General features: G+C 43.1%; 1 protein-coding gene across 2 annotated transcripts; it reads right to left on the reverse strand.

Annotated features, from left to right (window-relative positions):
• Window positions 1–4147: 4147 nt before the first annotated feature.
• On the reverse strand, window positions 4148–56075 carry Pdcd6ip (programmed cell death 6 interacting protein). 2 transcript variants are annotated; one of them, XM_027415270.2, is made up of 18 exons: window positions 55729–56075; window positions 42903–42957; window positions 39852–39921; window positions 32609–32736; window positions 30810–30963; window positions 28719–28819; window positions 26056–26187; window positions 25260–25482; window positions 23790–23913; window positions 21610–21787; window positions 20819–20930; window positions 19891–20060; window positions 12850–13098; window positions 11460–11594; window positions 10111–10205; window positions 6905–7028; window positions 5873–6057; window positions 4148–5059 (listed from the first exon to the last, which is right to left on the reverse strand). In XM_027415270.2, exons 1-18 carry the CDS (start codon window positions 55935–55937, stop codon window positions 4885–4887), a joined length of 2619 nt encoding a protein of 872 aa, XP_027271071.1. In that variant the 5' UTR covers window positions 55938–56075; the 3' UTR covers window positions 4148–4884. The 2 variants fall into 2 exon arrangements, with proteins under 2 accessions (XP_027271071.1, XP_027271072.1); XM_027415271.2 differs by having other exon boundaries at window positions 26056–26172; window positions 55729–56074.
• Window positions 56076–72089: the final 16014 nt, after the last annotated feature.

Genomic DNA, 72089 nt, shown 5'->3' on the forward strand with positions numbered 1-72089 from the left:
GCATATACATGCAGACAGGCAAAACACACACACACACACATAAAATAATCCTTTTAAAAATGAATTAAAATCCCCCCCAAAAAAACAAAAAACTCACCAGCATATTAGCTAACGAGAGGACAACCAGCATCTTCAGTGAGTTATGAAGACAAAGCAGTGACACCACACACACATTCTAATGACTGACACCCAGAAGACAGAAGAGACTAAACGCTCACTGTGACGGGAGAAACAGGACCTATTACATATTGCTGGTGGGATACAAAATGGTAACGAGACGTTGGGAAAAAGTTTCTTTAAAGCAATCTAGGGTCTTTCTGTAAGTTGCACCAAGACTTTTCACCCAGATAACACTGAAACTGTATGGTCACAAACACACATGTAACAAGAATGTTTTCTTCTAACGCTTCAAGAACTGAAAGCACCCAAGGTCGCTCCATCAAGAGAAGAGTGGGTAGCTGGACTGTGGTCTGCCCAGGTAAATGTGCTACTGAGCATGAAAAGGCATGAGAGACAGTCACAAAGCACTCAGCCTTGAAAGGTTGTCACGTACTGTATAATTCCAACTCCAACGTTCAGAGAAGGGCAGCACCAGAAAGACAGTGCAGAAGCCAACGGCCAGCAGGAGTTGAAGAGGGAGTGGGGAGCAGTTGACGTACAGGGACTTGGGGGACTGCAAATCTTTTCTGCATGAAGCTGTAATGAAGGAGACATAATGATGGCAAAACTATCTTTTAGGACAAAAGTGGACCCTAGTGTGAACTATGAATTTTAGTTACTGTGTGAAATTATTGGTTAATTCATATGGTCGGTGAACAACACTAGTGCAAACTGTTAACAGAAGCTGGGTGGAGGTTCATGGAGACTCCCTGTGCTTTCTGCTCCATTTTCTATAAATGTCCAATTGCTGTGAAATGAAATTCCTCAAGAAACTGAAAACGGGACGACCATATGACCCTCCCGTACCATTTCTGGGTATATGCTCAAGAAATCCAAGCACATATCAGGAGATGCTGGAACACATCCTTGAGACAATATTCATGATAGCCAAATGGAGTGAGTCAGCATTGGTGGTCACCAACAGATCAACAGCTTTATTCTGCCATAAAGAACAACACTGTGTCATTTACAGGAAAATAAGCCTGGAGACCATTATGTTGAGCAAAATAAGAGAAATATTCACATGTTTTCTCTCATATGCAAAATATAATTTCAAAAAAAAAAAAAAGACACAAAAGTAGAACTGAGAAAGAAGGGGAACTATTTGACTCCTGAGCCTCGTTCCTGTAAGGGGGACAAAAGGAGGTAAGGGGGGAAGGGGGGAGTATGATCAAAGCCCATGACATACATGTATGAAATGCTATAATTAAATGCATTATTTTATATAATTAACATGCATTAATGAAAAGAGGGAAGGGAAGTTGAACACACTTCACCACCCCTTCTCCAATTAAATGACTATTGTAATAACCTTGGTGACTTGTTCCAAAAATTAGACCAAAAAATATTTCTAGAAGAAAACCCATGTCTGGAAGAGCTGTGGCCAAATTGCTAATTAATGAAAACCACTGACCACCCATAACAAACATGAGATGGAGAGCTATTAAAAACTCACAGGCTTCCTTTTGCAGTCTCATCCCTTAGTCAGAGGGTGTATTATTTCCCAACCCCTGCTTGTCAAGGCAAACTGCAGGAACTATGAAGCTGAATGAGAAACCCTTATTTAAATAAGAATTCATACTCCACAGAAGTAAGAATCTTTCAACTTTTATTTCTAGGATACATTCATCCGGAATCTTTTTGTTTCTTTACAATTTTCCCCCTAAGAGAAATGAATACAATAAAAATATAATCCAGCTACCAGCAATGTTTATAACCAGAAAGGAATCTAAAATCTCTGGTGTGATAATATAGGATATTATTTTTTTTAAAAAATATAAACTTCATACCAGAAATAAAGCCTGAATATTCTCTTTTGTTAAAAATATAATTTTCCATCTTTGCTCTTCCACTTAATTCTAAATCTGTATTTAAACCAGCAATTTTAACTCTTCTTGCAAAGGTTTGGTCTAGCTTGTGCCCTGTTCTACAGTGTGAGTCAACTAACAACTACACCATGGGGCTGTAGTCAGGTTGCAAGATACCCTAGTCACTGATTAAAAACTCCCATTAGCAAACCGAGGCCTGCTTACTATTTTATCCTGGTCATGAAATTGGGAAATGTATACAAAGGAACGTTTGCAAACTGTAAAGCTCAATGGAAAAACAAAAATCTGTTTTGACTAAAAGGGTAGCTGGCTGGGACAGAGGTTAGGCTACAACTGTGACACCCACATGATTGCAAGCGTGCCAGTGTGTCTCAGAGAGACTGGTTGCTGTGTATTGAGTGACATGTGACTGCTTTTCTCAACTAAGAAGACGACCACGGAGCAGAGCGATGGCTCTCTAGCTCCGAGACTGACACCACACCCAGTGGTCAAGCCATCCATCTGAGGATGGGAAATCCCAGTTGGATGGCTTTTCCCTGCTTCTCACTGGTTTCTCGGCAAAGTCTCAGAAGCTGGCAGGTAACCCATTTCATAACAGACTTAGGAAGCCAACACAAACGCCCCGAGAGTGGGTACCTTAATGTAGGAAGTAACAGAAAGTCTAATTGTAAACATGGGATAACATACTCGAGCCAGAATGGACCCCTCTACCTCCAAGTAAACGGCATCATGCATAGTAACTTCTATAGCACACTCGGAAGAGCCCTGAGGGCCGCCACCTCATTTTCTAAGGGCAGTAGGCACAGAAAGAGGCTTTCTATAGGCCCCTGTCCAACTAGACAGGCTTAGGAAGGCAAACCTAGCACTGCATATCAGTGGAACATCCTCAGCAACTTAGAGGATGAGACCTGGCAAGAGGGGGGTTGCCATACAAGAGGCCTCCCTAAGGCGCTGAGCTAGGAGGCCACCGAGAGGGGCTGCCCCAGAGCCTGGGGTCTCCCCTCCCACACTGCTCTTCCTTCCTCTGTGACCCTGCAGGAATAGCCGGTGCAGTGAGGGAATGGCGGCTGACCTGACCTTTGGCTCTCTGATATGCTCACCCTTTCCTTTAGACTTCCACCCCCATTCCCCAAGAGAATATTCAGGCCTTTTTTTTCTTTTCTTTTCTTTTCTTTTTTCTTTTTTGTGGCTATTTTGCATTGGTAAGGAGTATAGACTAGCAATCTGGGAACTCCCTAACTCAGGAAATGTCTTTGTCAGTATAAGATACTCAAGTGGGGGAGAATAGAGAAATTAAATGCATTTACAGAGAACTCACATAAAACACCTCAGACACTGAGTAATCCAGAGCATTGAAGCTGAGCAAGGGTATGTTTCACCGGGAGTTTTGCCAAGGCTTAGCTATGGGACTTTAAGCCAATGTTGATATTCCAGGTAATAGTCATCTGTGGTGAAGCAGCACATCTTTGTGTTTTCTGCATACAACAAAGTAAGGTGATTTAAAACACACATTCCTTTAAACCAATTTACTCCCATTTACAATTGTAGCTTCAGTCTTACATTTAAATATCAGCCTAAATTGTCAATGAACCCAACAGTGAACTAAGTGACAGTATCATTTAAATGAGATGATAATGCAAGAAAAGATCAGCATTAAACTCAGAACACAAATACAGATTAGAGTTTGCTCACACACATAATGTGTTGGAAAGCCTCACACGGACAGAGCCCACCGAGACCCTGAGATCCTGCCTGCACGGCTTCCGGTCCGGGATGCATCTCCTCATTGTCATTGAGGCCTGCACAGCAGCTAAGCATTGTCAGAGCACTCATGAGGCTGCAGCCCACTCCAGACTTAGCGCATGTCCCCAGCAACCGACCTGTTGAGTTGCTCCCTCAATTACAAAACAACCTCAGCTTTCAGGAGGCACAAAAAAAAAATTTTTTTTAATAAGAAGAAATTTTAAAAGGAAGGGTTGAGATCCGTTCAAAGACACTCAGCATTAAACATCACAGGATAAGAACAGGTGGAACCAGGGACGAGAAAGAAAGGCACAGAGAGCTCTCTACCACATCAGGCCATACTGTCAATGGCAGCTACCTATTTAACCAGAATCTGCACCACTTTCTTGGAAAATCTAACAATGAAACATTAAATGTACACTTTTAAAATTTTATATTTATTTGAAGAATCTTTGGTAACAGTTGTGTGTCTCCCACATTAAAGGGCTTTTGAAACTTAGCTGACTATTCAGCATAAGACAGATGAACTGCAGAGCTGAGCTCCACATTTTCATACTGCAACCTTGGCCCTGACTGCTGACTGGCCCTGCTCATGCATTTCAACACAGCACATTTAACCTGTGGGCATACAAAACCAGAGGCTAATACCAGAAAGGACTTAAGACAGCAATGAGAATCAATGACAAAACATAACAATGACAACTGTTCTTAAGTAATTTATTTTTAAATTATAAGATTTACAATGCCTTGATTATGCAAAATATCATAATAGAAATTAAACTAAATCAATAAACCAAAAGAGAAAGAAAACTTTTTCTTGAATATCAGTACTTAAACCATCTTTGTTCCAACTGCATCTTATAAAGTATGCTAATTTCACTTGCAGGTTTAATTTCTCATTTGCAACGTTTTATGAACTGTAATTTTTTTTCAAGTGCTATTATACCTAATGTTTATACTGCGACAGCAGCGAAATCTCCCGAGTGCGATCAAATGTGGGGGTGGGACCCAGCTTCGGCTGTTAGCCACAGACAGACATTACCCACGGCAATTGGTGGAGCAAAGTCCGCTTGAGTGACCGGAACATGGCTTAGAACACTGAGGCGGCTGCTGTCCTGTCCCTCTGGTCGGAACCTGCCAGCTTGTGGCAGCATTACTGCTGTGGATAGTAAGACTGCTGTGGGGGCTGAGGGAAGGGGTAGGCAGGCTGCTGGGGTCCCGGGTACGGAGCCTGTCCTGGGCTCTGGTGGTACACTGGCGTGTACGGCATGTTGTACTGGCCATATGCGTAGGGGTTGTAGCCCATGGGCATGGGCATCTGACAATACCTGATGGTGAGAAGGAAACAGAACACTGGGTCAGTGAATGAAGTCCGACAGAGTGAATGCCACTACTCTACAATGGTCAGTTTTCAACAAGAGCTTTTCATTCTTCTAGAGGAAGAGAGAAGAGTGAAACAGTAGACCTGTTTCCAGAGAAAAGCATCCCTGTCATTAATTAAATCAAAGATGATCAGACTTTTACTACTGCCCAGAAAATAACAATGTTGAATCCAACTACTAAAGGAAGAATAAAAACAGACTGCTCATTTAATGAAGTTCTCTGAACATGCTCCTGTTCAGGGCTGGAGAGAGGGCTCACTGGTTACCAGCACTGGCTGCTCTTCAGAGGACCTGCATTCAGCCCCCACCACAGAAAAAAATAAGTAAATAGACAAACAAATAAGTAAATGGACACCTCCATGAAGAAGGCTAGTCTTCAAACACATCACATAACGGTCTAAGTTTCCATTTGTCAGTTTACCAGACTGTGATTCCTGAGTACAGACACAAAGACAAGGCCTTGTGATCCTGGCTTCATTTAAGAAAGTCAGCCTGGGGCCATGCACTGTATTTCACACAGAAGATGTGTTTATATAAATGAAAGATGCAAAAACATAAAAATATATACCCTAGACACCTAGGAAACAGCTGTTAGGCCACTCAAATAAGCAATTATAACAATTTTAATTTCTGGGTAAGTTGACAACATGGCTAATTTATGAGACCTGTATTCAGAGAAGAGATGAGCCTCTGTCTTTAAAGGTTAGTCATAGCCAGAAATGTGTCGATTCTTGGTGACACAGGGTGTCACTGCCTTACCCAGGATATCCTGGATAGGTAGGATACGGTGGTCCCTGAGCCTGTGGAGGGGGAGCAGAGCCAGGGGTCTGTGTTGGTGCTGGTGAAGCAACCCCTGCCCCTGTGGGAGCAGCAGCAGCAGGGGTGACTCGGTTTGCAGGAAGCACAGGAGGTGGAGGCCGGGCTGGAGGCTGGGGCTTCGCAGGCTGCAAGAGAGAAGAAGCAATGATACGGGATGTGCGGTGTGACTCTCAGATGCTGCTGCCTAAAAGAAAGGAGAGCACGGTGTCCTGGCCATTCAACCACACACCCCTCAACTCTCGCTCTTAAACATTAGCTTACTAGTCTAGAACGTGGCCAGGAGCTGCTCTCCCACCTCTGAAGAGCCCCTGCTCCTCCTGATGCTAACGCGGTCTCCACCAACACTCAGACTCACTACTGGACCTACTGACAGGCCCCAAATTCTTTTTACAAAAGCTTTAAGCTTGTGAAAATTTTTGAAACACGAAATTGCACACATCGTGACAAAACTCAGCAATTGTTAACACTACCCTGTCTTCTTTGTCTGTAGAACCATCTGAAGCTGCCAGTGTCACAGCACCAGCCCTGCAGACATCCACCCTCAGCATGTCACCAAAACAATCACGCTGCTCCCTAAGACTGGCAATCATCTACTCCAGATCCAAGTTCCCTACTCACCTGGAAGAAAGGTCTCCTGTGGCTGCTTTTGTGAACCAAATTCAAACCAAAGTTCCTATGCCAGAGAGTCTGTAATGAACTGTTTACTCTCACCTACAACTCCCTCCCATCTTCCCACGTATTTTAGAAAACAGGAGTCTCAAAATCTGCATCTCATGCACTGACTTCACTGGGGGAGTCCATGCTAAAGATGTTGTTTCACTCAGGCTGAATGCTTCTGGGGGTGAAAATTCATGAGTGCTGCTGTGTCACGCCCTGGATGCTATCAGAAGGTTGGGTCCCTAACCACAGGTGGGGACCACCAGTTCCTCCACTGAAGGAATGCAGCAGGCGCCTGGCCTGCTCACCACTCACCGGCATGGTTCTTGGAGCTGGAGTTGGAGGAGCTGTGGCATGCCCCCCTGCTGGTGAGGCCTGATATGCTGGAGGAGGGATGGAAGGAGCGCTGGGTTCTCTGGCAATGCTCTGCTGCAGATCCCTTGTGAAAGACAGAGTGTTAAGGTTGGCACCATGAAAAACACCTCTAAGATATTATTCCTTTTGTTTTTCTTCACATACTAAGCAAAACTGCCTCCAAATGATGACAGTATTCTAAAACATGTTCCTATTCCTACATAGAAAGTACATGTTTAATCCTGCAACTAAACAAAGTTGTAGTGTGACTCTACTTCTAAAAACCAGCAAAGAATAGGGTTTTTTTTTTCATTATCTTAGTTACAATTCTGATGGTGATGTCCTTCTGTATGTTGTTAATATATGTTTCTCTTATTGGTTCATGAATAAAAACACTGATTGGCCAGTAGCCAGGCAGACAGTATAGGCAGGACTACCAGATGAGGAGAATTCTAGGGAGAGAATACAGGGAGAAGTCAACAGAGAGACACCATGTAAAGACAGGATGCCAGGCATTCTCCAGTAAGCCAAGACTACATGGACATACATAGACTTATAGAACTGGGTTAATAATTAAGAAAGAGTTAGCCATTAAGAAGCTTTAGGAGCCATTGGCCAAACAGTTTATAATTAAAATAAGCCTCTGAGTTTATTTGGGACTGAAGGGCAGCAGAACAGGGTGGAACAGAAACTCCATCTACACAACTCAAATAAGGATGTTTTAACTAGGAAAGCAGCCTTAGAAGATTGCTTCTTATCTAATAGGAGTTAACTACAAATCAAAAAACTAGTCGTGATGGGAAGTACTTCTGTATATGTTTATCTTATTGATTGTTGAATAAAGTTCTGTTTGGCCAATGAAACAGCAAGTTAGACAGGACTAGGAGTCAAACAGGATTCTGGGAAATGTAGTAGAGAAGTGGTGATCCAGGCAGGAAGTGACACAGCAACGAGACTCATATTTTAGCAAGGAGAAACAGGAAGTGTCCCCTTTTCCCCTCCGCTCTTCCTCCAGCGGCGCGATGTGATCCACCAGCAAGGAGGGACGCCAATAAGGCGTCCGATAAGTCTTATAAAATATATAGATTTATGATAATTGAGACTGAGCTAACAGATGACAATCCTAGTCACTGGCCAAGCAGCATTGTACCTAATGCAAGTCTCTCTGTGCATTAATTGAGGCCCTGACTCAGGTGGGAGGCTGGCATAGAGCGCTTGCTTGGAGGCTTATGGCAGAAAGATTTATTGTAACATAGTAGCACAGTTGTCAAAGAATTACAACCCACTCAGATGCTGGGCTAATGTTTCATTCCAAGTATGACATCAGTATCACACAAAATAAATCCCAGCACCAGGAAGGTAGAGGCAGAAGATCACAAGTTTGGGGCCAGCCCTAGCTGTGTAGCAAAAGCCTCTCTCAAACAAACAAACAAGAGGACAAAATAAAGATAAGCTAAGTATGCAAATAATTAAGTAAATTTCTGGAACAATTTTTAACCTGTAAAAGACACGTGGCACTGGTCTATTTTATGTTAAAAGCTAATGTAATAATGTATCATTAAAGTAATCTGTCACTAGCATAAACTGACAAAAAATACATTATTGAAAAGACATCAAAACATAGACATGTTAAGAGACAGACATAAAGTCTCTTCAAATAGTAAATTAAAATTAACTTCAAAAATCTCATTAAACCTTAAGGTCCACACACTCCAGTGACACATGATGGCCATCAGTCACTCAGGGCTCGGTCATATCTACACCAGGACCAATGGTCACAAAGTCACCATCACCCTTATCACACAGCCACCCCTCATATGCCACAAAGGCCCCAGACAGAAGACAGACATACTATCTTCATTAAAACAAAAAGATGTTAAGTACTTAATGTAAGTAAATACTGCTTACAAATGGGGACATTCTAGTCGCTATTAATACTCTAAGTGTCAGACTTTGGAAGATCTAAAATATATACATATACTATAAAGCCTTAATGTAAGACTTTTCCTTTAATAAACTCTAATAATTAACATATTCATGGGCAACTGAGAATTTCCTACACAGTTAATGATATAAATCAAAGCTATTAAGTCACAGCTCAATAATGTAAAACAGCAAAGGTAAAATGCCACAATTGCTGTGCCCACCAACCACTACCACTGACACCAGTGTTTTAAATCACTTGTGAAAAGAAAATGAAGTACAGGTGAAAGCATTCAATTATTTCAAATGCTCTGCCTTTGATTAAAAGATTTCAATTAACTGTGAAATTATGAAATTTGCAGGCAATTGGACGTAACTGAATAAAATTACACTAATTGAAGTCAACCCAGATCCAGAAAGACCAATATGCAATGTTCTCACTCACTTTAGACTTGTGTGTTTACCTGGAGTACCTGTACAAGCTGGGAGACTAGAAAGGGGCCACTGGGGGGAGAGAGAGAAAGATCTTAAGGGAGGTAGGGTTAATAGAGCACAGGTGACATGAAAGAGGAGGGAATATGCAGGGAAGTGTAAGTGGGGAGGACAAGGAATGGGGGGGGTAGCTAAACACTAGGGGTATTCAAAAGAGCCATTCAGAACATACAAGTTTATAAGCTTCCTAAATATATGTAGACATATGTACATGTATATTCACACATGGGTGCATATATGTGTGTTTCTGTATGTGTGAGGGGTTGATTGGGGTTACCCTACATAGGGGATAGTGTTCTCACAGAAGTCACAGGTTACCAAATAAAAGTCTGGTGCCAGGGGAAGGCTATCTCCCCTTCCTTAAGGTGTTAGTCAAAGGCTGCTACATTCTGTTCCCTTGCTCACAACCTAGACACAGCACCTTTGTGTGAACATGGGTCAACTTCCTCCAAATGACCCACTGGGTGGGTCCTCTATTACAGGCCCAGCTTTCTCAGTGGCTCGTGCAGAAGGGACAGTGCTATTTCTCAAGTGTCTACCCATCTGCCCAGGTTACTACTCCTGAGCTATTTCACCTCTGTGCTTCCACACCTTGGGTTTCTGCTCCTTCACTCTTTCATCCCGGATCAAGATGCCTATGACTCTGTGAAATATTCAAAAGAGGGAAGGGGAATCCTGCAAAAGCACCACCCAATTCATCCCACACACAAGAAAGAAGCTTTACGTACAATCCCACACACAAACAAACTCACTTCAAGAGCTCATCTCTCTCTGTCTTCCGTGCAAACACTATGTCACTGCATTTGTTCTGGAACCTGACCAAGATTTCAGTCAGCTCGTTGTAAAACTATAAGCAAAGAGCAAATACAAATAATAATTAAAAAGCAATTTTAATCTAGGGAAAAATACATTCTAACAATAATAACTTAGCAGTGTTGCTGAGACTAAAGCTGAAAGCATTTACATGAGATACATTCATACTACCAACTGAGTAACTTAGGACTAAATATGACCTAGGGGTGGTAAGGAAAATAAAACTAATGAGATCATGTTCACAGAATACTGGCACTAAATATTAAATGACTGTAAGTTACAAGTATCATAACTGTGCACATGTTCCCAATCCCTATACAAAAACCAACTATTAAGTATAACTAAATCTGCTGTCATGCTGAGTTAAACCTGTACACTAACCCTGAAAATGAGACGTCACTGAAGATAATACCCAAGGCTCTCTGGAGAATCCTCCACTCATCTACTTGAACAAAGCACTGAGTCCTAAGGAATGGCCTCAACCTTCCCCTCACACCAAGGCTTTACAGTGCTGTCTATTCAAAGGGCCACTGGGAATAAACACTGCATCCCATCAAAGTGACCTTATTCAGTAATCATCATGGAGTTAAGAACCAGAAGGAAACTTGTATCTGAAAACTTAAAAATCACTTCTCTCAGCCAGGTGTTGGTGGCACACGCCTTTAATCAATCCCAGCACTCGGGAGGCAGAGGCAGGTGGATCTCTGTGAGTTTGAGACCAGCCTGGTCTACAGAGTAAGTTCCAGGACAACCTCCAAAGCCACAGAGAAACCCTGTCTAAAAAAAAAAAAAAAAAAGTCACTTCTCTCAAAAGCAAAACAGAACAGTCAGGGGGTAAATTATATTTATAAAATACATATTACAATAAAAGCATTTCTCTAGACCCTTTAACGAACAAAGCAAGGAATGTACTTAGAACATATCTGAAAACTACTTTTGACACTCGGGCAGGTCACATGTCTGTCCCCATCACACCACCAGCACAAGAGATCAAAGCCATGTGTCCCCTTCCACCAAAAATCAGCCACAAGCAGCTGTGTAATGAAGACGTCGCTGGCTTCTGATAGCTCTAATTCCTGCTCCCTGCAGCACTTAAGTCCTTCTCTACAGTTTATTCCTCAAAGTTCCACCAAAATGCTGCTGCCTCTGCTGAGCATCCTCGCTCTGAAGCCCGACAGAAGCAAAAGACATCAGTACAACAGCAAATCAAATGCACAGTCACTAGCATCCCAGCTGGCCTGTTGGGTCTGGGCTAGTTAGCTCCAGCCTGTCTTGTGTGCATGCATACCTTTGTGCCCTCCTTCAAGTTAGCTACAAGTTCAACAAAGTTGTCATATGCAGTTGCCAAGTTCTTCAGAACTTCTTCTCTTAGGTTAGCTTCATTGTTAGACTGCTTCATTTTAGAAAATTCTTGGTGTGAGACCTTGGTAAAAGACACAAAGTGTATATTTACTTATAAATTCAATTCAGCTTAAAATGATTTTAAATTTTCTTGTTTATTCTGTATTGCATACATGTGTACGTGTGTGGGTGTGCATGTGGGTCAGTACATATCAGAAGGTCAGAAGACAACTTTCTCTTCTTCCACCACATAGGCCCCAGGGATTGAACTCAGGTCATCAATTCTGTTATCCCCTAAGTCATTTGATAGCCAATCAAAATATTTGTGCCGTGGTCAGATGTAGTGGTACACACCTTTAATCCCAAGATTGGGGAGGCAGAAACAATTGTATGTCTAAAAACATTAAGCCTGCCAGGGCTACATAGTAAGAACACCTCAAAGAACAAAAATAAAACAACAAAAAATGTATTGATATCTTTTCCAATTAGGAAGTCATGATTGCTGACATGCAAAATTACAAAAAATACCTGGAATTTGTTCCTGTCAGTATACTGTTTTGACTTTTTTCCTTAAGTGAAAATATCACAAATTCAATGATAGCAACATATAATCAATAATGGTTACCAATCTCTATCATTCTATAACATAAAAAGTACCTGGATAGGAACTGATGATTTTGAATACCTTTACCACTACAGAATTCTGCACATTCACTGATAAAGTCTTAGACATAACTAAAGTCTATTATATATTAGCCAGACTATTCTACAGGCATTAGTGGTTCCCACTAATTTTGATTCTTCCCTACATGTGGCAAGAAAAATAAAAAGGAAACACTAGAGCCAGGCGTTGGTGGCGCACACCTTTAATCCCAGCACTCGGGAGGCAGAGGCAGGCGGATCTCTGTGAGTTCAAGGCCAGCCTGGTCTCCAGAGCGAGTGCCAGGACAGGCTCCAAAGCTACACAAGGAAACCCTGTCTCGAAAAACAAACAAAAAAAAGAAACACTAAAAATGGTTTGGAAAAAAAATGTGTCTGAAGGCTTTCTAAGCAGCGTGTAGCACCCTATCCAGAGAGGTAACTTTGCTCCTGTTACTGGAACTGAACCTAGAACCTCACACATACCAGTTGAATACAACTGTGCTGCTCTTAATCTTAACCCCAGCACTCTCAAAGGTGACCCACAAGGATGGCAGGCAAGCTTTGAGATCCACCTATGTCACACGCCAACCTGGCTGTAAAGATCCTTTATTTCTCCAAACTATGAAGATATACCATACTCTCTGTGAATTCTTCATAGGTCTGGAACACACCTCCTATTAAACACATAAATTTACCTGTATATTTTTTAGAAGTTCCTCCTGTTTCTTCAGAGACTCTTGAACTTTAGCTGTTAGACCACCATAAATCCGATCCAGCTCAGTGACAGAAAGGGCCTCCTCATTTATCACGCCATCCTGGGCCAGAGCTGTCAAAAACTTGCTTGTCATGTCAAAATTCACTGACTTCAGGTCATTCTCAAGACCCTCTCTTTCCTTCTTTAGTTCATCAAGACTTGATAATAAGGATTTTAAGACATTTACAACCTAAACAACAAACACAGGCATGGTCAGTGGTAGCGCATCCCTGGTAACAAAACTCAAGCTGAGGATCGCACTCCCTCCATCCGCACTGCCTCTTGGGAACTGAACATTTTTTCAATATTCAAAACTTGAAACTTTTGGAAACAGATGGACCTATCAAAGTGAAACAGCTACAGCGAAGAAAATACTTCAAACTAGGTTTGGTGTTGCATGCCTTAGTTCCAGCACTGGGAGGCTTGGGCAGGAGGAGAACTGAATTTAAGGCCAGCCTGAACTACAAAGTTCCAGGCCAGCCAAGTCTACATAGAGAGCGCCTGTCTCAAAAGGGTGGGGGGGAGGGGGGAGGAAAGGAAGATTTAGATTTCAGGGCTGGGAATACAGTTCATGGTTTTGGGCTTGCCTAACATGCACGAGGCCCTGGATTCAATCCCTAGAATCACTGTTTCAAAAGAAGGAAAGAAAACAGTACTTTAACACTGGGATACTAGTAATCTGCATGATGGACTTAGTGACTGTATAACCAGGGAAAGTGAATTCCTGGAAAGCTAAATCGACTCATTCGCAGAATGAAAAAAGTACCTATTTCAAGACATCTGTAAAGATCAAGGTGTCCATATGAAATTCAACATAATTTCAACATAATTTCCTGCACAGGCAGAGCCCAACACACAGCCATTGCTACCTGGCACCTGAGCTTTGTGGTACAACTGTAAACCTTGGGTACATTTTGAAGTACATAGAGGCTTAGAAATCTAAGCATTCAGACAGATTTTAAAAAAGAAGAAGATCTACCATGTGAAATAGATCAGGGATTACATTCTCATTTATTTAGTGAATTTAAGGTACCTCTTTAATTGTCATATCTTTTACTGGGCCAGGTGCAGTAGGGCATGTAAGCTTTAAATGTTGGAAAAACACTGTATTTTGGGAAGGCTGGGAAGATGGCTCATGGGTAAACATTAGGGCCTGAGTTTGGATCCCCACAACACACCTCTGGTATACAGTGATGAGCCTTCTTGGTACTTGTTAATAAACATCCGCTAACTGAAAAACCTAGAGAGACAGCTAGAGAGGTGACTTAAAAATTAAGAGCACTTGTTACTCTTCCATAGGACTTGAGTTCAATTCACAGCATCCACATGGGGCAGCTTACAACTGTCTGTGGCTCCAACTCTAGGGGATTCAACATCTTATGTGCGGATACCCGCTGTACTGGCTGGTTTTGTGTGTCAACTTGACACAAGCTACAGTCAACAGAGAGGAAGGAGCCTCAGTTGAGGAAATGCCTCCAGGAGATCCAGCTGTAAGGCATTTTCTAAATTAGTAATCAATGGGGAAGGACCCAGTCCATTGTGGGCCATCCCTGGGCTACTGGTCCTGGGTTCTAGAAGAAAGCAGGCTGAGCAAGCCAGTAAGCAGCACCCCTCCATGGCTTCTATATCAGCTTCTGCTTCCAGGATTCTGCCCTGTTTGAGTTCCCATCCTGACTTCCTTCAGTGGTGAAGAGCAATGTGGAAGTGTAAGCCAAAGAAAAAAAACCCTTTCCTCAGGGCTGGAGAGATGGCTCAGGGGTTAAGAGCACTGCCTACTCTTCCAGAGGTCCTGAGTTCAATTCCCAACCACCACATGGTGGCTCACAACCATCTGTAATGAGATCTGGTGTTCTCTTCTGTCCCATGAATACTGTATACATAATAAGTAAATAAATCTTTTAAAAACAAAAAGAAAAGTTAACTAAAACACCCACACGCAAACAGATACACCTAATATAAATAAAATATAATAAAAATAATTCTTAAAAACAAAAAACAAGAGGAAAGGGTATGCCTACAATGTTTAAAGTGCCTGAGTGTGGTTTAGATCCCCGTGTTGGAGAAGTAGCTCAGTACCATGGACAAGGCCCTGAGACTCCATTGACCCAATTGTGGTCAGCAAGCCAGTAATCCACTAAGAGGTGGAGGCAGGAGGTTATCCTTAGCTACACAGCAAATCCAAAGGCAGCCTGAGCTAATGAGACATTGTCTTAGAAGAGGACAGAGAGCAGGAGAGAAGAACACACAGCTTCAGACAACAACATCCAGCAGAAGGACCTGCAAACACATATTCCCAGCAGTCTGAGCACCTTTCAGACTGTCAACACATGACACTAGATGCCCAAAGAGATTGATGGGAAATAGGTAATAGCCTTCTTTACAATAACAGAAAAACATCTCCATCAACTTTATCAATTCAATAATCATTTCAAATGGCTACATGTTTGGTTTGGCTTTTTTCCTCTCTTTTATTGAAAACATATTTTTAATCAATAAAATGATTCCTAATGATATTCTGCTATACTCATAGATCAATGTCTTATCCAGTCACCATCAGAGAGGCTTCCTCAGGCAGTAGATGGTAACAGAGCAGAGACCCACAGCCAGACATTATGTGGACAGAGTCTAAACTGGAGAGCTCCAGGGAATCCCTCCAAAGAGGTGAAAAGATTGTTAAGAGCCAGAGGGGAGCCAGGCATTGGTGGTGCACGCCTTTAATCCCAGCACTCGGGAGGCAGAGGCAGGTGGGTCTCTGTGAGTTCAAGGCCAGCCTGGTCTACAAGAGAGAGTTCCAGGACAGCATCCAAAGCCACAGAGAAACCCTGTCTCAAAAAAACAAAAAGAGAGCCAGAGGGGATGGAGAACACCAGGAGAACAAGGCCCTCTGGATCAACTGAGCAAGGTGCGTCCGAGCACAGAGAGATGGGACTGCAGCAGCGAGCACAGGGCCTGCACTGACCTTCAACAGGTCCTCTGTGTGTATATTAGAGCCGGCAGCTCAGGGTCTCTATGGGACTCCTGACTGTGAGAATGAGGGGGTCTGTGACTCCTGTGTCTGCGCTTGAGACTCTTCCTCCTGTTGGGCTCTATGGCCAACTTCAATAGGACAGCTTTTGCTTCATCTTATCATACTTTATTTCATCATGCTTGTTATCTCTTAGAAAACTGTTCCCTTCTGATGAGAGACAGAAGGGGAGGGGAGGGGAGGGGAGGGGAAGGGGAGGGAGAGAGGGGGAGAAGGGAGGGGAGGGGAGGGGAGGGAGGGAGAAGGGAGGGAAGAAGGAGGGGAGGGAAGGGAAGGGAGGAGGGAGGGGAGGGGAGGGAAGGGAGGGAAGGGAGGGGAGGGAGGGGGGAGGGAAGGGAGGGGAAGGGAAGGGAGGGAGGGAGAAGGAGAAGGAGGGGGGGAAAGGGGAGGGGAAAGGAGGGGAAGGGAGGGGAAGGGAGCGGGAGGAAAGGGGAGGGAAGGAGAAGGGGAGGGGAGGGGGAGGGAGGGAAGGAGAAGGGGAGGGGAGGGAAGGGAGGGAGGGAGGAGAAGGGAGGGGAAGGGAAAGGAGAAGGGAGGGAGGGGAGGGGAAGGGAGGGGAGGAGGAGGGAGGGAGGGGAAGGGAGGGGAGGGGAAGGAGAGGGGAAGGGAAGGAGAAGGAGGAGGAGAGGGAGGGAGAGGGAGGGAGGAGAAGGGGAGGGAGAGGGGAGAAGGGAAGGGAGAGAGGAGAAGGGAGGGGAGGGAAGGAGAGGGAGAGGAGAGGGAAGGGGGAGAAGGGAGAAAGGAGAAGGGAGGGGAGGGGGAGGGGAGGGGAGGAGGGGAGGGGAGGGGGGGGAGGGGAGGGGAGGGGAAACTCGGAGGAATAGAGAGAAGGGAAACTATAATCAAGATATATTGTATGAGAAAAGAATATTTTCAGTAATAGGAAAAAATAATTCTATTGTGTATCTGTTCCACATTTTCAGTCTTACATGTAGTACATAGAAAACATTAATTAGATCATATATGTTCACATATATTCAGTGATAGTAATTATAGAAGAGAACATTAATTTAAGAGGAAGATTTGAGGAGTGGACACTCGAAGGACTGGAGTGTAGACAGTTGTGGATATGATCAAAAAGCATTGTACTCATGTCTGAAATTCTCAAAACCAAAAAAGAAGTGTCCAATAAATATTTCTAAGACTTAAAAAAATCAATTTTTTTCATATATGCATACATTCTGATCACACCTCCCCCAGCTATCCCGGTTCCTCACACCTCCCCATCCATCCAGATTCACCCCCTTTCTGTCTCTCCTTAGAACACAGGCATCTAAGAATCAATAATAAGATAAAACAGAAACAAATTGGAATAGGACAAAACAAACAAATGAGAACGAGTCAAAGAAAAAAAAACAAGAAACACATATTTAAGACACAGTCTCATCAAACAGCCTGGCTGGGCTAGACCTCACTATATAGACCAGGTTGGCCTGGAACTCACAGATACACACCTGCCTCTGCCTAGGCAAGCACCACCATGCCTGGCTTTCAAATGGCTGTTTTATCAAACGCCCTGGGTAAAACTATCATCAACTTTTATGACAACAATTTGAAACAGCTTTATAACATGTCACACTTGTCACAGAGGCTCATGATACATAAATACAGTGCCGAACATTTTCTGGCCACCTCTATCAGGAAATCCAACTTCAAAACAGTAACTTAGTGTTGATTATAAAAGACTTTATCCCCATGTGTGATGGTATTAAAAATTAATAAAAAGTTTGAATATATTTTTATTAATATAAATTAATAAAATGGCAACAAGTAAAGGCTTACTAATTCTGATATTTGCTTAACACAAACCATTTCTGCTTTTCCATTGAAAGAGAAATCAAAAGACAACAGCTGTATAATTTTATCAACACAGCACCAATGGGGCTGGGGTTATGGAACATAAAAGCTTTGGTTTCAATCCCCAGCATGGGAAGAAAAAAAAAAAAGACACCAGAAAGAATAAGTCACATAATATCTTTCTCTGAAATCAGAAAGAGAAAAAGGAAAAGAAAACCAATGCAAAGGCTGGGGATGAAGCCCTGCAATGGCACGCTTACCCAGCATGCTCCCCCAGCACACTTGCCCAGCATGCACAAGCCCAGAGTCAACCCCGTGCTTTGCCAGGACACTGACACAGGCTGGCTACAAGTTAAATAGGCAATGCAGCAAGACCTTGCCTCAAAAAAGGGGGACTGGGGGTAATCTGGGGACACAACTCAATTGCAGAATGCCTGTATAATGTGCAGCAGGCCCTAGGTTTAACTCAGCACCACAGGGTAGGCCTATGGGATTTTGTTGCTATTCCCTGGAGCTATGCTCTTGTTGAGATCCCTTGGTCTTCAAACAGTTAGTGGAAATTCCTGGTCAGTCAGTCCTGTAGACCTGAGCCCCTCAGACATTCGGCTCTGCAGCCCTTCCCTGCTCTGGAGCATGGTCTGCTCTTCTACCGCGTTTAAGACACTTAGCTAACTTGGTCCACTTTCTCTGCCTCTGTTTTCACAGATATGCTGACTTCCCAAGAAGAGTGCCCAAACCAGGCACCCCACACTACTAAAATGTAAGAATCCACCCGTCTACAGCCCAAAAACTCCTTATGCTTTTCCTACTGAGTTTATAAACTTCTACCCTATCATTGTCATCTTTGTACGTGACTAGTGTCCACCCTGGACCACAAATTAAGACAAATGAGGGCCGGCCATTTACTTATCTCAATTATCTCTATGATTCATTTGCTAATTTTTCAAAGTACTCAATATAATATCTCATACTGTAAGTCTTGCTAGAATATGTAAACTTCTTCTATATAAAGAGAAGAACAGTATCAACTACTTTAGAAATTTACCACCCCAGGAAACGCATCCTTTTCAATAGTGTTTGTTTCCTGGCCAGGCTTATTTCCTGCACACCAAAGAACATCTATCTTATCCTGCTACATCACTCTACCTTACAGTGGCCACCACTAGATTACACCTGCACTTTCTCTCCTCTTTAGGACTTCCCTAATCAGAGGCTCTGTGGGTTTCTCTTTACTGCCGTCATTAGAAATAGCATCATGGGGGCTGCAGAGACGGCTCTGCGGTTAAGAGCCCTGGCTAATCTTTCAGAGGACCTGATTTAATTCCCAGCACCCACATGGCAGTTCCAATTCCAGGGAATCTGGCACCTTCATAGATATACATACAGGCAAAACACCATTGCACATCAATGAAAATAATTAAAAAAAAAAAAAACATACTGCCGGGTGTTGGTGGCGCACGCCTTTAGTCCCAGCACTCGGGAGGCAGAGGCAGGCGGATCTCTGTGAGTTTGAGGCCAGCCTGGTCTATAGAGTGACTTCCAGGACAGGCTCCAAAACAAAACAGAGAAACCCTGTCTCTGAAAACAAACAAACAAAAAAACCCACAAATAAAATAAATATCATCATGATGTTGCCCATTTACTAATTTGCATACCTTGGCCAATTTTCCCTTCAAACCAGACCCAACTGGAATATGACAGAAAATCATAAGAAAAAAAGAAACTGTAGTTATAAGGCTTACCCATATTTTGTACTTCAAGGGAAGTTTCTATTCTTTCCAAGATTCCCTCTTTTATAAAAACTGAACACTGATACCATATGAAATACCTAGAACTTTAGCACCCAACTCACAAAAGGAATAACAAATGAAAATAGCAGGATGTTAATAATTCTGCATCACACAATGTATATAATACTAGTTTAGACATAACAACCCTAATTCACTTCTGCAAGTGTTTATTTGTCTCTGTGTGTGTATGCATGATTGTGTGGTACTTGGAATCAAACCCAAAGTCTGCTGCAGGCTAAGCAAGTGCTCCAAGATGAGGCTACACCTCAAGCCCCATTCTTCATTGTTTAGAAGGTAACAGGAAGACCCTGCAGCTTGAACCAGTTCCATAAACACAGGCCCACCCAGAGCAAGTCCTCCTTCTCCTCACCTCGCTGCCCTGCATGGTCTTTGCTGGGTTTGCAGAGGGGATGGCCGCATTCAGCTCAGGTTCCGGCTTACACAGAAGTGCGATGGTGTCTCGATGGGACTGGTAGCGCTCTTTCACATTTCCGTCTGCTTGCACAGCTTTATCTAAAACTGCTCTGAATTTGGATCCCTCTGAGGAAAGAGTTTCCAGAACTCAGGCTGATGGGGTTGACTGTATTTTAAAGCCCTGGCCCCCAGCTTGATCCCCCTTCCCCCTCTGTGGGCCCTAGTTCACTAGACAATAAACCTCATCTTCTACAAAATTACTTATGGAGCTGGGGCACAGTAATTGTTGTCACTTGGCTAACATTTACCAAGTGAAAGAAGACTGACATTTGTCTAGCTTCTTTCTACAACTCATGAATACAGACAGGAGTCACTCACATCAGACATTAAAAGCCATGAAAAAGTACTACTCTCTCAGGGTAACCTCACTGCAAAGAAAAGAAGATCCATCTGAAAACTGACAAAGACAACATTTCCAGCTACAATGAAGATACTATTTACTGTAAACACAACTCTTAATAATTGACTTCTTATAAAGCATAATCTATTTCAAAGTAGCTGTTAAGGTTCATTTGTTACCCACCTAGGACTCTCTACTAAGTCAAAAAAGGAATGACCAGACCATACATATCACTTCATGTGTGTTTTTGTAACACTGGAAAAGCTTGAGACTCACAAAACCAGCTTAACTCCCACTTGTCACAGTGAACCTAGATGAGTTTCATTACCGTTTTGTCTTTGTCTTTGTTAACCAAGGGAAATACCTGTGTTTTCATTAGTCATACAAAGTTCACTAAAAATTAGTTTACAACTGAGTCTAATTTAAAAACAAATCCGGATAAAGTGGGAATTTACTTGCATTCAGTCATCTGTGCCATGGTTACCTGCTCGTAAAGGCTTGTAGAGGTCATTGGATGCAGTCCTTTGCCATCGTTCCTTGAATTTTGATCTTAAGTCATTGTCAGTTGCTTCTTCTTCATCCAGAAGTCTCAAAGACTTAAAAAAAAGGAAGCAAAAATCCTTGAAATATCATTCTAGTATAAAAAAAAAACCTCAAACATTTTTATTGTTGCTTATGGGGTCTGAGAAGCTTTACTGTTTGTTTTTTTGAGACAGTGTCAGAAGTTCAAGGTCATCCTTGGCTACATAGGGAGTTCAAGGCCAACCTGGAATATATAAGACTGAAGTCTCAAAAACAGCAACAACAAAAACAAAAATATGGTATCTAATTTTTAGATATAGACAACAGAACCTGATGTCTATACACTAAAGAAATTACTAATTATGAAGTGTTATAAGTGAACAGTTTGATTCCCATAGTTTATTAATATGCAACAGTCAATGATCGTATCAATTCAGCTAACATGCATTTGCTTTCGTCCAAGAATGACTCATTCTTTATGGGGCACCTTTAATCCCAGCACTAAGGAGGCAGAGGCAGGCAGTTCTCTGAGTTTGAGGCCAGTCTGGTCTCCAGAGCAAGTTCCAGGATAGCTAGCCCTACAAAACCAAAAAAGAAAACAAGACTCATTCTCACTCAATGGAATTCTTCCTGAGGCTAAAGGCAAGTAAAGCACAGTGACCTCACCCAGACCAGACACTGAGTGCTACCCCTTGAAGCCCACGACACCAAGATGGCAGTTTCAACTTGAAAGGCCAATCTTTTCAAACACACCTCTTCTAAGATTTCTCTATTTCTTTGTAGTAACTCGGGTAGCTCCTTTATCAGCTGGTCAACAGTCTGGATGCCACCCTGTTCAACTACAGAAGTGGACTTGGTTAGGATAGACTGAGGCACAGTGTCTCCAGACACATCTTCAATGGCTGCTGGAAGGTTGAGGGAAGCCAATACCCTGCAAAACAGGAGACACTGTGTCATATGTACGTCTACACCACCTTCTTTAAATAGCAGTCACTTTTACCCACCCAAATCAACAATGGAGTTAGCACTCCACAAGGATGATCCCTATTAAAAACAAGAGGGAGGGAAAAATCAATGATTAACACCATTAAAATAATTAAGAAACAGATGTTGGGAGGGAAAGAGGAGATATGCAGGCTGAGTTAGGGGAGCTGAAGAAAGGGAATGGGGGATGGGTACTACAAAGATTCATTATATACCAGTATAAAATTTTGAAAAAATTGTAAAATTTAAAAAGAACTGAGATACTTAAGTTCAGAGTTCAGAATTAAAAGACAAAAAGCAAGAAAATTGCTGGGCATAGTAGTGCATGCCCTATTGTAATTTTGTATCTATACAAAAGATCAAATAACACAGAAGATCAAAGTATCAATTACAGACTCTCCCAAACTTGGGGTTTTATGGTACAATAACAGCTCTTCGGTCACTTTTCATTTACATGATAAGGCAGAGGAATTTACACCTATTTACTATTCACAATGCCAAAAGGGGGGGGCAAATAAATAAAAGAACATAAGAAACAGAGGCAAGAGGATCAGGACTTCAAGATTATCCTCAGCTACAGATGAAGTCTGAGGCTAGACCGGGATACACGAGGTCATGTATGTATGTGTGTGTGTGCGCGCGCTCAGGGAGGAGGGGGGTGTAGAGAGGGAGAAGAAAGAAGGGAGGAAGGGAGAAAAAAAAGGAGGGAGGGAGAGAGGTAACTAATATAAATGTTTCAACAACAAAAGTAGGCAAAATTCATGTAATCACTTAAATTAACACATGAAAAGACAAAATTGGAAAAAAAAAAAAAACTATCACAAATATCTGACAAAGGACTTGCAGCCAAAATACATGAAGAATTCGTTAAAGACAAGGATGGTTAGGAGATGGCTCAGCTGTCAAGAACACTGTTGGACTCGTGGAGGACCCAGCTGCCATTACATTCACATAGAAGCTCATAGTATCCATAAAGTCAGTTCCAGGGCACCCGATACCCTCTTCTGTCCTCCACCAGCACTGCACACACACAGGACACAGTCACATGCACGCACAATCCTCAGACACATAAAATATATTAGTTATAATATATTTGTATTAAAATAACATCTTTTTAAAAAGATGATTAAGAATAAAGACTTGCTGGGTGGTGGCGTACATCTTTAATCCCAGCACTCAGGAGACAGAGGCAGGTGGCTCTGTGAGTTTGATATCAGCCTGGTCTACAAAAACTGAGTTCCAGAATATCTAGAACTACAGAGAAACCTTGTCTTGAAAAACCAAAAAAAAAAAAAAAAGAAAAGAAAAGAAAAACTTGATGTGAATGTTCTTATTGAATTTACATGGGTATATGCATTTACCAAACTGAATGAACTACAATTTAAATGAGTTTATCGATAATTTTCATTATGTGTAAATTATACCTAATTTTTTAACCCATGCAGTATTTCTTAATCTAATATGAAAACTAGTTTACAGTACTAGTGGTTTAAGGAGTCTTTTTACTATATGTATTTATTTTGGGGCAGGTGTGTAAGGTCCGAGGACAACTTGCAGGAGTTTCCTCCCACCATGTGGGTCCCAGGAACAGAGCCTGGGTCACAGGCCTTGGCAGCAAGCACTTTTACCTGCTGAGCCATCTCATCAGCCTGGAACCATGCATCTTAAAGGGCTCATCTCCACTCATTTTACCTCAAATCAATCTCTTGACATACAAAATAGTACTCAAATAGTCTTACCTTTTTTCTGTAATCCCATTCCTTCCAACTCAAGTTTACCTAAAGCTTCTTAAGAAAGTAACCAAAAGAACAAGTGTTGGAGTATCTATGTCTGCTTGATATTCATTTCCAAGCTCAGAAGCCTGAAAGTGTTCATAAATTATTAAAGCACAAGTCAACGGCAAACTTAAGGACCTGTAAGTCAGCTTCTGAAGGCCAGGTTCCACCTACCCATTTGCCAAAGTAGTGGCTTCTCTCATTTGAGCGATTGATCTGTTAACCAAGTCAGCTTTCCTCTGACCAAACACAGCCAGGGACTGCTGCACAGACACAGGGACCATCTTCTCAAACAAATCTAAAACAGAAGAGAAGGTCCAAGTAAGATATATGGACAGACTCAAACCTCAGACATGACTGCTTGTTTTCTCTATAATGTTACAAGATCAGAAACTACAGCATACTGAAAGCCAGTGGTGTACAGAACTCTAGATCACTACACTGACAGACAAGATCTTCAATTCCCCTAAGTCTCTAAGTCATCATGTATGAGGGACCTTAGTGACACTGCTCACTTGCTGATTAGACACAATGTGTGATCACAATCCATCACTTCCTCGTTATGGAACCTGTGGGAACAGACTCAGCATCGTCATCAGTAGCAAAGACATCAATAGTTCCTGTGCCCTGAGCTGCTGTGAGAGACAAACTGAGTGCCATTTGTCAATGCTTAACAGTCACTGGCACATAGTTAACACTTTCTGTTTATTAAATAAAAGCAAGCTAAATAATCACTCTTTCCCAGGAGCTTAAATATTTTGCAGGAGATCTGCTGGAAGCCATCAAATGCTGCACATATAACATAGAGCCACAATATCAAAGGAAGGCTATAACATTGACCTAATGCAAATACCACATTAGAAATAAACTGGTTTAAAAATTATTTATCCAAGTATGGTGGCTCATGCCTATAATTTATGGCCTTAGGAGGCTAAAACAGGAGAATTAGGAGTTCAAAGCCAACCTAGGTTACACAGTGATTTAATGGCCAGCCTGGCTAAATGAGACCTCTCTCTCTCAAATAAGTAAGTAAATAAATAACCATATATTTATATTCAGTGGTAGCATCTTAAATATAACACATGTTCCATCAGCAAATTGGCAAGGCTTGCCCAAAGTCCTAATCTTATCAAAACCTTGCTTCAGATACCCCATGGTTTATGCTTCGCAGATGCTTCGTTGCTTACTTTCCCTGTGAAAATTCCACAGAAGACACATCACTTAACTTTCTTGCACTTTCTTGTCCTTAGCTGTCTCTTGTTTGCTTGTCTCACTCATTCTATAGCCAAGCTAGGCCTAGAACTCACTATGTAGACCAAGCTGACCTCAAACTCAGATTCCTCCTGTCTCAGCCTCATGTGTGCTGGGACTTCAGGTGTGGCCATGTCTATCCCCACGTTTCTTTTAAACAACATAAATGCAGGTTATAGTCAAAGTATTAGAGAAAATATGTGAGATTTTACATATAACACAGATCAGCCTGGAGGAAAGAGAAGGCTTCGCCGAAGCACCATTTTCTTTATGGAAAATGGAAAATGAAGTTTCCAGGGTCGGTGAGGGAGGAAAAACAAGAAAGGGGGCAGGGAGGAGGGGAACCTGGAGGAAACACAAATTGACTGAAGCACCTCCAGAGACCAGACCTACCTGAGAACTTCTGGCTGATGGGTACATTGACTGGGGTGGGTTTCACAAGGGTGGCTTTGCCGATAGGATCCAGATCTTTAAGGTCTGGGACGCGGTCGTGATAAATGAAATCGTTATCCTTCTTTGCTGCAGTAAGGGCACGGCTGATCTTGTCAGAAAAATCCTTCACATTGACATACTCATCATAGCGAGAGGCCACATTCTTAATCAGTTCTGCTGCGTGCTAAAAATAAGCATTTATATTAACAGTGTTTGTTTGTTTGGAGATGAATGCTTTCTCTACCAAGCATTTTTAAACCTCAGGATCTGCAGCGCTGTGCTTGGCAGGATAACCTGGAAATTCCATGATTAAACATCTAATAATAAAAGGGAAGGGCAGACATCCCAGTAAACACATGAGTGAGCTGCCAAGGCAGTGAAAGATAGCTGGGGTCAATCAGCATAGCCTGCCTGACATTAGTGAGGGTCCGGTGTGGTTTCCACAAGCTACACAACTATTAACAGTAACTAAGAAGCATTGAATGCCTTTATGGGGCCCTACAACGAGGGTCTTGAACCCACAAACATCAGCCACCAGAGATACACACACCCTCCATTGTCATTCACATGAGCAGAAACCTGAACAAGGCAATGTACATAATTTAATATGCTTATAGGTAAAGTTTACAGATGAAAACCATCACTTGCCTCTGCTGATAAAGGCAACAAACAGGGAAGTGGTTATGAGCACACTGGGTTTCACTAGGCAGGAACAGGAGAAGGATGTCACCTAAGCACTTATCAGCAAGAGACTCACCTGCAACCTTGCGATCTCTTCCCCAAACTTCTTCTGCTGCTTGGCCAGGATAGACTGGTGGTACTCAGCATTGGCTTGCATGATACACTGCTTTGCAGCCAGGGTGGGAAATACCTCCTGGAAATAAAAATACTGACCAGGGGAGAGTCCAACCACACAAACCATCACAGACAACAAGGATGCAGGAAGAGAAAGGAGAGGAGACAGAGATTACAATCACCCAGTAATGGTTTAGATAGGTTAGTCATTAGGTGTGAGCAGAGAAGACCTTGTGGTTTTGCAGGAATTGCTATGAAATCGATTTTCTTTCCGTTAAAATTAGGATGTGTTTGTTTGTCTGTTCTTTTAAACTGTTAAGTGAAGCCAGTTCAGGTTTTTTTAAAGCTCATTCTATGGAGTCAAGAAATAAGCATTTTGTTTACAAGGAAGACAGGAAGACATGCATTAGAGAGAGCTGCAAGTTCATGGAGGAATACCAAGCCCAGTTTTAGAAGCTTTCTTAGCCCCTTACCCAGCCTTCAGATACCTACACCACCGTTACTCACATATACTAATGAAACTGCTCTAGAGCTGACTGTTTCATCATGTTTAAAAGACAAAAGACAGTAAGGTAAGTCCTCACTTAAATTCATATGCTGACAGACTGTAAAAAAGATTATGGTAGCCAATAAAAAATAATTTAGTATCATATAAATATTAATATTTCAGTATTATATAATCAAAAATACATCCCAGACATACAAATGCACTAATGACTAACTGTGATGGTAAAGTGCAACTTTGCACTTATCTATTTTTAAAGTAACTTTAGTCAATACACTTAAATCCAAACACATGAATCATGAAAGCCACTATATCGGTAGGGATTCTTCCAAAATGTCAAGTCCCATCCTGAAATCTCACTGCTGTTCTGAAGTATATAGCATTTTTAAAAACCCAATAAATACACTAGATAACTTATATCAAGAACCGAATTACTACCATGTGTGTTTTCTGTCTGCTAGGGAAAAAACCCCAGCACTGAGCCACTACTTACAGACATCCAGTTAGACCTAGAACTGCATTGCTGCTTATGGGCATCCAGTTGGAACTGGGTGTGAAAATAACTCAGCAGATTTAGTGAAAGGAGAAATTCAAAGATACTGTAGTCTGAAACTTCGGTACTCAAGGAAGACTGGAGCATCTCAGTAAAAATATTCCAAGAAGACCCAGGAACACTGCAGAGGTGGCTTTCAAGCCTTTGAGATGACAGGACTGTGACAGGACTCAATTATTGGTGTGACAGAATATGACAATACACTGTGCAGCAGGGAGAAACACTGACCACGCCCGCTTGGGGCTGGCACAGATGCCGCTGACCACGCCTGCTTGGGCGTGGTCAGAGTGCCGTGGCAAGGGTTTAAATATCAGAGAGGCATGCAGCGGCCCTCTTTTTCCCTCTCCCACCTAGCTGAGCGGACAAGCAGGCATCCTGTGTAAACCTGGTCACTGGTTCCGCTGCATGAGTACTTTCTTAATAAACTATCTATTATCAATCTAGTTCTGACTCCACATTGCATTCAGCATTAGCTAAATATGGAGAGAATCTGAATACTACAAGGGTCCTGGGCAAACCTCTGAACTGGGAGGAGGAGCAGTGCTATGGATGGGACCCTGAGTCTTAGGTGCTAGCTAGGCAGGTGCCCAAGAATGACCTCAAGCCCAATGTGCCTTAAATCCATAGCTCTTGACATTAGCTCTCCACTGCTCATGTACTGTTGGGCACCTTTTTTTTAACTATACCCTATGTTTCCATGGTTTCATAATTTACAAAGATCCCTGAATAACATAGAACTCATAGATCCTCCTACAAACATCATCTACTACCATAGATAACCAATTCCTTGACTAACTGTAAGGGAAAGCAGATAAAACGTCCTTCATGCCGGGTGGTGGTGGTGCACACCTTTGATCCCAGCACTCAGGAGGCAGAGGCAGGCATCTCTCTGTGAGTTCCAAGCCAGCCTGCTCTACAGAGAGAGTTTCAGGCCAGCCAGGGCCACACAGTGAAACCCTGTCTCGAAAAATCAAGAAAAGAAAAAGGAAAAAGAAAATAAAGTCCTCTTGCCGGTGTTAAAAGTACTCTAACCACTCCAACTCCGATTTGCCCAGCTGGTCACATGCTTTGTCATTTGTAATCCCTGAGCATTCTTTCCCGCCACCCTTCTGAAAGCAGACAGTGAAAGCCAAATTTCCTAAGCCTGCTGGCTAAACTTAATTCTAATCAAGGCATCAGATGAATTTAGGTTTTCTTTCCCTCTTTTCTTTGTCTTTTTTTTTTTTGCACTTTAAGGCTCATCCTTAAGAAAACAGGATAATGATTAAAAATGTGAGTTGTTGACATGCCCCATATCCATGCTTCTTCCAAAACTACAGGATGATAAAATGATGGGGGACAGATAATTTCCAGAAAGAGTTTTAGCTCAGAAAAATAAATTTAGTGAAGAGTAAATAGAAAGGCATCTCCATGCATCTTAAAACGTAAGAAAACATTCTAGAAACTATTCTTCAAATGCTTCATTAAAATACCCAGATGTCTTTGTTAAAACATACTTTTCAACTTGTTTCTCATATATAGAGTCCACATGCAAAACTACCAAGTGTCTATGAAGACAGTAACTGACCTTGGGGAGAGTGTCTTTGTACTGACACTGCTTGAAAGCATCGCCAAAGTAATCTGCAGCCTGGTTTGCCAGCTTAGCTATAATGGCATCTTTCATTTTATCTGGAATAAGATGTTAAATGATCATTATAACTGAAGGAAAGGAGACAAGGGCCAGCAGCAAAACTCAGCAGGTAAATCTACGTATGCACTGCATAACCTGGACAGCCTGCATTCCATCACTGGAACTCACAGTGGAAGGAGAGAACCAATTCCTCAAAGTTGCCCTCTGACCGCCACATAAGCACCATGGCAAACATGTGCCTGTGTTCACCCCCAACACACACAAACACTCACTCTCACTCTCCCCCCCCCCCCAAATAAATGAGATAACCTGATACATGACTTGGCACAGACACTGAGATCAAAAAAATAATAATAATAAAAATGTATTCATCAGGGACTGGAGCCTTGGCTCAGCAGTTAAGAGCACTGGCTGCTCCTCCAGAGGACCCAGTTTCAGTTCCCAGCACCCACATGGCAGCTCACACATGTCTTAACTCCTGTTCCAGGGAATCCAATGCCCTCTTTTGGCCCCCAGTGGTACCAATCACTCATACATATAGCAACTACACACCCATACACATTTAAAAGAAAAAAAAAAGACAAAAATAGAATTTATGTATCTGTCAAAAGAAATCACACTGGTGAAATTTAGTCTTCTGCATAAAAACTATTTCACAGTTAGCAAAACATGGTGATGTAAGCCTATATATAGTACTTTGGGCCTAAACCAAGGGATAGGCTACATAAGCCTGTTTCTAAATAAGTAAATAAACAATTCCACAAACAAGTCAAAGCTACAGACATAGAGCAATGGCTGCTGGTAGCTGCAGCAGAAGGAAAGGAGTGGGTCCTGACATTAGAGTTGTTCTTGGGAGTGGTGACATCCCAACATAAGGTGGTGGCGACTATGAAGTTCTGTGACTACTCCAGAAAACACTGCACTATAAAGTCAAAAGGGGAATGTTAAGGTATATGACTTCTATCTCCATGTAATCTGCTTCTTGCTTCCCTCCCCGCCTCACTCTGTAACCCAGACGGTCTCCAACTCAGCCTAAGTCTAACTGCTCTGACTACAGGTATGAGTCACCAGATATGGAATTTTGTGTGTGTTTGGGACAGGGCTTCAGACAGTTGCCAAACTAGTCTGAGACTTACTAGGTAACCTAGCCTTGCCTCAATATCACAGCAATCCCCGTCTCAGTCTCCCAAATGTAAGGATTACAAGCATGAGTCACCACACCCAACTAAGTTGCCATTTTAAGAAAAAAATAAGTTATGTTTATGCTTCTTCTGCATCTTCGATCTCTCTGTACTTAGACCTTCAGTCTGTATCTCTCTCACACTGACTTACATACATTTGTAAGAGTTGTTCTTATCCCCCTAGTCACCAAAGACACTGCCTGAACAGCTCTTCTTGTCATTGAAATCTAGTTTAAACAAGACTGCCCTAAAGAAACTTTTCTGGAAGGCTCAATGGTTAAGAGCACTTGCTGCTCAATCAGGAAGAACAGAGTTCAAATCCCAGCACCCATATCAAGTGGCTGACAATGCCTGTGACTCCAGGCCCAGAGGACACAGGCCCTTTTTTCACCTACAGGGCACAGACACTTGCATAAGCACTTAAATCAAATCTTAAAAGAAGGGGACTGGAGAGATGGCTCAGAGGTTAAGAGCACTGACTGCTCTTCCAGAGGTCCTGAATTCAATTCCCAGCACCAACATGGTGGCTCACAGCCATCCGTAATGAGATCTGGTGTCCTCTTCTATCCTGGAGGCATACATGCAGACCAAATACTGTATACATAATAAATATATGTCTTTAAAAAAAACGTAAAAGAAATCATTCTTTACAAAGTAATTCAAATGCAGCAGTCCCACAGCCATCCTGCCACCAGACCACCAGCCACCACACAGAGAGCACGCTGTCTTCCTCCAGGTAATTCTCCCTCTGAAATGAGGTGACTGTTCAATGATCTAATCACTATCTTGGTATAAAAACCTAGCACTTGCTTTCACATGTAACACAGTAAAGAAGAAATTGAGTTACCTCTTGTGGCTTTTAAGAAAAATACTTCTTGAGCTTGGGCCAGCATAATAAGACTGAGGGTCCCAACAGTCTCTGGAGATATGTCCACAGTAGGCTCTCGACTTAAGGCAGATAAAACTGTGTCTTTAATATGTAAAAAGGCACCACTAGCAAACTAGAAGGAGAGGGAAAAAAAACCTCTTTAATATTGAGACTTAATTTCCTGCTGTTCCACACAAACATCTACAGGCCAAGTAAGAAGACAGTAACTAACTCATACATTCTACAGCATCTCATCCACAGACAGGGGCCTCAACACAATTCTAGAGCAACAACAAGTTTAGACTATGGGGAGAGAGCAAAGAGATTGGCAAAAGGGGATCAGGGTTAATTTATTAGATACAAGTCTTCAAAATGTAGCTAAGAACAGGTAAAGATAAAACTATTCAAATGGCTCTGTGTGTGTGTGTGTGTGTGTGTGTGTACACAAGCATATATGCATGTGAGCACAGACAGTGTGTGTGTGTGTGTGTGTGTGTGTGTGTGTGTGTGTGTGTGTGTGTATGTGTGTTTTTAGACCAGAGGACAATCCCAGGTATCATCTTTCACAGCCACTGCCCACTTCCTTGAATCAGGGACTCTCACTGGTCTGGAGCTCACCCATGAGACTAGACTGCCTGGCCAGCAAGCCCCAGGAAATGGATTACAATCATACACCTCCAAGGCAGCGTCTATTGCACGGATTTTAGGGATCAAACTTGGGTCCTTGAGCTTACAAAGTGCTTTCTTTATTGACTGAGACATTCCTCTAGCCTCTACTCATTTGTTCTTAGTATAGAAATGCCCTTGCCTTTATCCCAAACAAGTCATGTTTCAAGAAAGTATACCGGTCTTAGAAAACACCCCAAGTGGCAAACTCTGAGGGCCAGCAATGACACTGACAGACATTTCCATCTGTCCTTCAAGACTTCCCAGTGAAATGTCCCCCTTCACATTTTTCTTCCCAATTTTATTTTGTTGAGGTTACTACTAAAATTACTTTTTTGAAACAAATTAAGCTGAGAAAAAGGAAGAAATCAAGTCAACATGGAATTTTAAAGTGGGTTAGCTTGGTAGGCCATGCAGACAACAACTCAAAGTCACTGTGTTAACTGGACGACCATGGGGCCAGCAAGATGGCTCAGTATGGGAAGATGCCTGTAACCAAGCCTGACATCTTGATTTCAAGCCCTAAGACACACACACACACACACACACACACACACACACACACACACACACACACACACACAAATGTCTAACCATTGTTTGTTTGTTTGTTTGTTTTTGTTCTTCGAGGGTTTCTCTGTGACCTTGGAGGCTGTCCTGGAACTAGCTCTTGCAGACCAGGATGGTCTCGAATTCACAGAGATCTGCCTGCCTCTGCCTCCTGAGTGCTGGGATTAAAGGTGTGCGCCCAGCTGTCGAACCATTTTTGAATGAAGTCATTTATTTGTAAGAGGTTTTCCACGAATGTATGGCATTCACCCCACGTATTTCATCTTTGTTGTCCAATCAACATTCATTGAGCCTCTATTATGTGCCAGGCACTGTGCTAGGTGCTGGGTGGAAGTACACGGTGAGAAAAGACAGACATGGGCAATAGAACAAGTGCCTCAGTGCTCAAGTGTTTATCTAAGAGACTCAGCAGGGACCAGTTTACTTAAGAGCATGACTTTCCCAGAGCATCTGTCCTGAAGAAGGCAGCCCCTATCATCTAAATGCCAATCGCTCCCTGAGTCCAGCGTGCTTCCCTGCGTGAGCACGGCTTTTCTGCATACCTGGTACTGCTTAGCAGCCGTTTTCAATCCTTCGTCATTATCCAGGTTCTGCTCTGCTGCAATCTGGCTAGCTAAGGCAGCACAATTGAACAACACACAGCTCTTTTCATATCCTAAGCTTGCAAGAGCTGGAAAAAAATTGAGAAGGAAAAGTGTATCAGATTAGTTTTTTTCTAAAGAGAACAATATTTCAATGAGAATTACCATGGCCTCTATCCAGAGGCTCTCCCAAGACCTGCCTTCTCACCTGCTGCGGGCCAGCGGCCCATATTCCCATATCGTGTCCACCATTCTCTCTCCTTCTGTGTTCCCACATTTTTACTATAGTCAGATTCAAAATGTAAAACTTATTTTTATGTTATTTCTCACTTAATTATTTAAATTCAAATAAATCATTTCCAATTTTCTATGACTTCTCAAATTTTTGTCTCCCCCCATGCGTACATATGCACACACGAACAAACACACACAAAGACACACACACACACACACACACATACACACACAGACACACACACACACAGACACACACACACAGACACACACACACAGACACACACACACACACACACACACACACACACACACACACACACACACACACACACACACACACACACACACACACACACACACACACAGACACACACACACACATACACATATGCACACACACACACAGAGACACACACACATACACACACACAGAGACACACACACACACAGAGACACACACTCACACACACACATGCACACACACATACACACACTCACACACATACACACACACAGACACACACAGAGACACACACAGACACACATGCACACACACACATACACACACACACACACACAGAGACACACACAGAGACACACACACAGACACACACACAGACACACACACACACACACACACACACACACACACACACACACACACACACACACCCCAGCCCCTACTTCAACATAAGCATACCAGTGATTCCTTGATGGTCTTCCAGATCAACTCTCTCTGATGAAGAATCTCCATAACCCACATCCATCAACATAACTATTCCATTTTTAAAATCAAATGACCAAATGTTGACAATGACAGAGATAAACTGCAACCTTTATTTGAAGGAATACAAAATGCTGCAGGTGCTTACAGGAAATAAAGTGTGGGTCCTCAAAAACTTAAAATGACGACCCAGAAATCCCCCTCCTGGGTACATGCCAAAAGAGCTGAATGCAGCATCTGGTGGGGGAATTTCCACACTTCCGTTCACAGCAGCATCACTCTAACAGCAGCCTGAGTGACCATCAACCAACAGAGGTGGAAACAAATAACATGTAAACAGTCAATAAAGTATTTATTAGTCAACTTCCAAGGGACAACCCTTGAGGACATACAGTAAGTGAAATCAGCACTCACGAAAGACTAGGATTCCACTTACAGAAAATACTTAAGGGAATCAAAGTCTTAGAGACAAAAGTACAAAGACAGCAGATACCAAAGATGGTGCCAACAGGCTGTTGTTTAATGAATAAAGTTTGAGATATATTTACAGTGTGAATGTACCCTCGCACTAGTAAAAACCATGTTTGTCAAAATGGCTAAAAGGTAATCCCATGCATTGTGTTTCTTGCAACTTCTTAAAAAGATAGACATGTAAGTCTACTTACATGTAATACAGTAAGATTCAGAGACAAGAGGGTTAACATGTCTGCCAGAAGCCGACAGGAAGAGAGAGGTGGGAAGTGACTGTTTAGTGAGTACAATTTCAGTTCTGTAAGATGACAGAGCTCTAAAACCAGATGGTAAGATGACCGACCGACTGCCGAAGACTGTCAGGGTGCTGACTAGTTCTATGTCATCTTGACACAAGCTAGAGTCATCTGAGAGGAGGGGCCTCAACTGAGAAAAATGCCTTCACAAGATGAGCCTATGGGCCAGCCTATAGTGCATTTTCTTAATTGGTGATTGATGGGGAGGGTCCAGCCCATTGTGGATGGGCCATCCCTGGGCTGATGGTCCTGAGCAGGCCATGAGGAACAAGCCAGTAAGCAGCACACATCCATGGCCTCTGCTCCTGCCTCCAGGTTCCTGTCCTGTCTGAGTTCCTGTCCTGACTTCCCTCAGTGATGGACTGTTACCTGCAAGTGTGAGCTGAAATAAACCCTTTCCTCCATAAGTTGTTTTGGTCATAGTGTTTCATCACAGCATTAGTAACCCTAACCAGGACAGTAAACATAATTAACACCATTTGAAACTGTACACTGCCCGTGATTCTTGGTAGATCATGTGTATTTATTTATTTATTTATTTATTTATTTATTTATTTATTTATTATGTATAAAACATTCTGCTTCCATGTATATCTGCACACCAGAAGAGAGCACCAGACCTCATAACGGATGGTTGTGAGCCACCATGTGGATGCTGGGAATTGAACTCAGTACCTCTGGAAGAGCAGTCAGTGCTCTTAACCTCTGAGCCATCTCTCCAGCCCCCAATCATGTATATTTTATCATAATTAAAAATAATTCTTTTGCTGGGCATTGGTGGCGCACGCCTTTAATCCCAGCACTCAGAAGGCAGAGGCAGGCGGATCTCTGTGAGTTTGAGGCCAGCCTGGTCTCCAGAGAGAGTGCCAGGATAGACTCCAAAGCTACACAGAGAAACCCTGTTTTGAAAAGCCAAAAAATAAAAATAAATAAAAAAAATACTTCTTTCAATCTACAATAGCTCCCAATTACTTCTAGAATTCAATCACAGTGTAATTCAACATCTTGTATACAGTTTACCAGACACTGGCCACCAAGCCAAACACTCAGAAGGTGGCCTAGACAGAGCAGTGCACAGTCCACCTCAGAGAACCAGAGCAGCACTGGCTACTCCACACAGGAGGATCAGGAAGTAGTTGGTGCCTCTCTGAAAGCAGCCAGGTCTCTACTTGTTCCCAAACCCATTCTGATCTCCTCACTCATTCAGCAGACACACCAACCACTCCAATCTGCATTCCAAGTAACACCAAGAAAACAAAGTAACATGAAAACAGTAAACAGTGTGAGGAGGTAACATGGTGGTGTGTGTTATCTGTACTCCCAGCATTTGGGGAAATGCAGGCAGGAGAATCAGGGCTTCTGAGTCCTCCTTAGCTAGCTACACAAGGAGTGTGGGTCAGCCTGGACTACATAAGACACTATCTCAAAAAACAAAAGTAACTGAAAGCTGAGCCCAGAATAAACGAAGACAATTCCAACAAGTCAAAGGTCAGAGTCAACATCCTTAAAGAACCCTTAGGCTGTACACGCCTAAAGCAGTACAGAGCTACTGCAGTTGTCGTTTTAGGGGTTCCAGACTTCCAAGAACTCTTGTGGCCAAGGCCAAGCTAAAACTGGTCAACCTGCCTCCCCCTCCCAAGTTCTGGGGCTACAGAATGGTGGCCATGAACAAATCCAAACAGGATGTTTTTTAAGCTTTTGAGTAAAATAAATTTAAAACTTGATTATAACATTTTTTAAAAAGTAAAGAAAAGTTGTGCCAAGACTCAGAACAACCAACATCTGACTAATAAAGAATCCAAGGAGTAGGGATGGGGGAATATCAAAGAAAAAAATTTTTTTAAACTTCTAAGAGATGCCAGGCAGTGGTGGCACACACCTTTAATCACAGCACTCGGAAGACAGAATAGGCAAGCAGATCTCAGAGAGTTCAAATCCAGCCGGGTCTACAGAGTAAGTTCCAGGGCAGCTATGGCCACACAGGAAAAACCCTGCCCCCACACACAGACAGACAGACCAACAGACAGACAGACAGACAGACAGACAGACCGACCGACCAACAGACAAAGCTTTTAGGAATTCAGACTCCTGTTAAGAAGAAAGTAAAATGTAAATCATCTACTATCTTACCTCTTAGAAATAAGCAAGGTTTTTGTTTTTTTGGTTTTCCATAAGTAACTACAGGTATGCTCACATACAGCTTTTTGAAAATTGTCACTATACCTGCTAAGGCTACCTGAACAAAAGCTCCAGGAAGGAATTGGAACAGGTTCTTTGCCAACTGTCTCTAGGAGCCCAAAGCAAAGGGCTCTAAAGTTGTATGATGCAGGCTGAATTCAGTATTTCCTGGGCACAATTTAACATGTCACCACATGATGGGGAAGGTCTTCTGTGTATGTCTTTATCTTATTGGTTGTTAAAGTACTGTTTGGTCAATGAGGCAGCAAGTTAGGTGGGACTAGGAGTCGAGGAGGATTCTGGGACATGTAGTAAAGAAGTCTTGAGATCCAGACAGGAAGTGACATAGCAGAGACACTCAATATAAGCAAGGGAAAGAAGGAAGTTGTTCCCTTTTCTCTTCCTCCTGGTCTCTGCTGCAGAGTCACCACGTGAGCCCAAGAAGACAGGACGCTTCTGCTGGTGTCCCATAAGGTAAATCTTATAAAATATATAGATTTATGATAATTAGGACTGAGCTAACAGATGAGAAATCCTAGTCATTGGCCAAGCAGCATTTGTACCTAATATAAGTCTCTGTATGTTACTTGGGACCTTAACGTGGCAGCGGACGGAACTTGGGCAGCCTGGAGAAAAGTGCCCACGTGGATGCAGGGCTCGGGTGGCTTTTGAGTAAAGATTTATTGTTACAACCACATACATGTCAGAGTGCTCACCTACTCTTCTAAAACAACACCGGAGTCTAGCAAGTGTGCAGTAAGACACTGTTGAAGGACATTCAATTTCTAATGTTTGCCACTAAAATCCACCCTTTTTCTGAGACAAGGTTCACTACATAGCCGGCCTACACAGGCTAGCCAGGGCTACCTAGTAAGACCTTGTCAAAATACAGAAACACCTCTCCCTCCTGTGTTATCGACACTCCACTCTTTTAGCTTCCCACTTGCTGGATCTTGGCTTCTTATTCCACCATCTCACTCATGTTTTCCTTGTCCCCTCTGAGCTGCAATCATCTAAGCCACAACAGTGCTAAAATCCTTTTCCCCACCTTGACCCTCAACCTTTACTGTAAATTTCCCAACATGAGAGCTACCCTCGCAGACTACAGTTCCTCACACTCCCCAAGCACCTCAGCCTCCCTATCTGCCTTCTTCCAGACCCTATCAAATCTATGCAGTTTCAACTGCACTTGATTGTCAGCGCCTCAGCCTGCACCATCCCTAGCCAGCTGGAGACAGATGGGTTACTCAAGTGGCCAGCCCGACATTTCCTTCTGTGGCACCAGGCACACTCGACTGCATATTCATCTCTAACATGTCCCCAGTTGCCAGGCCCACGGGGCAGCATCACCTTGAGAACACTTCAACATTCACTTCCACGGTCAATGTTTTTTCCTGGTCCTCTACGGCCCAAATGCTTTTTCTCAACTTCACCCTAGCTCTGGCTTTTATCTGCTTTTGCCTATAATCTGTCAAAGGTGAATGAATTTTATCAATGAGTAACTGTTACCAAATCTAGAACTCTCTCTTCTGAGCTTCAAATCTACTATTTCCAAATGTCAGAGAAATGCTTACACAGAGATAACTGAAAAGCCAAATTAAAACTATGAAAACTAAATATGCAACAGGTCAAACTGCAGACCCTCAGCTCCTCCTCATCCCTCTGACAGGCAGTAAATAAAGCCCAACCCTTCTCTGACCCCACTACCTAGGCTACTCTCACCGCCTCTCACAGACCTCTCAAATGGTCTGTTTCCCTAGTCCTGGAGGCAGGCTCTCTGTATTCCTATCTCAGCGCCTTTAAATCCTAGCTACAGACCTTTCCCATGCCAATATACTCAACTAGCAATGAAAGTGTCGTCTTCTCTTACTGGGTTCCTGGGAAATTCAGAAACATAACACATATGAAGCCCCGAGTAAGGAACAGCAATGATTGGCTATTCATATGTGAGTGAGAAAGTACAAATTCAAGAGCACATTTGTACCTCCTCATAATCTATGTTCCTTTACAATCACTTTCCAAAATCCAATCCAACCTATGGTTTCAAGCCAGAACAATAATTATTACATTGATCACATCTTACATACAACATATATTACAAATATTTTACAATATTCCTATTTTCTCACCTATACATAAGGTATACAGATATATTTATTTAAGTATATCTATGTACATATTACACACACACACACACACACACACACACACACACACACACACACACCTTGCAAGATTTCAGTATATACTGTATCTTTTTGTTTGTTTTTTTTGTTTCTAAGACAAGGTTTCTCTGTAGTCCTGGCTGTCCTGGAACTCCCATGTAAACCAGGCTGGCCTTGAGAGATTCGCATGCCACTGCCTCCCAAGTGCTGGGATTAAAGGTGTGCACCACCACGACCTGGCTGCTGTAACTTACATAATCTATATCTAATGCATAAAATATACACACACCATATAACATGTTTATAAAAATATGGACATCAAATAATGTGTGTATACAAATATTCTATAGTTTATATATAGTAACAACATGATTATTTATTATTCATTGCTGTTGATTCTTAATGAACACTGTTTAAAGTCTTTAAATGTTTTCATTCTTTTAACCTACACAGTAACTTCAGTAAATATTTCCATTTTTCAGATGAGGAAATTAAGGCATGTTCTGTCTGATCAAAATGCCTTCACCTTCTGACCTTGGTTTTGATGTTTGTACAAACTCATCCTTCAAGACCTAACTTGCTGCTTACTTTCTACAGGCAGAATTCACCTCTTGCTCATCTACACTCCCATAAGATTTTATAGCCATTCCTCAACGATTCCAACATTTTCTGAGAAATGAACCAGTAAGCACTGTGTTGTTGTGCATGTAGTTACACAAAATAAAATGGGTACAATATCACCAGACAACAATCATATGTGGCCACCATTACACAAGTATCTCTCATGGACCAAAACATCATCCCATGGTACATTCTACACATAGTCATACACAGTACATTTCAGTGAATTAACTGTCTTCACAGCAAAACTGAACACAACTGCCTTATGCATCTTTGTAACTAGGACAGTGCCTGGCAAGGCATGGGCTCGAAAATATTTTGAAATCACATTGGATTATAAATTGAAGTTAAAACATGAGATTTTTTTTAAACTTTAGTGATCACAAGAAGTCATTAGGAGAACAACTTTAAAAATCCCAAAGCAGCAAAAATGCAAGTCTATAATTTTCACTAAAAATTACATACCCAAAAATAAATAAATAAATAAATAAAATACAATAAAAATTACATACCCAATTTTACAGATCCTCCAAAAAGGGAACCTTTATCAAAAGCATCCTTCCACGTAAATGTCAAGCAGATCTAGAATGAATGAGAGGAAACAAAAGCTCCCATTACCACCTTGGACCTTGTTAAATGCTGAAGAAAATCCAGGAGAAGGACAGAGCTCTCTGTGCAACAGTCACCTCTAGCCAATGACCCCTTGACCTTCTTACGGACATTTTTTTCCACATAAAATACTACTAGCATTAAGATATTTCAAAACATCATTCTATGTGGCTTTACAAACAAAGAGAGGCAAAGTAAATAAATCACAAACTGAAAAGCCTGTTACAAAGTAGGAAAAATGAGCCGGTGAGATGGCTCAGCAGGTAAAAGACTTGACCCACAATCCTTACAGGCTGAGTTCAATCCCAGAAACCAACTCCTAGAGTTTCCTCTGACCTGCACATGCGTCTCAGACCATCACTCACACACTCACACACACACTCACACACACATACTCACGCACTCATTCACACACTCACACCACATACACACTCACACACTCACACCACATAACACTCACACACACTCACACACTCACCCCACATACACACTCACACACACTCACACACTCACACCACATAACACTCACACTCACACACACACTCACGCACTCACTCACACACTCACACACACACACTCACACACTTACACCACACACACACACTCACACACACCCCACATACACACTCACACTCACACACACACACCACATACACACTCACACACACCCCACATACACACTCACACACTCACTCACACACTTACACCACATACACACTCACACACCCCACATACACACTCACACACACTCACACACTCACACCACATAACACTCATACTCACACACACACTCACACCACATAACACTCACTCACACTCACACACTCACACACACTCACACCACATAACACTCACTCACACTCACACACTCACACCACATACATAATAATAAATGGTCTTTTTTTTTTTTTTTTCTGAGACAAGGTTTCACTATATAGCCTAGACTAGGCTACTCTTGAGCTCATAGAAATTTGTCTGTCTGTCTCTGTCGCCTAGGTGTTTGGATATGTGACGCCATATCTTGCATAACTTTTTTTCTTTTTTGCTTTTGCTCTACTACTTTAAAAAATACAGGAATAAAAATATCACACATCAAAAATTAACCAGACTCCACTATACAACTTAATGAATTTATATACAGTTAGAGGTGGCATTCAAAATGGAATCTGTGAAGCTTCGCATTAAATTTTACACTAATAAAATAATTTTTTAAGGCATAAGAGAATGGCTTTTGAGGGAGAATGTAGTGAGGTAATATCTTATTTCTTGATCTGAGTGGTAGTTACACAACACATTTCCTTTATAAAAATTCAAGCTACAGGTGATTATAGATGAACAAAAATTTCACCTAGTAGAAAAATTAGCTGGACCTGGTGGTACAGGCATGTAATCCCAACTACTCAGGAGGCCGAGGCAAGAGGATCACAAGTTCAAGGCCAGCCTCAACAACTTAGTGAGGCCCTGTCTCAAAATAAAAGGCAGGGGGAGGGGCGTAATATGGTGGTAGAATGCCTGATGGCACAGGGGAGGGGCCACACACGACACGACACTACACAGGGATCTACATCTCTCCCTAGTTCTTTCTGTTGTTTTTGTTTTTCTAGACAAGGTTTCTCTGTGTAGCCCTGGAACTCACTCTATAGACCAGGCTGGCCTTGAACTCACAGAAATCCGCCTGCCTCTCTGCCTCTTGAGTGCTGGGATTAAAGGCTTGTGCTACCACAACCCAACAACGTTGTATTTCCTAAAATACTTTATTAAGATGACTATGTTTGGGGCTGGGGAGATGTCTCAGTGGTTAATAGCACTGGCTACCCTTCCAAAGGGGCCGGGTTCAATTCCCAGCACCCACATGGCAGTTCACCACTGTCTGTAACTCCAGTTCCTGGAGACTGGATGCCCTCATGCAGACATACATGCAGGTAAAACATAATGCACATAAAATAAAAATAAATAATTTTTTTTTAAAAATGACGATGTTGGGCCTGCCTGGTGCAACACTCACACAGCTCTCAGGAGGCAGAGGCAGGTTGGTCTACAAAGCGATTTCCAGGACAGCCAGAGCTACACACAGAAAAACCTGTCTCGGGGGAAAAAAATGTATAAAGTGCTTTTTAAAAGTAATTTTATTTTCATGTCTGTGGCGGAGAGGAGAATAGAAGGAGGGCCCACAGAGTCCAGGAAAGAGTATTAGACCCCCAAAAGTGGATTTATAATGGTTGGGAACCTATGCAAGAGTAGTACACACTCTTAGTGGCTCAACCATCTCTTCAGGCCCACAAAGTACTTGTTTTCTACCATTTTAAGATTAGAAGTACTACATATTTTAAAGACTTTGATTGCGTCCATAAGAAACTATGAGCATTTTCAACAACTATCCTTTAAGATAAAGAAAGGCTGACATTCCTGTATCTTAAAAAATACAAGTATATTTTGTACCAATAATTTTGGAAGCACTAAACAGATAACTTCCTGAGTTAATAATTTCCTTCTCAATTTTGTAAACACCAAGGAGAACTGAGCATGATGGCACATGTCTTTAATTCCAGCACTCAGGAGGCAGAGGCAGGTGGATCTCTTTGAGTTCAAGGTCAGTCTGATTTACATAGTAAGTTCCAGGACAGCCAGGGCTATGTAAAAAGAACCTGTCTCAACCTTCCACCCCCTAAAAAACAAAAAAAAAAAATTAAAAAAATAAAGCCCGGGGGAAAACAGTAGATTTCCATCTATAAACAAATCCCATTGGTATAAAATACAGATTAACACTCTGGACTGAGGAAGACATGAAAAGAATTCAGGAGAATCTTCAGAAGAACAAAAATTCACATCAGACAGACCTCAGAAGTCCTAATTTACATAAAACTCCACAGAAGCCTAAACATAGTAAAGACACATCATTGACTTTAATGTGACCCGCCATTACCACACAACTTTATAATAAAATAATGGCTTACCTGATTTTCAGAAAATGGGAACTTGGGTTCAATGGAACAAATCTGATCATAATATCTAAAAAAAAAAAAAAAACAAAAAACAAAAAACAAAAAACAAAGATTAATTATTAGAGTAAAAAAACATTAATTTATATAAGCCCAGATGATTTACATATATAGGGGCTGGAGAGATGGCTCAGCAGTTAAGAGCACTGGCTGCTCTTCCAGAGGACCTGAGTTCAACCCAACACAACACACATGGAGGCTAACAACCACTCTAGTTCCAGGAGATTTCTGAACTCTGACATCCTCTTCTGGCCTCTGTGGGCACCAGGCAGGCATGCATATAGTGCACATACATGTAGGCAGTACACCCAGACACATAAAATAATAAACTTTTTTTAAAAAAATACACCAAAACTATCTGTGGTGTGATGGGGGAAGTCCTTCTGTGTATGTTTGTCTTATTGGTCTTATTAAGCACTGTTGGACAATAGGAAAGGTAGGGCTAGGAGTCAAGGAGGATTCTGGGAAAGGTAGTATAGACTGAATCTCCATGTGATCGCCAGGAAGACAGGATGCATAGGGCCAGTATCCACGATAAGATAAATCCTTATAAAATATATAGATTAGTAGTTATGGTTGATAATTAAGGCTGAGCTAGCATATAAGAAATTCTAGTCATTGGCCAGCAGCATTGTACCTAATATAAGTCTCTGTGTGTTCTTTTGGGCTCAGGTGGCTGGCGGAGTTATCCTTACAGTGGTGGTTTGAATGAAAATGCCCCCCCCCCAACTGGCTCACAGGTTTGAATGCTTTGTCATTAAAGGGTGGCACTACTTGAGCGGGATTAGGAGGTGTGGCTTGTTGGAGGAAATGTGTCACTGGCGGTGGGCTTTGGGGTGTCTCTCTTGCTGCTGCCTGTGGCTCTGCTGTAGAACTCTCAGTCAGCCAGCTCACCAGCACTATGTTATTGCCTGCTTGCTGCCATGCTTCCCGACTAACCCTCTGAACTGTAAGCCAGCCCCATTAAATGTTTTCTTTTATAAGAGCTGCCATGGTCACAGTGTCTCTTCACAGCAATACAATACTAAGACACTATTTGTCCCCAACTACAGTGACCCACAAATCCAATGTAACCATTTGTTTTACGGTTACTAAGCACAGTCCTTTAACAATTAAACCATGCACTCATCACCATAGACAAATATTCATCTGGGTAAAAGTAAATAAATGCCTATTTGAAAACTTTGCATTTCTTTTTTCCAGTTTTTCAAGACAGGGTTTCTCTGTGTAGCCCTGGCTGTCCTAGAACTCACCATTTACACCAGGCTGGCCTTAAGTTCACAGAAATCCGCCTGCCTCTGTCTGCCTCTTGAGTGCTGGGATTAAAGGCATGTGCACCGGCTGCCACCGCCACCGCCACCTGACAACCTTGTATTTCTTGAAATACTTTATTAAGACTATAATAATGTTTGGCTTTGTTTGGCTTTTTTTAATTGAGTCATTTTGTAAAAAATTGAAGTTGATGGGGGCAAGTTGCAGAATAGTCATATTTACACTGTAAGAGCCTGTCTCAAAATTTTAAAAAGGTGACTATGTCTATGTCCACTGGACAAGTTTACATACCTGGTCAGCTGATCAACAACAGATGTACTGGCTTTCAGACATTTTGGTAAGTCCATTACTAAACATGCGAGGCTCCGAAAAGCTCACAAAAACATCCATTGCAGGCACGCCGATCCAAATGCCTTCTCTCTCATTCTCTGCAGTCTGTGTTCCACACAGCAGCCAACATCTCACACAAAGAAGCAAACTGACCTACGCCCAAGTCACTGCTCAGGGTGAACCTGCAGCCAGCATGGATGGATGGAGGATGGAGAAGGGGCCAAAGTTATGCTTTCTGAGTGGCCTCCTACCTCACATTTTCCTGTGTACACAACCACCTCCACCACGACTAACTTTCCAATGATTACTTCTGAGGGGAGATTTCAAGAGGGCAGGCAAGAGAGACAGAAAGCAACATGACTGACTGGCATGGCAATAAGTCTGGCTGCAAACTGAAGGAACTGAGCCATTATGTAAATACACACAGAAGCTACTAGGAGCCAGTTATCTCACTGTCAGAGAGAGGTAAGAATCCTAAATAGTGGAAGGGGCAGGGCTGGAACAAACTGTAATTCTAGACTGGACTGGAAGCATCTATGTGAACTCATTTTTTTAACACCATAGAGATAAACAAGAACAAGTATAATTATATGTTATACATTTCCTAAATAATATGCTGGGAGGATCTGGGAGCAATGACACCTCCCAAGAACAAGAAGCACACTTAGTGCCCAGATAAATAATGTCCTGCACTAACAGGAGGCAGCAGTGCTCCTTAAGAGAAATGGATGCAGTGGGAAAACAAAAGACTCAAGCCAGAAAGTGACAAAGACATGAAAAACAACAACAAAAAAAAAAAAAAAAAAAAAAACACAAGCAACTAGTTTAAGGAGCTCCTAATAGTCAAGTAGAGAAATAAAACAAGGAACTGGGGAGGTGGCTCAGTCGGTAAAGTGCTTCCAATGCAAACACCTCGAGAGTTCGATCCCTTACTTGTAACCTCAGCATAGGGTCCCTGCAGCTCTCTGTCCAGCCTCGCCTACTCTACAAGCTTTAGGCCAATGAGAAACTGTCTCAAAATACAAAGGCGAGGTCCAGGGAGATGGCTTAGCCGTGAAGAGTGTTGACTGCTCTTCCAGGGGACTTGGGTTTGATTCAGCACCCACACGGTAGCACACAACTTCAACTCCAGTTCCAGGGCAGCGAGTGCCCTCTTCTGATCTCCATGGGCACAAGGCATGAATGTGGTACACAGACATACATGCAGGCAAAACATTCATGTGCATAAAATAAAAAAAAAATAAATGTTATAAAGAAAAGAAAAATGAGTAAGGAAGGTGGAACCAGAAGAATGGCATGCAAGGTTGACTAATAATCAAAGCTTTGTCTGCACCAATCCCTGGACTCAACCCTAGCTTTATATAAGGTGCAGGCAGTGGTGCACAGCTGTAACCTTAGCACTGGGGAGGCAGAGGCAGGAGGATCAGAGAGTTTGAGGCCACAATAAAACAATAGTAATAAAGCTTGATGCAGTATCTCTACAAGCACTTATTAAAGAGTACAACATACTAACTGTACAGTCAGGGAACCTGGCAAACAGTATCTTAACCAAATGATAGAAACCCAAACTGTCACATGGCACCAAATGTCTAATATGCCCTAAAAGCATTGCTGGTTCACCTGCGCACAAACGTCCACAAGGAAATCTGACACAAAACCTTACCAAGGGGGGAAAGAAATGGTGACACACACCTTAAATCACAGCACTCAGGATTTCTGTGAGTTCAAGACAAGCCTGGTCTATACAGTGAGTTCCAGGACAGCCAGGGCTACAAAGAGAAACCTTGTCCCCAAATGAAGGTGGGGGGAAGAGGAGGGGGAGGGAGAGAAGGGGGGGAGAGAAAGAGGGTGGGGAGTAACTTATCCTTATCAAGGAACATTCTGCAAAGTAACTGAGTTCTTCAAAAATGCCAAGGCCAGGGGCAGGATGTAATCCACTGACCTAGCATTTTTTAAAAGATGTATTTACTCATGTAATTTATGTCTATGAGTGCTATCTTCATGCACACCACAAGAAAGAATCTGATCCCATTATAGATGGTTGTGAGCCACTATGTGGCTGCTGAGAATTGAACCCAGGATGTCCGGGAGAACAGTCAAGTGCTCTTAACCGCTGAGCCATCTCTCTGGTTCCTAGCCTAGCATTTGATTCCTAGTAATTATAAAAGGAAATGAAAGCCAATATTCCAAAGACAAAAGGAGAACTGTTCAGACTGAAGGACATAACAGAAGCATTAGTAACTGAAGCAATGCACTGTGGAAGTCAGACCCGGGACCTGTAAATGTCAGAATTGGAGTATCAGCAAAACTTAAGCTGGACAGATTAAATGAAGTCAGACAGCTTCCTGGTTATGAAAGATGTGGATGAGATTATATAAAAAAAAAAAAGTACCCTTATCCCTAGGAACAAAATTTTAAGTATTAAAACCTTTTGATGGATTACTGTTGTGGTAGTGACAGAGATGTCCCCCATGGTCTCAGGCATTTGAATACTTTGTCCCCAGTTGATGGTGCTGTTGGGAGGTTTAGGAGGTGTGGCTTTGCTGGAGGAAGTGTGTCGCTGGGATGGGCTTTGACTTTTCAAAGCTCTCACCCCTTCTCATGTGCTCTCTCCCTGCTTGTGGTCAAGATGTGAACCCTCTTCTTGCTGCTCCAGCTGCCTCGCCTGATGCGATCTCATGATGGTGAGCTTGTCCCCTCCAGGCAGTGGTTCTCAACCTTCCTAACACTGCAACCCTTTAGTACAGTTCCTGGTGTTGTGGTGACCCCAACCATAAAATTATTTTTGTTGCGACTTCATAACTGTAATTTTGCTACTGTTACGAATTGTAATGTAAATTACTTTTGGAGAGTTTTGCCAAAGTGGTTGTAACCCACAAGTTGAGAACCACAGGCTCAAATAAATCCCTTCTTCTAAGTTGCCTGGCCATGGTGTTTTAGCCTAACCCTGAGAGTAACACCCATTGTTACTTTCAGCTTTTCATGATGTTGTACATAATCTGCCACCATCCACTCTCAGGCCCAACTTCAGGGTAGTCATTAAACGACATTCTCTCTGGCTCAGGGCCTTCACCCTTTTTTCTCCTCTACACCTAAAACTTTCCCTAACAATTACCCCCTTCTTTGTCTGGGCTGGCATATCTTCATTCATTCATTTATACTCACTCAATAAGCCCATATTAAGAGTTGAATATGTCCAAGGGTATTTCTAGGATCTAGGAATTCAGCAGTAAACAAGCACTTCAAAGTTTGTAATTCTGCTGATACTTTTAAGGGGGAAGATGCCGTTTTACCTTCTTTCCAGTGGCTTCCAGCTTGAAACTACTAGTGCCTGCCCCACGGGGGGGGGGGGGTGTTATTCTGCCCCCCCAACAATGGCTCTGTGGCTACTGATAAAGGTAGTTCTAACTAAATCTCTATCGTTATAAAAAAACTCGAGATTCAAAGGCTAAGGTGAAAACCTTCAAGCTCAGAGAGTTAGAATAGCAACTAACTCACCCAGGAAGCCACTACCGTCCACATCACACTGCCCCAACTAAAAAAAAAAAAAAGGACACACTAAGCTCCTCCCTGCTACTTCCTGTCAACCAGTTCTTAACCCTGCCTCTCTGAGCCCAGGTTAATTTTATTTAATTAACGTAAATGCAACACCGTCTTCACACAGTTAACAAACTCAGCACAAACAAATGCAACACATCTTTACATAGTTAACAAAGGCAGCAACACATCTCTCTCAAGGTTGTTGCCATTTTGTATAGTGTGCAACTCCCACATGCACATGGTATAATAAGTTCTCTCGTTGACGGCATCGTGACTGGCTGTCTTTTGGGGACTTCCCACAGTGAAGGCAAATGATGGAGGTCATTCATCCAAGCCCTTTTCAAAGCTGGATCCATCCACTTACAACCCCTTAAACCCCTCAACACCATCTCTGCAGATGTCACAGGCTGCAACATGTCAATTCAGGGTTATGTTTAATGTCTTTCCGCTCAAGAAATTCTAAAGTCCAAGAGAACAGGGTACGTTTGCTAGTTTCGTTGCCAGCCCCAAGCAAATGAATTAGTAAAATAAAGCTTTCAAAATAGCAACCTATTTTCCCATCTCTGAAAAGGCAAAATGTAGGAACTAGACAGGAGGAGGCTGCAGCAAGGCCTGGAGCCTGAAGATGTGCCTGCCAGAGTGAGGCCAACCTGACCACAGACCAGGAATTGAAAAACTTTTTCAGAAAAGAGATATTCTAGACTTCTTGTGAAAGGGAAAAGCAAAGACTGTGTGTAAGTACTTCCATAACAAGAAAAAAATGTCTGTCCCTGCCTCAACCCTAAACTGGTGAGCCTATAGATACAACAGCTCTCCAACTCCCATCAATTAGAGACATTCTCTGGAAAAGTGCCAGTCTGCAGGAGAGGAGACAGAGAGAAAGTAAGCAATGAAGTAAACAGGGCATGGAGTTACTTGTTTCAAAGGTAGAAAAGAAGCCTCTTCCTCCATCAACATGAGGTCAACTATCAAAACCTGAGTTGCATGGGGAGAGGAAGCTATGTATCTTCTAATTCACACTATCACAAACTATGAGATGCCTGCCTTAGAATATGTTATGGGAGGTGACAGGGAAGTTTATGGGAGGGCAGTCAGTGGAAATCAGAAATGTCTGACCAGCATAGAGCAAACTCCAACAAAACAAGACCAGTTATGTCTTTACAAGAGGGAGTTCACAAAGCTAACTAGTTACCACAGGCAAAATGCTGCTCCCAAAGAGCCAATACAAGAGCTATGGACATCCACACAGGGAACAGACACCACCACTAACTACCACTAACTACCCTCTGGTACCACCTCTGTCTCAGGTAGAAAAGTTCTTCAGGAAGGAACTCTACTAAAATGGCAGAGTATACCAAACCCCTCTCTTTATCATTCACACAGAGACTCTAACCTAAGATACAAACTCAAAATGTAAAGAGACCTGAGCAAGTTTAACACTGCTTGAGAGAAATACAATATGCGATGACTAAAAGATGGCTGTAGGGAGACACTGCAGGCCCGCCTCCTAGGAGCTAGGTACAGGTGTGCTTGACCTAACCCTAACCCTGTCAAGGCGTGGTCAGGGGAGGTTCAGGATGATGCCTGGGGAGCTCTTAAGGGGGAAGCAGACACGTGGGGAGCCCCTTCTCTCTGGCCTCCCTAGCCTGCTGCCTCTGGGCACGCTCTGGCTTGTGCTTGGCCGGTTTTATCTGAATAAAGATATCTTAACCTCACGGACGACGGATCGTCTTCGTTCACGCTATAGATGGCCCTAAAGAGTTTGGTTTAGAAATAAACATCTCTTCAGGAGTGGCCAGAAAGCTCAGCAGGGCAAAAAAGGTGCTTGCCACTAAGCCTGACCACACAGCCAACTCCTATGGATTGTCCTCTGACCCCCATATGCATGCCTTGGCATGCAAGTTAAGACACACACAAACGGCACGCACGCGCACGGGGGAGGGGGGATATTCCTATAAATGGGCAATTTTTGTTTTGTTTTTTTGTGTTTGTTTTTGTTTGAGACAGGATTTCTCTATGTAAGAGTTCAGGCTGTCCTGGAACTAGCTCTGTAGACCAGACTGGCCTCCAACTCAGAGATCCACCTTCCACCACCACTCGGCAAATAGGTGCACTTTTAATCATTTCTTTAAAATTTTAAGTTCTAAGCATATCTAAAAATGTCATAGTAAAGCTGGTCAGTGGTGGCACACACCTTTAATCTCAGCACTTGGGAGGCAGTGAGAGGTGAATATCTGAATTTGAGGCCAGCCTGGTCTAAGAGTGAATTCCATGATAGCCAGAACTACACAAGGAAACTCTGTCTCAAAAATCGAAAACAAAATAAAGATGTCACAGTGAGTAGAACTCAGACTTTGAAAGCAGACAACCCAACTGCAGAACTCTCTCAGTCTAATGACTCCTACACTGAAAGCAATGCTCCCCTTAAAGCAGTGCTTCTCAACCTTCCTAAAGCTGCCACCCTTTACTACAGTTCCTCTGTGTTGTGCTGACCCCATAAAATCATTTCATTGCTACTTCCTAACTGTAATGGCTAATGTTATGAATGGTAATGTAAATAGCTGATAGACAGGATATCTGATATGTGACCCCAAAGGGGTCAAGCCCCACAGGTTGAGAACCAGTGCCTTATTGGAATAAATGATACAATATGCCTAAGTGCTTGAGATGGTGGTTAGATACACAACCCACACATGGTAACTGTAGCAACAAGCAGTATAGGACTGCACCTTAGTGCTTTTAGGTGTTCCCTACTATTTTTCGAAATTGGGGCACGTTAAAGAAAATTCATTTTAAAACACTGATGGGAGTTTAAAATCTGCCTCAATAGAGCACACACTTAGCATAAGCAGGGACCTCACTGGGTTTTTATTCTACACACTACTGAGAACAGAAATCCCATAGGTGAAAAACTAGCCATTAATATGTTTCTTTGAAAATATCAGATATAGGGCAAATTCTAATCTTAAAAGTGTTTTGGAGGGGCTGGAAAGATGGCTCAAAGGCTAAGGCTACTCTTCAGAGAACACCAGTTCAGTTCCTGGCATCCATTTCAGGCCGCTCACAACCACCTTTAACTCCAGCTAACAGAGGTCCTCTTAGGAGCTCTGCAGACACCCAACACATGACACACACATAAACAAACACTGGAATCTTTTCAAGTATTTCTGGGGTATGGGGAGGTGACTCCACATAAGCCTGATGAGTTGAGTTCTGATCCTCAGAACCCATGGAAAAGCCAAAAGCAGTTGTGCCTGTGGCTGTAATCCTGGAAAGTGGAGACTAGAGGAGCCTAACAGAGCAGCAAACCCATCCCGCACTGAACAAAGGCCCTGTCTGAAATGAGGTGGAGGTTGTCCTCTGACCTACACACATATCCATACTCATATTTATCCATATCCATATTCTCTCTCTAACACACAACAATAGCAGTATCATTAGTGTAATAGTATCACAATTACTTCTCTACTCCTAAACCAATAATCCAAATGTAAGCAATGGTTATGAAGTAAAATGGAATCACAGCATTTTCTTTCTTAACAGTTAAAGCATAAGTGTTTGGAAAATGCTTAAGACATTACAAAACTAGGTCCATCAGCTTCATTTTTTTAAGATTTAGTTTATTGTTTTTAATTAAGTGTATGCCTGTGAGATTGTATGTGCATGCTCATTTGTTCATTCAAGAGGCCAGAAACACTAAATCCCCTGGAGCTGGAGTTACAAGCAACTGTGAGCAGTCTTACATGGTGCAGGGAACGGCAGATCCAGTCCTCTGCAAGAGCAGCTGGTGGATGCCTGACCATCCACCAGCCCCCATGAGCTTCAAGTTTTTACAAAATCTATCTAAAATGACTCAATTTTAAAAAGCAAAACTGAAGCCAGGCATTTAGTCCCAGCACTTGAGAGGCAGAGGTAAGCTGTTCTCCTGAGTTCAAGGCCAGCCTGTTCTATAGAGCAAGTACCAGGACAGCGAGAGACACACAGAGAGACGCTATCTTGAAAAGCCAAAAAGAAAAACAAATAAATAAATACCATAAAAAACCCTGAAACTACTAACTACAAACTACTAACACTATACAAAAGATGTTTATTAAGAATATCATCTGTAAAGAATTATAAAAAATAGAAAAAGAACAAAAGAATATCATCTGTCAGGTGTGGTGTCACTCACCTTTAATGCCAACATTCAAGAGGCAGAAGCAGACAGATCTCTATGAGTACGAGGCCAGCCTGCTCTACATAGCAAGTTCCAGGACAGCCAGGAACTTGCTATGCAGAGAAACCCTGTCTCAGAAAAAAAAAAAAAGAAAAGAAAAAAGGACTCATACACCGAAGGCAGAAGGATGCAGTCAATGTAGACTGAGAGAAGAGGTGGACACAACAAAACAGTGGCTTTGTTTCTAAAAGGAGACAAGAATACAGTTTGGTGTTATAGTGCTGGCCTAGAAATAAAAGCCCTGACTGATTTGCACACCAAGTGGAAGAAAGGGGAGAAGGAGGGGAGGGAGGGTTTACACAGTGAGCAAGTCTCATCAGAGGGAAAGAATATATATTGCAAGCTTAACATTCAAAATGTACAAAAATGGAACTACAGATTATGAGACTAGAACATTCTGGGAGAACTTACGTGAGGTAAAAGGTAGGATAAATACAATTAAAAGGAAGATGCAAAACTGACCGGGCATTGGAAAAATACAGCATTCAGAAAACCATTTTACAAATCAGTAAAGAAAAATCTGACAGGAAAATGGACACTAGAAAAAGGTACTGAGTAGCCAGCACACATGTAATAAAGCTTCCCTTGGCACACTAACAGATGCTACCTGACAACCCCAGCTCAACTGCCAGCAATAATTCAAACTGTTGGCCAACAAGGACCACCAAGGATGTGGAGGGAGAAAAACTCAGAACCTGACTATGGGAACATAAATGACCCAACCACTTTGAAGAGCTGAGTCTCCTGTTTAAAAAAAAAAAAAAAAAGAGTCTGAACATGTCCAACAGCAGTGGGCAAAATTCTGGGATAATCCCCAGCAACCCAGGGGGAGGAGGGGGATTGGAAAGGAAAAAGGCATTCAACAAAATGTTTGAAAATATTAAAATGGAAGAAGCAGAAGATGCAGAAACCTGACCAAGAAGGGAGGCAAAGTTAGAAGCCAAATCTACCAGAGCAGCCAGCACAGAACTGAGTTAAGCATGGACCACCGATAAGGCAGGCGGGAGTTCCATCCACTGAAGAGAGGTAGCTTAAGAAACAAACTAACTCACTCCCAGGCCCTCAGACTCTGAGCATGAACAGCTTCAGGTTGGGCATACCAGGCATCGTGAACGGGGTGCCAGCATTCCTCAGTTCTCCCGACCATAAGAACCTGCAGCTCTGAGTACACACAGTTAAATCATAAAATATCCTCCAGGCACTTGTCAGTGAGATGCAGGCGCACATAACGGCCAGTGATCCATACGGATGCAGGGCAGATTCCAGAAAACACCCTGGACTCTCAACCTTTCTCTCTTCCTCTATCCTACTATCTAAGAACAGTGTTGTGGGCTGCGACTGCTATCACAGGGGTCATGTATCAGATATCCTGCATATCATATACTTACATTATGATTCATAACAGTAGCAAAATTACAGTTATGAAGTAACAACAAAATAATGTTATGGGAGTCACCACAACATGAGGAACTGTATTAAAGGGTCACAGCATTAGGAAGGTTGAGAACCACTGATCTAGATCATGGGTACAACTGCAACCAAGGCCATGAGAGCAAGGACCAAAGTCTGAACTTGACAGGACCACTGCCCCTGGACCAACAGAACTATCTATACCAACTTTTTTTTTTAACTGTATAAAATCTTAATTTAACTTACTGGTAGTTGGGGAACTATCGAATAATGCTGAACCTAACACAAGTGTCATGTAGGAAAGATACACAGCATGGGGTGCAGTAGTGCATAGGTGTGTGTACATGCACACACATACACACACACACTAGATAAATAAATAAGTTTTTTAAATATTTTAAGGGTCTGGGAGTGTACCTCAGTGGTGGCTAGCATGCATGAGTCCATTAATTCAATACCCAATGTCACAACAACTACTTTGGGGGAATATTGCTCAGTAGGCAGAGTGCTTGCTTAGCATGCATGAAGCCCTGGGTTAAAATCCCATCACCCTGAAAACAGATCGTGGTGGAAACATGAGGATTAGAAGTTCAAAGTCATCTTCAGCTACAACAGGAACTTGAGACCAGCCAGGGATACACAAAACCCTGTCTCAAAGCAGTGGGGAGCACACCTCACTGAATGTTACTGGTGTCTGCATGAAATTTTTACATTAATTCTAAAAAAGGGTCATGTATTCCTTCATTACCTTAAAAAGTGCTTATTCTATCAGACTAATGATCTTTGCAATCCAACAGTCTTAGCTCTAATATTGACACCAAAGGCTCAGAATCTCTGAGCAACCTATCCACTATCTCTTCCTTTGGGGAACCACTCTTTCCCCATGCAAAATTAATCTTTCTTTCATCCATGGAGAGCAGAGAAGTTAAACCAACTGGGTAACCTACACAAAGGTCATTAACTTGGCCCATTTCCCAGATCATTAATGTATGCAGTCCAACCAAAGCAGAGAAGCCTCCATAGGCTTCCAACAGTTTACTCGGTGCTGTGGGCCATTATAGTATGGTAAGATCCGACGGTGGCCATCTCTCGACACACAAAGCTCACCTATGAATAAGCATCATGGTATAAGTATCAATAGATGATCTCTATTGATGCCAAATCTAAGAAAGGGATGTCTCCAGACATCTCCAGAATATCTTGGCTTAAGCTACTTAAATCAGGGTTTCTGCACCTAGCACCCTAATACACCAGCGCCTCTTGCATGAAACAAGGAGATGGTATTACAGGAAACTGGATCATCAGGTACCACAGAAATGTTGTCATCGTTAAATACCAGAGTTCTCATCAACTGCAAAAAGAACCAATGTATTCTACATGTCGGCGCGCGCACACACGCGCGCGCGCACACACGCACAATCACACACACACACACACACACATACACACACACACACACACAACCAACCAACAGATTTTAAGGAACCCACTCTGAGTTTTCTTTCAAATGACTGTAGCTCCTAACTTTTACAACTGTCATTCGATTATTTTGAACTTAAGATGACTTATTCCAAGGGAACAACATCATGAAAAACCGACATTTGGCCCAGGGATCCAATTCTCCCACTTCCCTCAGGCAACTATTCTTAGGAAATCTAGAAGTGGCCCAACACAATCAATCATAAACAGCGACTGTAAAAAAAAGGAGTCTTCAGTTTTCAGACTCAGAAAGTGAAAACCAGTCAAACGGCTGTGACCAGAGAGACCATTTCGTGGCTGACTTCCTCCCAGGTAAGGAAGGCTCCCTAGGTGACAGCGGCCACCCGGAAGGGGGAGCAGGGTGGCAAGTCCTCTCTCACCAGGAAAGAACGCTGACCACACCTACGCCGCTGGCCTGAGTCAGAGAGGAGAGGCCAGCGCTGGGGAGAGAGGGGAAGGACGAGGCGGGGAGGGAGGGACTCCGAGGGTGGGAAGCCGGGGCGCTGGGAGGGAGCCCCCGCGGCCCGCGCCCACCTCAGCAGCGTCTCCAGCGAGCCCTCGTGCTTGTCCAGCGGGCGGCCGAGCGCCGTGCGCCGCAGCTTGCTCAGCTCCTCGGCCGCACGGCAGTACTGGGCCTGCTCCTCGCCGCCGCTCGGGTACGTCTGCTGGATGAACTTCACCAGCGGCTTGGCCAGGTCCACCTCCGACGTCTTCTTCAGCTGCACCCAGATGAACGACGACATGGTGAGCGCCCGGCCGCCGCTTCGGGCCGGAGACACGGAGGGACAGCGACGACGGCCTAGGCGCGCTCAGCACCGGCAGCGGACGAGCGGACCGACGGGCCGACGGACTGAGCCGCCAGCGCTTTCAGGCCGGCCACTTCCGGGAGCCCCTGCGCAGGCGCAGGCGCAGTCGAAGGGGCGCGCCGTGCGGTCACGTGACGGTGTCACCACGACGTCGTCCCTCGCCTGGTCTTGCCACTGCGGGCGCCTGCGCGAGGCGGTCAGAGGTTCGCCTACTGCGATGGTTAAACTTTCAAAAAGATTTTTTTTTCTTTTTTCCTCTTTTGGTTTCTCTGTGTAGCCCTGGCTGTCCTGGCACTCGCTCTGTCGACCAGGCTGGCCTCGAACTCACAGACATCCGCCTGCCTCTGCCTCCCGAGTTGCCGGGCTTTAAAGGCGTCGGCTCAAAAAAAGATTTTTTTGTTTCTCTTTAAATTCTGTTTTTTCTTTTCAAATATTTTTAATTGTATTTTTTCTTTTTTAATTACTTTAATTTTGTAAATCTAGAACTATTACGCGTTGTGGTGAAATACTCTTTCGTAATAATTTCTTCTATGAGGGCCAACCTGCAGGCCCGGGGGGGGGGGGTATTGTGATGTCTGATGACGGTTCACTCACGGCCCACTGAGTGTGCAGGTCCTCAGTCCAAAGTAGCAAAGTCCCTGCCTTTGGGCACTCAGCCAGGTAAGAACACACGATGGTAAGGTAAGTAAAGACAGATCTCTTAGAAGAACATATCATACGCAAGATAATTTAAGAAACAGTTTCCCAGAATATGAACTTAAAAGGATACCCGCAGTTTGAGAAGATGTCTTGACATTAAAGGAGGGAGAGAGTGGAGAGGGCTTGGGTGAGGGAGAGCCTGCCAGACTAAAAGCACGAGAGTCCCGTATCCACGACTTAAAAAGGCAAGTGGAGAATAGACAATGAAATGAAGTTGAAAAGTGAAGCCACAAACATTACAGAGCTTGTAGTCAACGTATAGAATTTGTTTTGTATGATCAGTAGCACATACATAATTTGTTTTACCTTTTTTGTTCGTTTGGGTTTTTTTTTTTTTGTTTTGCTTTGTTTTTCGGAGACAGGGTCTCTCTGTTTAACAGTCCTCGCTGTCCTTGTACTCTTTGTAGACCAGACTGGCCTCAGCCTCACTGAGATCCTCCTGCCCCTCTCTGCCTCCCAAGTGCTGGGATTAAAGGTGTGCCCCACCACCTCCTGGCTTTTTTTACATTTTAAAAGTGCTTCCCCTCAGTAACTAGAGAAATAGTTGAGCAGTTAAAGCATGCTTGCTGCTCTGTCAGAGACAGGACCAGAATAGAGTTCCCAGCACCCACTTCTAGAAGCTCACAACAGCCTAGAACTCAAGGTGATTGGTCACCCTCTTCTGGGGACCAGCTCACTCGCTCAAAAACTCTCTCTCTTTCTCTCTCTTTCTCTCTCTCTCTCTCTCTCTCTCTCTCTCTCTCTCTCTCTCTCTCTCTCATACATACACACACACACACACACACACACACACACACACACACACACGTAAACTGTTTTATAAAGGCCTCCAGGAGGACAAGCCTGACATTTTTTAGTGTTTTATATTTTCACTATGTTTTATTGATTTGGGGGCATGCAGAGGTCAGAAGAAAGCTTCCAGAGTCAGTTCTCTCTTCCATATGGGCATCAAGGATGGAGCTGAGGTCATCACCATTGGCAGCAGCAAGCACCTTTACTTGCTGAGTCACCTCGACAGTCTTGATGGAACAGATGTAAATGTACAATGTCATCTATGAAACACCCCACGAAAAACTAACTTGAATCTATCAAGCCTTCTTATCAAACACAGTATTTAACTTTTTTATTATTTTTACGTGTATGAGTGCTCTGCCTGCATATATATCTGTGTACCACATTTGTGCCTGGTGCCCCTGAGGTCAGTAGATGGCGTCAGATCTCCTGGAGCCTGGTGTGCAGAAACGATGAGCTGCCATGTGGGTGCTGGGAATTGAACCTGGGTCTTCTTGAAGAGCAGCTGGTGCTCTTAACAGCTGAACCACCTCCAAGACACACAATGTATAAGAAATACACCAAGCACAATTACAAATTCTGTGATATTCTAGAGGATAACTGGTATGGAAACTTCAACAAGTTATCATCCTGGAAAAACCAATAGTTGTATGAAAAGAAATCTAAGAGACATTATAGCCTGAAGTGGATCCTATTCTGAACAGAAAAGTGATAAATTTTTGAGTTTAAAATTACATCTACCAGCAAACCAGACATGAAAGCAAGAAAAGGGGAGTGACCGGGATGGCTCCTGGTGTGCATGACTGTGGGTCTGAGTGTTTGGTGAGATCACTTATTGATAGAGAGAAAACCAGTGCATTGCTCACTGGTAAGAGTGGGAGAGCAGGCTGTGCCCCCACACACACACATTATTAGAGTCATTGTGATGTTGATGTGTAAAAGATTGAGTTCTACAAATTGGTTTTGCACAGGAGTCAGCATTCAGCTTGCAAATTTGTGGACAGAAGTTTCTGTCCCAGCCCACGGCCGTTTAATCCCAAATAAACACACAGAGACTTACATTAATTAAAAACTGTTTGGCCTATGGCTCAGGCTTCTTATTAGCTAGCTCTCTAATTATTAACCCATTTCTGTTCATCTGTGTATCTCCACATGGTCTTGGCTTACAGGTGATACCCAAGTCTCTTGCTTTCTTGGCAGCTACATGGTGTCTCTTTGGTGAATTGCCCTCTAAATTCCTCTTCCCAGCGCTCTCCTAGTCTGGTATCCCCGCCTGTACTTCCTGCCTGGCTACATCCTGCCTGTCCATTGATCAAAACAGCTTTATTCATCAACCAATAAGAGAAACATATATTCACACCATACAGAAGGACATCCCCCATCACAAATTACTTACAAATCTGTGGGAGTATAAAGGGTCATATATAATAGGTCAAAAATTATCAGAAGGTAAAGGTTCAATTTAAGGGTTTTTTTGTTTTGTTTTACTTTAAAAATGTGTGTGTGTGTGTGTGTGTGTGTGTGTGTGTGTGTGTGTGTGATGGGAGTGTGTTGTGGAATATTAGTTGAAGATGTGTTACATTTGTTTATACTGTGGAATATTTGTCTAATGATGCAAAGATGTGTTGCATTCTTGTATGTTGCATCTGTTTAACTCTGTGAAGCTGTGTTACTTTGGCTACCCAAAACATCTGATTGGTCTAATAAAGAGCTGATCAGCCAATAGCTGGGCAGAAGAAGGATAGGTGGGGCTGCAGAGAAAAGAAAGAATAGGAGAAATCTAGGCTGAGAGGAACAAAAGAAAGAGGAGAGGAGGACTCCAAGGGCCAGCCACTCACACACACACATGATTTAAAATAAAAGAGTGGGTTTGAAGAAATGACTCAGTGGTTAAAAGCAAGAGCACATACTGCTCTTGCAAAGGAGCCGAGTGTAATTCCCAGCACCCACATCAGATAGCTCAGTCACCTGTAGCTCCAGCTCCATGGGATTGAACACCCTCTTCTGGCCTCCAAGGGTAACTGCATTCATGTTCCCAGACCTCCACACAAACACACACATTTATAAATAATTCAAAATAAAGCCTTGGATATGGGATATCCTTCTGTATGCTGCGAATATGTGTTGCTTTTATTGGTTGATGAATAAAACTGATTTGGCCAATGGCCAGGCAGAATACAACCAGCTGGGAAACCCAAACAAGGATGCCAAAAGAAGGAAGGGAGTCAGAGAGACATTGTGTAGCCACCAGAGAGGCCAGATGTGAGGTAACAAGCCATGAGCATTGTGGTAAAATATAGGATATTAGAAATGGGTTAATTTTTAGGTAGAGCTATCCAGTAAGAAACCTGAGCCATTGGCTGAACATTTATAATTAATAGTAAGTCTCAAAATAACTATTTAATAAGCAGCTGTGGGAACCAGTGGGCGGGAGAGAAACCAGTCTAGTGGGACTGGACGAGACAGAGAAAAACTTCAAGCTACAAATCCTTTTTAAAAATTGCTTCCCAGGCTGGAGAGATGGCTCAGAGGTTAAGAGCACCAACTGCTCTTCCAAGGGTCCTGAGTTCAGTTCCTAGCAACCACATGGTGGTTCACAACCATCCGTTATGAGATCTGGTGCCCTCTTCTGGTGTGCAGATATACATGGAAGCAGAATGTTGTATACATAATAAATAAATAAAATCTTTTAAAAAAAATTGCTTCCCAACCGATGGTGTCAGTGCACACCTTTAATCCCAGCACTCAGGAGACAGAGACAGATGGATCTCTGGGAGTTTGAGGCCAGCCTGGTCTACAGTGTGAGTTCCAGGACAGGCTCCAAAGCTACAGATAAACCCTGTCTCAAAAAGAAAAAGAAATGCTTCCCAAAGTAAATAAAGTCTCTCAATCCATGGTGCTTAAAAAAAAATAGAAAAAAAAGAAAGACAGACGGAAAGGAAGGAGGGAAGGAAGAATACATGAAAGGAGCAGGGAGGATGCAAGCAGAGCAGAGTGTATAAGGAGAGGTGGGCCATAGGAAAGTGAGAACACATCAGATGAAAGAGGAAGGAAATTAACATAGGTGTGGGGCTGACAGTGTAGACCAGTTGTTGCCCTAGCTTGCCTGAAGCCCTGGGGTTGGTCCCAGCACTGGATAAACTGGGTGTGATGGCACACACATGTAATACACCTTCCAAGTGCTGGGATTGCAAGCATGTACCATCCTGCCCAACCTTCATGACTAAATTTTTATCTGACTTCCCCAATAGGATGTAAGCTTCGTGGGAGAAAAGTGTGTTCATTTTGTATAGCATTATAAACACCCTTGACTTACAATGGAACTGTGTCTTTGTCCCATGTAAACTGACTCATCATAGACCAAAAATGTATTGACTATCTCTAACCAGTAAACATCATCACTTAGCAACATGGTACACTGTGAGGTATGGGTTGCTTGCCTTCAGGATTGTGTGACAGACTGTCTCACTGTACTGCCTGGTACCATAAAGGGGATATTAGACAGCAAAACCAAGAAAAAGATCAAACCTGCCATGTAGTCAAGGATGCCCTTGAACACCAAATCCTCCTGTCTCCATCTCCTGAGAACTGAGGTTACAGGCATTCACTTCTATGGAGAGCCAGACCAACCCAAGACTCTCTCAAAGTCCCGATGAAAGCACAAAGGGGACTTTTAGTTCTGTGTCCTTGTCCAGGAGTGGACTTGGCAAGGGCAGTCTAGGACTGGAGCCAGCGCCTCCTCAGAGAAGTCAAGGTTGTGGCTTCTGGGGACCCGATTCTTCCTCCTGGGCTGTGGTTATCAGTCCTTGGGCAGTTGTGTGAGGTATCCTGTGTTCTCTCTGCCAACTTTGTCTTTCTTAGCTCTCTGCTGACCTTGGCCATCCCCCCCAACCCCAAAATTAGTATACATGATGCTGTACTTTTTCTTTTTTTTTTTCCAAGACAGGATTTTTCTGTGTAACAGCTCTGTCCTGGAACTCACACTATAGACCAGGCTGGCCTTGAACTCAGAGATCCACTGACTTCTACCTCCCAAGTCTGGGATTCAAGGTGTGTGTCAGCATACCTGGCTTATCTCTTGTCTCTTTATTTCTCATACCCAATCCTCCTACTCAACACCTCATCCTTCCAGGCCCTTATTCCCGCTGGTTCAGGACACACCAGCAGGCCTGGTTTCCTCATTCTTCGTTTTTCTTCACTCTTCAAAATTATGTTAATGTCTTCATGTGGCTGTTCATTGCCCAGGACTGTTGATTATTCCTCGATGAATGCGCTCAAGATGATCCGTAGTCCGTAAGGCAAAGATTTCTTTATTCAGATAAACACCAGCCCAAACGCAAGCCAGAGCATGCCCACAGGTCGCAAGCTAGCGTGGCCAGAGAGAAGGGGCTCCCACGTGTCTGCAGCACCTTAAGGAACCCCTACACATCATCCTGAACACCCCTTGACCACGCCCTGACAGGCGTGGTTAAGCACACCTGTAGCCAGCCCTTAGGATGCGTGGTTATGGTGTCTCCCTACAATTCCCCTTTTAGTCTAAAAGAGGATTAAAACTTAATAGTGTAAAATATCCAAAATTGACAATCATAAAGGTGAAACACAAGAAGATACAATAATCTGATATTGTACATCTTAACTATGTCTATTCCAACTAAGCCCTAAAGTCATGTGGAAAGGGTGTCTAACTTGAACATCTCCTTCCAATCCAATTATAAACAATAAGAAAGTTATTCCTAACTAGGCTTACACTACCCTAATAAACAATAATGGGGAGTGGGGGCGTAGCATCTTTTAAATTACTTCCTGCTGAAATGGGACACTAGACTACGGAAAAAACTGCTACACAGCATGTGCCACTAGTCAGATAGCAGGAGTTACCTCTCACCTGTCTTGTGAGCTCCAGGAACTGAACTCAGATCATCAGGCTTTGGTAGCAAGTGAGCTACTTCCACTGAGCCAGTCACCAGCCAGTTCCCAGTTACTATCAGCTGTTTTGGGGAAGCATGTTGTCTGCCAGCAACTCTTCCATTCTCTGAAGGAGGAGGCAGCTGTGTAGAGGAAACCAGTCTCAATCACAGCTACTAGGGAGTGGGCACACTGATTTGCTAAGAGACAGATAGATGGGACACTATTTTCAACATATTTGAAAGTGGGTGGATCCTACAGAATTTTTAGAAACATGAGAATCAATGATATAATTTAATAAAATGGCAAGCTAGAATATTGATGTATAGAAATCTATACAATAAAGCCAGGGATGGTGACACACACCTGTAATCATAGAACTTGGATAGTACAAGCAGGAGGATCAAGAGTTCAAGATTAGCCTTGACTGAAGTCATATCTCAAAAAAAAAGGTGGGGGAGGGAAAGAAAGAGAGAGAGAGAGAGAGAGAGAGAGAGAGAGAGAGAGAGAGAGAGGAGAGAGAGACTACACTTAAATAGTACAGCATAAAAACATGGTTTTATTACATGTAGAGTGAAGAAAACCTTGTGTATTGCTTTTGTGTCTATTTCTGTTAGCAAACAGCAGAAAGAGTCAGCTCAGGGAAGAAGAGTTTACTTTTTTGCTCAGTTTCAGAGTCTCAGTTCACCGTGGCAGAGGAGGAAGTATGTGTAGCAGAGGCTCTTCCTGTGATTATAGAGTTCTACCCTTGGACTCCTGGAAAGAAAAGACTGACTCCTGAATGTTTTCTGACCGCCCCACAGGTGTGCACACACACACACACACACACACACACACACACACACACACACACAATAATTTAAAAATCCCTCAGTGGCTTGTGGTCTCTAGTTTTCATTCAGCCCAATCCTACCATAGCTGTGAATTTAAACTCAGCCTAGAATCCAGACAGTCTGATGTTTGTCTTTGTTTTTGAATTCGCCTGGCATGAAAACAACTCATGTGAAAAGCTGCCACGCCGTGTGGCTGTATATACCTTACCTGAGGTCAGTGGAAGGATTTATACTTGGCAAAGAAAACCACTGATCTCTTAGGATATCCAGGTTGCCATGTGTTTTTGTTGAGTTGTTCTCCTGTTTGAATCTAATGTGTGCAAACACTGCGACAAGGGCTCATTTCATTAATGAAAAGAAAACCAGGACAGGGAGAGGAAATGATAATGGACAAGGCTGAAATAGTGGCAATGGTTAAGGGCAGGTGATGCTTATGCACAGGGCTTCCATTCCTTTAAAATGGTTTAAAAGTTGTGTGTGTGTGTGTGTGTGTGTGTGTGTGTGTGTGTGTGTGTGTGTGTGTGTGTGTGTGTGTGTTGTGTGTGTGTGTGTTGTGTGTGTGTGTGTTGTGTGTGTGTGTGTGTGTGTGTGTGTGTGTAAATGCAGGCATGCACATGCCACAGTGCTCATGTGGAAATCAGAAGACAGCTTTGGGGAACTGATTCTCTTCTCCACCTTGGGTCGGTCCTAGGTATCCAAACTGACATCATCAGGCTTGCTCAGCAAGAACCTTTACCTGCTAAGCCTTCTCACAGGGCCCCCCTTTTTTGAATGAAGATAAATGAGATGGGCTCTCATTTAGCCCAGGCTAGCCGCCACTTCCCAAGTGCTGGCATCACAAGCATATATCAAGACACTTAGTGTTAAAGCAAACTATTTGTTTTTTGAGGGTTTTGTTTGTTTTTGTAGTACTAGAAATCAAACCTAGTGCCTCACACTTGCATGGCAAACACACTACCAACTGAACTACATCCCTAGACCCTCTTTATTTTTAATTTTTATTTTATTTATTGGTTTTTTAAGATAGGTTTCTCTGTTTAACACTCCTGGCTGTCCTGGAACTCTCTTTATAGACCAGGCTGGTCTTGAACTCACAGAGATCAACCTGCCTGTGCCTCCCGAGTGCTGAGATTAAAGGTGTGCACCATCATGACCAGCCCCTCTTTATTTTTTAAATTTGAAAATTTTCATAACAAAAAGATATAATTTTCATACACCTGGAAGATTAAACACTGAATAATTGTTAAGTATGACTTAAGTCTGAATAAGCTGCATTTTTATTCGTGTTCAAGACATAATTTCTTAGCACACTTTTATAAATAGGATAGACATTTTTATTACATTTCTGCCAGGAAGTGGTGCTGCACACCTTTAATCCTAGCAGAGACAGTAGGATCTCTGTGAGTTTAAGGCCGGTCTGGCCTACACAGTGAGTTCCAGGACAGCCAGAGCTGTTTCAGAGAGCAACCCTGACTTGAAAAAAATAACAAAGTAAATTATTACATTTCTTTATTTGTGTGGAGGGGCACACATGTCACAGTCTATGTGTAGAGGTTAGAGAACAGCTTAGGGGAATTGGTTTTCTCCTTCTACTACATGAGTTTGGTGAACTAAAACTCAAGCCATTGGGCTTGACAGCAAGTATAGTTAGCCGTTGAACTATCTCACCAGTTCTGTCTATATATTTTTTCAAAGATTGATTTTTAAAAGGGTGTGTCTGTGTGTGTGTGTGTGTGTGTGTGTGTGTGTGTGTGTGTGTGTACGCACGCATGTAAATACAGATGCCAGGAGAGACCAGAGGTGTCATGTTGTCAAATATTTTAAAGTGTGTTACATTCGTCTATGTTCTGGAACATTTGTTTAACTCTGTGAAGCTGTGTTACTTTGCCTGTTTGAAACACCTGATAGTCTATGCAGAGCTGAATGGCCAGTAGCAAGGCAGGAGAAAGGGTAGGTGGGGGCAGCAAGCAGAGAGAATAAATAGAAGGAGAAATCTGAGGGAGAGGGAACAGGAACAAGGAGAGGAGGACACTGCACAACAGCCAGCCAGCCAGCCAGCCATGGAGTAAGAGTGAAAGTAAGATACACAGAAGTAAGAAAAGATGAAAGCCCAGAGGGAAAAAGGGTAGGCCAGTTAGTCTAAGTTAAGAAAAGCTGACTAGAAACAAGCCAAGCTAAGGCCAGGCATTGATAAGTAAGAAAAAGCCTCTGTGTATTTATTTGGGAGGTGGTGGATCTCCCAAAAGATCAAAAGGCAAAAGAGTAGAAACATGACAACAGTGTCAGATCCCATGGAAGCTGGGTCACAGGTGATTGTGAGCTGCCAGGCCTGGGTGCTGGGAACCTAACTGAGGTCCTCTGCAAAGGCAGTACAACTGCTGAGCCACCTCCATAACTCTGTAACTGCTTTTTAGACAAAACCTCCCTAGGTAGCTCAGGCTAGCATTGCACTTAACCATCATCCAGCCTAGGCCTCCCCATTGCTGAGATTACAGATAGAATTCACTGTGCCACACTTTTTTAAGGATTTATTTTTATCTTTTATTCATGAGTGTGTGCATTGTCTGTGTGAGTTATGCCACATGTATTCTGGGACCCTTGGAGTCCAGAAGACAGCATTAAATGCCCTGGAGTTAGAATTGCAAGTGGTTATAAGCTGCTACTGGTGCTAGGAACAGAACTCAGGTTCTCTCGAAGCAGTATGTGTTGCAAACTGCTGAACCATCTCTCCAGCCCCACATGCCCCACATTGGTTTTTGTCTTTTGACTATGTGGTTATTGATTAGCAAAGCTAATTTAGATATTTATGAAGTTTTATTAAAAAGTACCAGTTCAGGGCTAGAGATATGGCTCAAAGGTTAAGAGCACTGGCTGCTCTTCCAGAGAGCCCAGATTTGACTCCCAGCACCCACATGGTGGCTTCCAATTGCCTATAACTCGAGTTCCAGGGGTCTAGCTCCCTCTTCTAGGTTCTGTGGGCACCAGGCACGCATGCGTTGTACAGACATACATCCAGGCAAAACACCAATACACACAAAATGAAAGTGAATAATTTTTAAAAATGTATCAACCCAATCTCTTCCAGTCTCTCTAGGGTGTTGCAGAGTGGGGTGCGAGGGGGGCACAGAAGCAAGATTACAAAGGAAAGTCAGAGTTTGAAAACCGTCCCAGCAAGACACATGTTTTGCTGCTGTGTCTTCCCCAAGGCCTGTCACTTTGCAAGGGCAGCCTGTGTCAAATTTGGCTGACCTGCTAAGCCCAAGAAAAAGTACAACTAGTGTGTCATGGCTAAGAGTTGAAGTATTACTGGGACGGGATCAAAAAGAGGCACTTTAAAAATGCCTATCACAGATTCAGACATGGATTTCACAGAGGGGCAACACCTAGATCCACAGTACCCAGCTCATCTCAAGGATCTCAAAGATCAGTCATAAATGTTCTAATTTTAAAACTAATATGAGCCGGGCGGTGGTGGTGCACGCTTTTAATCCCAGCACTCAAGAGGTAGAGGCAGGCGGATCTCTGTGAGTTCAAGACCAGTCTGGTCTACAAGAGCTAGTTCCAGGATAGCCTCCAAAGCCACAGAGAAACCCTGTCTGGAAAAAAAAACTAATATGAAAAGAAAAGGCCAATCCATTTAACTATCGTCTTTTGGGAAAGAGATTGAGACTGAGTCTCTCTATATAGCCCAGGTTGGCCTGGAACTTGCTTTGTAGTGGAGAATAACCTTGAGCCTGTAGCCCTCCTGCCTCCACTTCACGGCTGCTGGGATTACAGGCCACACCCACCTTGATAATCCTCATTTTTACCAGTGTTCAAGGGATCTTAATAACAGCAAAACTTGAGACAAAATTTCTTCTTGCAGTGTGTCATATATCATCTGAACCACAAGAGGGAGCCAAGGACTAGCAACATGCAGAAAGAGGTTAGCCTGACTAAGACCTTCGCCTTTGGCAGTCTTTGGAGAGGCTCTGGAGGAACAGTTGACTGCTCCCTGGCATCAGCAATCCTCCTCCCCCTCCAACAGAAAGGCCAGTATTGTTTCTAAACACTAAGACAAGTGGAACAGAGTCTCCCCAGTAGGCAAAGGCGGGTAAATGTCCTTGGGAAGGAAGGCTGGGTACACATTTTTCTAGGCTGAGAGGATGACGTGTGCTTGGCTGAATATGTGAAGGGCAAGTTAAGCCATCCCTGACCCAAATAGCTCATGCCACCGTGTCCTGACCCTGCTTACTGAAATGTAACTCTCAAGTTGGCCGAGCTCCAACAATACCTATGCTGCCCTGGATGAGAGGATGTCCTCTCTCCATCACCCAGGGGTTCTCAGTTACCCAGGGGACTGACTTTGTGTCTTTTCTGTCGTTATAATAGAACACCCTGACAAAGGCAGTTTAGGGGATACAGGGCTTGTCCCTCACAATTCCAGGTTACAGTGTATCCTTGTGGCAAGTCAAGGCCTCGGGATTTGAAGCAGCAAGTCATATTACAGCCACAGTCAAAAGCAACACATTCTTGAAGGCATTCTTGTGCTCATCTGTGTTTCTCCATTCTTCTGAAGTTCAGGATCCCCTGTCCAGAGTATGCTGTCACTCTCTACGTGATGGTCTCCTGGATAATTAACATAACAGACCATTGGCATGTCCTCTGGCCAACCTAATCCAGACAGTTCATTCCCAGGGGATTCTACACTGAGCCAAATTGACAGTCAAAAGTAACCAGAGTTCAATCCCCAGGACCCAGATGGTAAAAGGACAGACCAGAGATCCCAACTTGTCCCCTGACTTCCATATGTACACACAAAATAAATACATGCAAATCAATAAAGTAGGGAGTAACTGAGGAAGACACCAGATAGCAACCTCTGGCCTCACTCGCACACACAAACATAATCATGTACATACACCTCATACACCAACTGTTCAGTGGGGGTTTTTTGTTTGTGTTTTGTTGTTGATGTTGCTGTTTTGGGTTTTAGGTTTTCAAGACAGGGTTTCTCTGTGTAGCTTTGGCTGTCCTGGAATTCACTCTGTAGACCAGGCTGGCCTCGAATTCACAGAGATCCACCTACCTCTGCCCCTCCCCCCACCAAGTGCAAGGTGTACACCACCACAGTCCAGCTTTAATCATCATTTTTTGTGTTTGCTTGCTTGCTTATTTTTTTTTATTTATTCTTTCTGTTTTATTTGAGACAGGGTCTAGTAGTGTATCACAGGCTGGCTTCAACTCACTGTTCAGCTGAAGAATGGTCTTGAATTTCTGATCCTCCTGCCTCTACTTCTGATGTTTTAATCACAGCCATCCTGCTCTCTCTCTCTCTCTCTCTCTCTCTCTCTCTCTCTCTCTCTGCGTGTGTGTGTGTGTGTGTGTGTGTGTGTGTGTGTGTGTGTGTGTGTTAATAGTATCTCCAACTAGGGTTTTGCATATTTCCCTAATGGCTAATCATGTTGAACATTTTTTTCAATGTGCATATTGACCATTGAAAGAGGTAAGCTAAACTCCAAGGCTTCACTTTTAGTGGAATGAAGGGACTAGACCCTCACTCAGCCAGCTTTAGCAGCCATGACAGGCTACAGAAAAGACACATAGGCCTCTGACACAAGGAAACTACAGATCCTCTGGCCTCCCGGAGCCTAGGGCCAAAACTGAACACAAAGAAACTCCAGACTCCCTTCGCCTCCTAGGTAGAGACCAAAACCTCCCCTATAGTCTCCAGGATACAGTTCTAAAATCTATTGGTATCTGTGTACAACAGGCCACCTGCAAGTAACAAGACAAAGCCATAGAAACCACAGAATGTTCCCTCTCAGCACTGACCAATGAGAATACCTGGTACACTGGTATTTCATGCCAAAATATGACTTTGAAAATTTTTCCTGATTGTTCCCAACGTCAACCAACCAGAAACCAACCTGTACCTACTGATGTAATCCTGCAACTTTTGTCTTTAAAACCTAGCAGTAGACAGGGAACTTCACCCCCTCTGGAGGCTGCTGAATCAGCTTGCTAGATGGGGTCTCTCCCGAGGTAGGATAGAGAATTTAATAAACCTTGTGCATTTACATCGGTGGTCTGTCTCCCTGGCCTCTTTGGGGTTCCTTGTGACTCGGGCACAACAACCATTTGTATATCTTGTTTTTAAAATAATTTCTTGAATTATGTGTATATACATTTATAGTCTGTGTGTGGGTTTGGGCACATATATTAGTTGCCCAGGGAAGTCAGAAGAGGATGTCCAATCCCCAGGAACTAGAGTGATTGTAAGCCTCAAGGTGGATTCTAAGAACTGAATCCAGGTCCTTGGGAAGATCAGCAAGTACTCGGCCTGCAGAGCCAGCTCTCTAGCCCTGGAGAAATGCTTCTTCAGTCTCAATTCTTTTATATTTTGATTGATTGATGGGTGTGTATGTATGTATCTGCCATGTGTGCTTGTGGAAGTCAGAGGGTAACTTGACAGAGTCTGTTCTTCCTACAATGCTGATGAAACTCAGATTGTCAGGCTAGAGGCAATGTGCCTGATTTTTCACATCGTTTATCTCCATCCTATTCATTTCCCATCCCTTCATATCTACCCTCTGCCCTTGCAGCCTCCCCACCAAAGTAAAATACAATAAAATTTCAGAGAAAAAGAGAGAAGGAAAAATTAGCCTCATCATGGAAGCTGTAGTATAACACAGTGAGCCACACAGTAAACCCCTTTGTCCATATTTCTTTACTTGCAAGTGTTCATTGCCAATAGTCATTGTCTGGTTGAAGGCCTTTGGTTTCTGCTACACTATCAATGCTGGACCCACACTGGTACTCCTCTTGTTTATTCTGTTGCTGCCCCATGTCATGGAGATCCTGCAGCTTTGGATCTGCAGGACTGGCCCCTTCACGTGCTGCAGCAGATCACAGATGGGGTGGATGTTGGGGTGGGCCAACTCATAGCCCTGCATCTGGGCCTGGGTAGTTGCAGGGTTGGTCAGCCTGCCAGCTCTTCCTTGTCCTCACCACCAGGGTGAGCTCTCCTGCATTGTCCTGGCAAGTTCACCACTTGCAGTGACTGGGGGTAGAGGTACTGGGGGATGGGGGATGGGGGGGATGGGAGGGTAGTTCTGCTTTCAAGTCCTCAGGGTGATGGGATCTCCTACACCTACACCTACAGGGCCAGTTCTACTGTGTTGCCCAGTGCCAGCTTTCCTGCTTTTATGACCTGAGGGCCAGCTCTCCCACCTGCCTGAGGCATTGAGGAGGGAGGGAAGGCATTTCCCCACACACACACCCCTGCCACCACGTCACAGACGAATAATAATGACAGCGCTCCCATGTTCTCAGCTTCAGGCCTGGTCCACCCACACCTCCACCAGTGGGGTTGGCTCTACTGTGCTGCCCGTGAGAGGTACCAGACCTGCTCTCCTGAGAGTTGCAGCTCCATGTCTTTTCTTTAATTATTTGTCCTTACTATTTAGTTCTAAGAGTTTTTCACATAGTATAGATATAAAGTTCCTAGACACTTTCTAGTGGGAGATATGTTTCTCCCACTCTGCAGGTTATATTTACACTTATATAAATATAAGTTTGTTTGTTTGTTTGTTTGTTTGTTTTGAGTCAGGGTCAATATATAGCCCAAGCCTGGAACTCAATAGCTCAGACTGGTGAAACTGCATGGTCTTCCCCACCTTGATTACATCACTAGCCAAGATGGTGGCCATGTCATGTGGCTCTTGCCATTTGGATAAAGGTAATTAGCCAGAATGACAATACAAGCCACATGATTACTTATTTTCATGTGGTAAGCTCAGCTCCAGGAGCCCATGTGATGATTTTACCCAGGTGCAAAAGCATCTTCCTGAGGACCACGTGGTCTCAGGCGATGGTGCACTACACACCAAGAAGCTGCCTGTTCTCCATCCCCTCATTCCTGATCCAGGACACCCCTGGCATAGAGGGAAAGGAGAATCCTGTACCCAGAGAGAGAAGGTAGGGAGCTAAACCCAGCATCATTTAGCTCCCACCACCTGGCTATCAGTAATCCAGAAAAACATGAGAGAAAAAGAGGCCTTTAAAAAAAATGTGTGTGTGTGAGAGCACATGCGTGTGCCGTGGCATGCATGTGAAGATCAGAGGACGACTTCGTGTTTTCACAGCTCAGTCTTTGCTCCCATGTCAGTAACAAGGGAGCGACTACCCTGATACACTGCCGAAGGGAAGGAAGCCTACCCACACTCTATAACGTACCATCCAAAATGGGCAATGTCCTAAGAACTGAGAAAACCTCACTGTAATGAGAAAAGGCAGAAACACTGGCAACACCCAAGATGTCAGTCATTGGAACAGTCAGAAACCATCAGTGACAGACTGTGGACATGGTTAAAGCAAGGGAAAATAGTTTCCGTTAAGAACCAGCTATGGCGGCCATCTTAATCACTGTTATTTTGAGTGAAGAGACACCATGACCGAGGCAACTACTAGAAAGCATTTAATTGGGGGCTTGCTTGCAGTTTCAGAAGTTAATCCATTATCACCATGGCAGAGAGCATGACAGCATGCAGACAGACACCAGAGCATCTTGATCCACAGGCAAGAGAGAGACTCTGAGCCGGGCAGTGGTGGCACATAAGAAACCCTGAAAAAAATGGGGGGGGGCAAGGGCTGAAGAGATGGTTTAGAGCTCATACTGCCCTTCCAAAGGACCTGAGTTCAGTTCCCAACACCCACACCAGGAATCTCATAGCTGTAACTCCAGGGCCTGGAGTTTTAATGCCCTCTTCTGCCCTCCACAGATAATGCACTCACATGCAGCCCCCCCCCACACACAGTTTTAGAAATAAAAATTAAAATAATAGTATAAGCCTTTAAATTAGTGGTTCTCCACCTGTGG

The sequence above is a fragment of the Cricetulus griseus genome, chromosome 4 (assembly GCF_003668045.3).
Source record: "Cricetulus griseus strain 17A/GY chromosome 4, alternate assembly CriGri-PICRH-1.0, whole genome shotgun sequence".
Taxonomy (NCBI): Eukaryota; Metazoa; Chordata; class Mammalia; order Rodentia; family Cricetidae; genus Cricetulus; species Cricetulus griseus.

What these genes read in the sequence shown, in the direction of transcription:
- Pdcd6ip (XM_027415270.2), bottom strand. Translation starts at nt 55,937, where the DNA reads ATGTCGTCGTTCATCTGGGTGCAGCTGAAGAAGACGTCGGAGGTGGAC. An exon ending in AACTTCTAAAAAATATACAG is followed by an intron (nt 11,595 to 12,849) that starts GTAAATTTATGT and finishes TCTTTTACCAAG; the next exon opens with GTCTCACACCAAGAATTTTC. An exon ending in ACTTGAAGGAGGGCACAAAG is followed by an intron (nt 10,206 to 11,459) that starts GTATGCATGCAC and finishes CTTTGCTTATAG; the next exon opens with TTTTACAACGAGCTGACTGA.